A 62,135-nucleotide genomic window follows, 5' to 3' on the forward strand; every position below is an offset into this window, starting at 1 on the left:
GGATGTAGTTTGAGATTAAGTTGTTGACTCAAGATGGTTCAGTGTTAGGGCCATAAGGAAGAATTTGTCCCGTCCTTCCATCCTAGCTTCCTGTAGTTTGCTAGTGATCTTGGGCATCCCTTGGCTTCTGCTATATCACACCAATCTCTGCCTTGATCTTCACATGGTATTCTCCGTGTTCATGTCTGTGTCTAAATCTCCACATTTTGTAGACACCAGTCATAGGGTTGTCAGCCCCTAATCATATAAGTCATCTTAACTAATTACATCTACAACAACCCTATTTTCAAATAAGGCCACATTCAGAGATATTGATGTTAGTTCAGGATCATATAAATTTTTGGAGGACACATTCAACCCATTATATGCATCTTCTTCTATACTTTGCCTAGTTCTGGTACCATCACCGGGTTTTACTCACATAATTTTCACATATTCATATATGCAGAATTAAGTCAACTGTGTGATCTCAAAATAATGTATAAGGTATATCTCCATGTCTATAAACTAAGGGGAAGTTTGCCTGATTGACAGGTGATTGGTAAGTCATCTCTAACAGTGCATGCTGAGGTTCCACAGGCCCTCATGAATCCAAGCTATAAACAAAAATGTAACAAAATGGCTCATGTGCCTTGCTAGATTGCCTCTGACAAAGTTCACAAGGTAACTTTCCCTGTGTTTGAACTGAGAAAAGCCTATGTGTATTGATAATCTAGTTACTATTGTCAAGAATAAAAATAGTTTCATTTCAAACATTGCTGGTAGTTAAGCCCTCATAAAAATTATATTAAAAGTTGAACTCCCTTAAAGCTCCACAATACAGACCAGTAGGAGTCCAGTCAGGGCCCTGTATCTCCCTAATTTTTGTGTCCCTTGACTAAGAACCATGATCCTAAAAAGCAAACAAGAGCCAAGGCTTTAATGCTGATGACTTTGATGTTTGGTAGTTTGAGAAAAGAAAGACCCAGAAATTTACACTTTCAAAAGGTCTTTCGTCACCAGTTGAGCTCCATCAGTCTCTGAAGCAAAGAGACAGATTTTAGACGGAAGTAAAAAATTAACCTGGGCATCTTCTACGCCTGATAGCTCTACCATTAAGTGGTCTCCCAACACAAGATACCAACAGAGAAAGGAGAAGGAAGCGGGGAGGGGAAGGAGGAGGCGGCGGCTAGGAGAGGAGGAAAAGAAAGGAGAAGAAAAACATACAGAAAGAAAGGGATAGAACTTGGGTAGGCTGTGGGCTAACATAAAATGTGTCAGAAAAACCTCAGAGCGGAAATAGCACTTGCTCTTATAAAAACGAAGGCGACTTATCTTTGGGTAAGGTGGAAACAAGGAAAATTGTAGTAAATACAAATCTGGACAAAGACTTTAAGGGAGATTAAGGTCAAGATTTTTTAAATAAGAGAAATTAAAACCAACAAGAAACGATAATTAGGGAATTTAAAAAGAAATTCAGTAGATTATTGAACAAAAAATTATTAGGATTTAGGGAATTACAGAAGGCTATCTTTATAGCCAGGCCCTCTTCACTGGCCAATAGGAGCGCCTCTGTACTGACCACCCTGGCCACCTCTTCCAGGCTGGCGTCTCTAGCTACCTCTATCACCTCTGTCACCCTGGGCAACCTGGCAATCAGCCTCCTATGCCACCTCTGTGTCTGGAATTCGTGGGTTCTTTTTCTCACTTACTTCAACAATGAAGCCACGGACCCTCATGGTGTATGTTACAGTTCTTAAAGATGGTGTCTGGAGTTCGTTCCTTCAGATGTTCAGATGTGTCTGGAGCTTCTTCCTTCTGGTGTGTTCGTGGTCTGGTCTCGCTGACAGGAGTGAAGCTGCAGACATCCACGGTGAGTGTTACAGCTCTCAAAAGCAGCGTCTCTGGAGTTGTTCATTCTTCCCGATTGGTTCGTGGTCTCACAGGCTTCAGGAGTGAAGCTGCAAACCTCGGCAGTGAGTGTTACCGCTAATAAAGGCAGCGTGAACCCACAATTAGCCACAAGATTTATTATTAACAGCTAAAGAACAAAACCTCCACAGTTCGGAAAGTGAGCCTATGGGGCTGCCACTGCTAGCTGCGGCAGACTGCTTTTATTCCCTTATCTGGCCCCACCCACATCCTCCTGATTGGTCCATTTTACAGAGAGCTGATTGGTCTATATTACAGAGAGCTGATTGGTCCATTTTACAGAGTTGATTGATCCGTTTTGACAGAGTGCTGATTGGTGCATTTACAATCCTCTAGCTAGACCTAAGAGTTCTGCAAATCTTCACCAGCTCAACTAGGCACAGAGCACTGATTGGTGCATTTACAAACCTTGAGGTAGACACAGGGTGCTGATTGGTGTGTTTACAAACCTTGAGCTAGACACAGAGTGCTGCTTGGTGTATTTACAATTCCTTAGCTAGACAAAATGGTTCTCCAAGTCCCCACCAGATTAGATAGATACAGAGTGCTGATTGGTGCATCCACAAACCCCGAGCTAGACACACAGTGCTGATTGGTGCATATATAAACCTCTGGCTAGACACAAAAGTTCTCCAAGTCCCCACCCAACTCAGGAGCCCAGCTGGCTTTGCCTCGTGGATCCCCGACTAGGGCACTGCAGACTGCCCGCCAGTCCACTGCCTGCACCCCTCAGCGGGAAGGTGGATGGGACTTGGCGCCAAGGCACAGGGGGCAGCGCCCCTCCGGGAGGCTCCGCCCACCCGGGAGTTCACCTGGCGGGTGCTCGGGCATGGCAGGCTGCAGGTGGGAGCCCTGCCCTGCGGGTAGGCGGCTGAGGCTGAGGCCGGGAGAGAATTCAGCCCAGTGCTGGCGGGCCGGCAGTGCTGGGGGACCCAGCGCACCCTCCCCAGCTGCTGGCCCGGATGCTAAGCCCCTCACTGTCCTGGGCCGGTGGCGTCGGCTGGCGGCACTGAGTGCCGGGCCCACCGAGCCCGGGGCCGCCCTGGTTCCCACCCGCGTCTCTCTCTCCAAACCTCCCTGCAAGCAGAGGGAGCGGGCTCCGGCCTCCGCCAGCCCAGAGAAGGATTCACACAGTGCAGTGACAGGCTGAAGGGCTCCTCAAGCGCCGCCGGAGTGGACGCGGAGGCCGAGGCGCCGAGAGGCAGGGCTGCCAGGGCTGCCAGCACGCTTTCATCTCTCACCTCCACCGTGCAGCTTTCAGGTGAGCTCTCCTGGCCTCCCTGGACAGGCTGCTGACCCTGACCTGCCTTTTTATTTTTGCCCTTCTTGCCACACTGGCATCTGAGCTCTCCTTGGGGTGTGAGTTGTGATTCCTCCTGAGTTTCCTCAACTAATTCATCAGCAGCTTAGGTGAAATGACACAGATCCAGAAAAGAACAAGTAAAGAGAAGGGTTAGCCATAAACTTAAGGCAACTATGGAATCTGCCATAGTCTAAACTTAGTGAGGAGTAATATTTTACTGGTTTAAATGGCATTAGGTGGTGACCAGGACCCAGGCCCTAGAAGAAAAGGGGAAGAGAAATCCTGACTTTGAGAGGACCCGCACTTAGTTGGGCACCTCTCAATTGCCTCATCACAATGTTCTCTACCACCCTCCATATCCTTGGGTTTCGCATCCACAGATTCAACCAACGCCGATCAAAGGTATTTGAAGAAAATAGTAGAACAATTAAAAATAATGCAAAGTTTAGGCCGAGCGTGGTGGCTCATGCCTGTAATCCCAGCACTTTGGGAGACCGAGGCGGGCGGATCTCAAAGTCAGGAGCTCGAGACCATCCTGGCTAACGCTGTGAAAATACAAAAAATTAGCCAGGCGTGGTGGCGGGCACCTGTAGTCCCAGCTACTCGGGAGGTTGAGGCAGGAGAATGGCATGAACCCGGGAGGTGGAGCTTGCAGTGAACTGAGATCCCGCCGCTGTACTCCAGCCTGGGCAACAGAGCAAGACTCCATCTAAAAAAAAAAAAAATGCAAATTTTAAAGCAATACAGTTTAACAACTACTCACATAATATTTACACTTCATTAGGTATATATCTTATTTAGATATTATTTAAAGTATGCCAGAGGATTGCGTAGGTTATGTGCAAATACTACCCAATTTTGTATAATGGACTTATGCATCTCAGATTTTGATATCTACAAGGGGTTCTGGAAGCAGTCCCCCATGGTTATAAAGGAGTGTCTATACAGTACATGAAATAAACCATAAACCACCAGATTTCTCATGGTGTCTAAAAAACCACCAGAGTCACTATCTCTACCTGTAAATATACATGATACCTTGACACAAGTCTATTGAACAGGGGATAATTATCGGCCACCTTATCTATGCCAATAGCAGAGCAATCATACAAGGCCCACTCTCCCACTGCTTCTATTATTTTCCACAAACTCTTAAGTCTATAGTTTCACAAATAGAATACATAAATAAAACCCACCCCATATTGTCTCCTTTTGCAAATTTCTAGTACCTATAATTAAATCCAAGCCCTCACCATCTTTACTATTTTTTTTGGCTCGAACAACAGCAATTTATTTTCACAGTTCTGGAAGCTAGACGTTTAAGAGGAAAGCATCTGTAAGTTTGGTTTCCTCTGAGGCCTCTCTGGCTGGAGAGGTACTGGGGGTTAAAACATTGTATTAGTCTGTTCTCATGCTGCTGATAAAGACATACCCAAGACCAGATAATTTATAAAGAAAGAGAGATTTAATGGATTACAGTTCCACATGGCTGGGGAGGAGGTCCCACAATCATGGCAGAAGGCAAAAGGCATGTCTTACATGGTCGCAGGCAAGAGAGAATGAGAGTGAAGCAAAAAAGGAAACCCCTTATAAAATCGTCAGATCTGGTGAGACTTACTTACTACCATGAGAACAGTATGGGGAAACCACCCCCATTATTCAATTATCTCCCACCAGGTCCTTCCCACAACATGTGGAAATTATGAGAGCTACAATTCAAGATGAGATTTGGGTGAGGACACAGGCAAACCATATCAGATGCCAAGATAAGAATTTGGGGGGAACACAATTCAGCCCAGAACACACTCTTCTACCTCCATGTTTCTCACTTACTTCTGGCTCTTCTACCTCAGTAAAGGGCATTCTTAAATCCTTTTCATATTTGAAGCACTAACAACCCACTCCTAATTCAGATCTTCCCCCTGTTCTATCTAGATGACTGCTATCACTGTCAAGGTGTGAAAATACCCTAAGCTGGGAATCTCAAACTCAAATATAGAGGAGCCAGGGGAATCATGACTGGACCAGGTGGTGAACAAGAGACTACTGCCAGTGCCATGCAAAGGTAAAGACCACCATCTATTGCCAGATAACTTCAGTCAGGTTTGAAAACAGAGTCTAGGGTATCCTGTTCTGTTTTTTCAGAGAACCCAGAAATATATTTATGTGAAGTTTCCCAAGTTTTATATGCTGGTAACAAAAACAGAAATGCCCCCCAAAATTGTAGGCCCTTACTGTCTTTCGTATCAACTTTCAATTACTTCTTTGTGATCTCATGGCCGTGACTCTTAATTACAATCGTTCTCTTGCAGACTAACATACTTTTAATTGAATACCCTAGACATGTCAGACACTAAGATTCAAAGAACCAAAGGCAGTCTGTGCCCTCAAGCTGCCTTCATTGTTGTCAGGTGAACAGAGAAATGATTGTGCCACTCTGCTGTTCAAAAATCTCTGCCACAAAACTAAATAACAAATTCAAGTTGCCATTTGTAACAGCCTTCACAATCTGGAGCTCACCCAACCCACATTTTCAACTTCATTATCTTTTATTTTGATTTCAGCCATTCAGGATTATGTTATGTTCCTAAGCCATTGAAAATGAAATGAGGTGTGTGTAGATTTAGCCATGCATTTCCTTCTGTTCCCTTCCCACCACTCTCCCAGGCACAGATCACATATCACTTCCTACATGAGACGTTCCTTTCATCTCCTGCTCTGAGCTTTCATAACACCCTTTTCTGTCAGTCTTTTGATGGTGATCATCATTAGGTGTTACGTCCAAGCTACATCTTCCCTTACATTCTGAATTCCTTAAGGACAGTGACAGTGTTTAATTTAATTTTTTGTATCCTCAGTACAGAGAATAGGGCCCTGCCTGAGTGATTGTGAAGCACTGAATTTTACTGAATTAATGTTGGGGGAGAATAATGAAAATATCTCTTTCAGAAATCATCAAACAGGCATGGCCACACAACACCAGCTAAGGCCAGGTACCTTAGGCAAGAAAAAAATCAGAAAGCAAGGAGGAACCCCACACTGGACCTCAGACAGCCCCTTATATCTAAAGCAGATCATTGTTCTTTTTTTTTTTTTCTTTTTGCGTCTTTTTGTTTCGTTTTTGTTTTTGTTTTTGTTTTTGAGATGGTGTCTTGCTCTGTTGCACAGGCTGGAGTGCAGAGGCACAATCTCAACTCACTGCAACCTCCGCCTCCCAGGTTAAAGTGATTCTCCTGCCTCAGCCTCCCAAGTAGCTGGAACTACAGGTGTGTTCCACCATGCCCAGCTAACTCTTTGTATTTTTAGTAGAGACAGGGTTTTTACCATGTTGGCTAGGCTGATCTCGAACTTCTGACCTCAAGTGATTTGCCCTCCTCGGCCTCCCAAAGCGCTGGGACTACAGCACCCGGACTTTTTTTTGGTCTTTTGTTCTTCTACAATGTGGAACTAAAATCTAATAGTAGAATGGTTGAGAAAAAAAAAAGTTTTCATGGTTAAACATGATTATTTGCATTACAGCAAAAACTTGTAGAAATTTTTTATTAGAACAGTAACCAAGAGGTTCCTTGAATTCATTCAGAACAATTCTTAATAACTTAATTGAACTCAGAACAGCTCACATGGTGCTTGGGTCTTTTCATCTTCCTCTTGAGAGGCTCCTTCAAAGAAAGAAGAGAAAAAGAATGAAGTATGAAATGACATCATAAACTCAATAGAAGGATCATTGACAAGTCAGAATCAGGGAAAAAGATCATTAAGCATAAAAGTTTTCTTTAAGCAACAAAATTGTTGGTTGACTCACTCACTCAATTCTGCCACTTCTTTGGTGGCATAACTCATTAGCTCTCTCATGTACTCTGGGCATGTATTATATCCTTCCTCCTACACAGAGTCTCTCACCCAGGCCATTAGAACGGACTTCAAATTTTTCGTGTAAAGTGTGTGTGACTAACAGCGGCTTTAAATTTCACTTACTCTGAGACAAATTAGTATTTAAGCAGATATCAGGACTTGAAAACTAAACAATAAAGAAATTGTGTTTTAATTCAGAGTGGCAAAAGAAAGTGCAATGATACATTCACTGATTGACTATAATAATGTAGGCAAATTTCACAGTATCTTTACGCATCAAATTAGTTATATGTCAAGGGAGATATTGCTCTTGCAAAGATAAGAGATTTGTGCTATTCAATCATTAGCCATTGGTTATAGAAAGATTTAGAGAAAAACATTTACAAATAAGTGCTGTGTCGATATTCCGCTGATGTTCAGATGCTAATTATAACTCTGACACGAGATTCTAAAGTGAAAATGAAGGAGATGGTCCATATTAACCATTATTGGGCCAAGCATGGTGGCTTATGCCTGTAATCCAATACTTCGGGAGGATGAGGTGGCAAGATATCTTCAGCCTAGGAGTTCAAGACCAGCCTGGGCAACATGGTGAGACTCCATCTCTATGAAAAACTTTAAAATTAGCTGGGTGTGATTGTGTGTGCCTGTAGTCCCAGCTACTCAGGAGGGTGAGGTAGGAGGATAGCTTGAGCCCAGGAGGTGGAGGCTGCAGTGAGCTGTGTTCACGCCCCTGCACTCCAATCTGGGTGACAGAGGAGGCTTGTCTCAATAAATCGAACAATATTATTATTGAGAACCACTAAAACTTTCAGGTTTTGTAAGTCTCTTTTTCCCTTTGGTACTCCCTAAACTCAACGTTGACAATGTTCAAGAATTTTGAGAATGCTTATTAAACAAAGAAGAAAAGTATGGTAGGTTCTGAAGAAAAAAGAAAAGAACACATCCCTTAATAAAGGTTTACCTTACTCTTGAAAGAACTCTTCGGCAACAATACTCAAGATTTTAAGAGAAAAGAAATGAAAAAGAAGACAAATTTAAGACATGATTCGATAAAACCCCAACTGTGAATCTGTAGAAAGACATTTAGGTTTAGACACAAGAGTTTTAAAAATGCCTAAGAGAGCTTTAGGGAAAAAAATTACAAAGGTTTGGATACAATAAACCAAAATTTCCCAAAGTAGAACCCTAGTCCCAATCATTGACTCTGAATGAGGGGTGACCTGTATTTTAAAGGATTAAGGAATGGAATGGAAAGAATTTGATAGTGCCTGCTTAACATCAAAATTTTGATTAAGTACAAATTTAATCAAAATTATCAATATTTTTAAATGTTCAAGAGTTTGATGTCAAGGAAATGCAATTCTAGATGAATTACAGAATTATAGAATTCTATTATAGATTATAGAAATAAAAAATACAGATTTTCCATTCAATTTAGATGCCCTGTTTCACAGAATCAGAATCAATAACTGAAAATCCATATACTTTGGAACAGCAAAATTATATCATGAAGATGTTGACTTAAGACTTAGGCCCAGATTTTCAGAGAGGTATCTGCAATCAGTGAAAAATAGAAACTAAGGTTGCCTCTTTTACTGACCTACTCTCTGAAAATAAAGTGCTTAATTTCTGAAAGGGTCCATCTAACTCTAGTCTTTTCCATGCATTTTAACCCCATTATCCATTGCATTGTCCCCATTTCCTCCTCTTGCCATCATCTATGCTCTGAGCAGAGCTGAGGGTCACCAAAGCCGTTGGGAGCAGGACCAGCAGCACCTTGATGGAAGCCATGATGTCCATCTCCCTTGATGCTGTAGGAACCTCAGACACAGTCCATAAAGGACTGGGTTGGGCACTTCTTACTCATATCTAATTGTCCATTTGCCCATCAGTCAGACTTGCTGAGTTGGTTTAAAAGTCTGGTCCAGCTCCTCAAAGGAAAACCATAAATTTAGTAAGATTCCTGAAAACAATTGTTCATCCTCCTCAACTGTTAGTTATAAGTATTAATCATTGTCTTTCATTAATTAGTATTCCACTCAGAACTATGGTTCTCTTTTCTGTTACCATATTCAATATGGTTCAAGTTGTCCAAACATCAATTACTTCTCGTCCTTTTCCTATAGAATGAGCCAATAGAATCATCAGGAAATCAAAGGTTAAAATCATAGAAATATAATCACAAGATAAAAGAACAGTAAGGCCTCAAGAAAGATTAGTGTGAGTATCTAACACGGCTTGGGTAAATGAAAGCAATTGCCAGTAAGAGACTGAAATCAACTTCAGACTCAGAAAACTGTAGCTATTTAGAATGTACTTGAGTTCATTATTTGAATGGACTGTGAAATCTTGAAACTAAACATAATCAGAATAATCAGTGGGTTGGAAAACAATATCATTCAAGAATCACTGAGTGAATTAAGAGTGTTCAGCTTGGAAAGAGAAGAATATGAGTAAGCATGATAGTTCCACATAGTTACATAGAACAAAAAGTCATCTTGTTTGTGTAGTTCTGGAAGATACAAAAAGAGCTATTGATTTTAAAAGGGGGATAATTTGTTGATAGTATAAAATAATTTTTATAATTATTTATCTTAAATAATTTTGAATTTTAAATTATCTTAAATAATTTTAATTACTTTAGAATAATATTAAAATAAATTTCTTAGAATTATTAAAACTTGAAACAATTGATTGAGCTATCCAGGGAAAATTAGTTTCTTATCCCTGAATGTGCTCAGGCACTAAGAGATCTATATCTAGCATGTAAAAAAAAAAAAAAAAGTTGAGATTCATTGGAATAGAATCACTGTATCCAACTATCTCTTTAAAACACAGTTAATGAAAGAAAGGATTCTTTTTCCTCTGGATGAAAATTTCATATTTTGTTTTTACAATTTTGTGTTCCCTTCTTTACATCTTCAATCTTCATTAATTCGGCTACCTGTAGCCAAAAAATCCTGAAGTTTCCGTTAGCGTAAAAAAGTCTTCCATAAACTTCTTTAATTTTCCTAACCTATTGAGCTACCCATTGTTCTTACTAAAACAATTGCTCACTTTTAAAAAAGTGTCCTGAAATTACTCTCCCTGGAGGTCACAGCTTGTCTCTGATCATCAAACTTAGTAATATTTTCTTAGCCCTTTTGTCTTTAACCTCTTTAAAATTTTGTATATTACTATATATTTCTTCCCTCTTACAGTTTTTTTTTCTTTTGACTTCTGTAACACTGAAATCACTTGATTATTTTTACATCCTTTTTGTGTCTGCTTTATTGAATATTCATTTTTAAATTATTACCTACAAGGTGGTGCAGGTACCACTGTCTACTTACCCAGTATCAATTTTTACCATTTTCTTTGCAGAAACCCAATACTGATCAGGGTGGCAACATTTCCTGTTAATAAATATTTATTTTCAGATTATTTTGCTGCTGGGGGTGACCATGTGGCATAATTCCAGAAAGTTAGAGGTTGGTTGAAGTCTACTGGATAGTGCTTCTGAGAGCCACTTTACATTCAGGTGGGGAGTGGAGGAAGAACAGATACCTGTGGCATAATATTTGACCATTTCCCATTGTTTCTAATTGCTTGAAATGCAGACACAATATCTTTTTTTTTTTTTTTTTTTTTTTTTGAGACGGAGTCTCGCTCTGCCACCCAGGCTGGAGTGCGGTGGCCGGATCTCAGCTCACTGCAAGCTCCGCCTCCCGGGTTCATGCATTCTCCTGCCTCAGCCTCCCAAGTAGCTGGGACTACAGGCGCCTGCCACCTCGCCTGGCTAGTTTTTTGTATTTTTTTTTTTAGTAGAGACGGGGTTTCACCGTGTTCGCCCGGATGGTCTCGATCTCCTGACCTCGTGATCCGCCCGTCTCGGCCTCCCAAAGTGCTGGGATTACAGGCTTGAGCCACCGCGCCCGGCCCAGACACAATATCTTAAATCTTAATGGCCATCTTGCAATATGGGACCATAAGATGAGGGTGAGTATCAACACGTTTTTTATGGTAGAAATAAAGATAGAAAGATCCCTAGTTCCTGATAGCATAACTAAACTTCCATACCAGCCCTGGCCTTGGGACATCTTGTTGCTTAGACAAAAATAATTGGTTAAGTTTCTAGTAGTTAGAAATGCTACATAATGAATGCATTTCCAGCTGACCCTTTAAGTTTCTAACTTTGACCTTAGAAATATCAATCATTTTCATCATTTCAACTGTCACGTCTACAGGAAGCATTCTTGCAGTAGACTGATTGTTAGGGTGGAACGCAAAACTTTATGTGTGCTGCTTAGATGACCAGAGGTTAAGAAAGCAAGACTGGGAAGTGCAACTCCTTATTTTCACAACTCCTTATTTTATAGGACTAGTCACTATTTATTTATTTATTTATTTATTGAGACAAGGTCTCACTCTGTTGCCCAGGAGGCTGGAGACTGAAGTGCAGTGTTATGTTCATGGTTCACTGCTGCTATCCTTTCAAAATTCTTAGGTTAAAATACGACCCCAATATGATGGTACTAGGAGGTGAAACCTTTGTAAGCTATTAGATCACAAAGGTGGAGTCCTCATGAATGGGATTAGTGCCATTAGGCCAGTACATGCAAATTCAAATCATCAACAGTAAATGGAGCACTCACATCTGCCTGTGGAAATCGGAGAAAATTTCATAAAGAGTGTGGCATTTCCAAAGAAGTCATAAATTAAAAGTTAAACGTCAGGTAGATAGCTGAATGATGAGTATTTCAGGAAATGTGTAAAGGAACAAAAAGAGTGAAAGAACATCCATATTTGAGACACTGAATATTGTTCAGTATTTCTGAATTATAATGTCTTAAGATAGAAAAGATTTGAAGTGAAAGGAGAAAAGACTGCATGTGTAGGCAGGGACCAAATGATAAAACCAGATGACAAAAGTTGTGTGTGCCATACAAAGATGGTGGTATTAATTATACTTTATGGAATGGGAGATAATTAACAAATATCACACAAAAAATAAGTTCATTAGAGCATCACATTTGAAAGATGATTCTTATGACTGTTGAGAAGAAAGTAGACTATTGCAATTCCCCCAAGAAACACACAGTGATAATTCAAATGAAGGGAAATACTAAACGAGATATTCCAGAAGTAGAGTAAAGATGATAAAATAAAAAAGCAAGTCAATTGAGTTTTCTGAGATTAATTTTATTTTTTGGTTTATACAACTGGCAACATTAAATTCAGCAAGATGGGTAATCAAAAGAATAAAAAAGCAGATTTGGAGAAAAGCTTAAGGTGACTGGATAAGAGTCATGTGGAATTTTCTAGTGTCTCACATGCACCTGGAAAATAGGTGCTCAACCAACATTACAGGAATAAATATTCTACTGTGTAGCTCAGGATTCGGCTTGGGGTGAAATATATGCTTTGGAGTCACAAATGTATAGGTGCTTAAAGCCATAGCAGTGAATGAAATAAACCCCAGTGTGTAAGTTAGACAAGAAAGGAAGAAGACAGTTAAAGACTCTCCTGAGAAAATTAAAGGTTAAGATACAGAAAAAATCAAGGAGCCCCGGGTGGGGATGCTATCAGAGAGTACTTAGTGACATCAACAGAAGAAGAAGTCAATTAAGATTAAGAATGAATAGTAGGCATTGTGTATGAGTAGCACAAAGTCTGCAGAAGAGAACATTATGATATAAAAGTGGAATTGGATCAAACAAGAAAGGCTTTTATGGAAAGTACAACTAGAAAAGCACAACTGAAATCCACTTAAGGCAGAAAGAAGCAAAAAATATTCACCAGAAAATCAAATAGCATGTGTTGTGGCCTATGTAAATATCTAGGACAGACAGTATGGAGTGGAATGTTGATTACAAATGAACAATTCAAAGCCAACCTGCTTGGGTTAAAATTGTGACTGTGTCACTTCCTAGTCACATAAACTTGAGAAAATTACTCAGTCTAATCTGGCCTCAGTTTCCTTGTGTATAAATTAGAAATGGTAATAGAGCTCACTTTTTTGGGTTCTCATGAAGATTGAGTCAAAATATGTAAAGGTCATTTAGTAAATGCTAGTTATTATTATAATAAATATGTGTCTAGAATGCAGTGGGAAAGAACATAACATAAAAATTGTAATGCAGTAACAGAAAGGAACAGAGAATGGGCAGTCAACATATAGATACTTTGGCACAGAAGCAAAAATGAAAGATTAGTAGAAAAAAATTTTCCTAGCTGGGAAAGTCACATGGAGACTATGATCCCATTTCTACATAAAAGGAATATATATGCACATATATATAATGATTTTTTTCACTCAGCATTTTGTTGAATGTAGTAGTGTGTTCATTTTCATTTTTATTAATAGCAGTGATCATTTTTCTTTCGTTTTCATTCATATAAATTGGTGCAAAACTAAGTGCAGTTTTGCCGTTACTTACTTTTGCACCAACCTAATATATGTCTGTGTGTGTATATATATATATGATATATATATGAGAGACAGATTTGTGTTCAGAAAATATTTCAAATTATAGACAAAAATGTTATTAGTGATTTATTGCTGGAAATGATATCGTGGTGGAAGTCAGTAACACTTTTTCTTTTTATGCTCCTATATTGTTTAAACTTTAATGATAACTTTTAATATTTTTAAAACACTGTTAAAAATGAAGACCCTAGCCAGCAAGCTGTAGTCTAATACAATGAAAAGGAACTGTTCTGCAATTTACCTTAAGCCTTAACTTCCTACTTCCTCATTTGCTTCTGCCAGGTTCAGATATTGGCCTTTAAGCATCACTTGAAGTCTAGTTTTTGCTCCGGTAAACACTTGACACCTTCCCTTCTATCATCCAATAATTAACTTATTTAGCCTTTAATTCCACATGGCTCTATGAGGCTTTGACCTTTACCTGCTTTCACCTGATAATTGACCTTCATTTTACTCCTTAAAGCTGTCTTCCAAATGTAACTTTTACCTTCACCCCCTGCTCTTTAGAACTGAGTCATGATCTTGATTTTAATATTCACATGCCCAAACTTGAGACTGATAATATATGCCCAAAGTATTGTGTAAGCCCTTTTAGCCATCTTATTATTTAATCTAATCTTGACAACCTGGAAAAATAGGTACTATTATCATTCCAATGTTGTAAGTAAATAAATTGAGGTATAGATTATATTTATCTCTTATAAAGCAGCAGTAATCAAAACATTATAGTGCTGGCATAATAACAAGCATATAGACTAATGGGACAGAATAGAACCCAGAAAGAAATTCATGCGTTTATATTCAACTAATCTTTGACAAGGCTTTCAAGAACACACAATGGGGGAAAGGATAATCTCTTCAATAAATGCTGTTGGAAGAGCTGGATATCAACATGCGGAAGAATGAAAGTAGACACTTATCTCACACCATCTATAACATTGCACTCAAAATGAGCTAAAGGCGAGATCAGAAACTGTAATACTACTTTAAAAAAAAAAACACAGAGGCCAGGCACGGTGGCTCACGCCTATAATCCCAGCACTTTGGGAAGCCAAGGTGAGCAGATCACAGGGTCAGTGTTCAAGACCAGCCTGGCCAATATGGTGAAACTCTGTCTCTACTAAAAATACAAAAATTAGCCTGGCATGATGGCGCACACCTGTAGTCCCGGCTACTTGGGAGGCTGAGGCAGAAGAATTGCTTGAACCCAAGAGATGGAGGTTGCAGTGAGCCGAGATCATGCCACTGCACTTCAGCCTGGGAAACAGAGCAAGATTCTGTCTCAAAAAACAAACCATAGAACAAAACTTCTTGACATTGGTCTGGTCAATGATTTTTTTGGACATGATCCCAAAAACACAGACGACAAAAGCAAAAATAAGGAAGTGAGCCTACATCAAAATAAAGACTTCTGCACACCAAAGGAAAATAATCAACAAAGTAAAGGAAACAGCCTACAGAAAGGGATAAAATATTTGCAAACCATGTATCTGATTAAGAATTAATATCCCAAATTCATGAGGAACTCAAATAACTACATAGCCATAAACAGCCCAATAACCCTATTAAAAAATGGGCAAAGGACCTGAATAGACATTTCTAAAAATAAAACATATAAATGGCCAACAGGTTAATGGAAAGGTGCTGAGCATCACAAAGCATTAGGGGAATGCATATCAAAACTGCAATGACATATCACCTTGTAACTATTAGAAAGACTATTATCAAAAGACAAAATATAAGTTTGTGCAAGGATGTGGAGGAAAGAGAACCGTTGTACACTGTTGGTGGAATTGTGAATTGGTACAGCCATTATGGAAAACCATACGGATGTTCTTCAAAGATTTTTGGAAAAGAAGTACCATATAATCCAACAATCCCATTTTTGAGTGTACGTGCAAAGGAAATCAAATCAATATGTTGAAGTCCTATGTTAATTGCTGTTCTAGTCATAATAGCCAAGATAACCTAAGTGTCCGTGGATGAATGATTTTTTCAAAAATAGTAAACACACACACACACACACATACACACAGGAATAGTATTCAGCTTATAAAAACAAGAAAATTCTACCTTTTGCAACAGCATAGATGAACCTGGAGGACATTATATTAAGCAAAATAAGCCAGACACAAAAAGACAAACACTGCATGATCTCACTTAAATGTGGAATCTAAGAGTCAAACTAAAAAAGCAGAGAGTAGAATGGTAGAAGAAATGAAGAGATATTGGTCAAAGGCACAAAGTTTCGGTTATGTGGATGAACAAGTTCTAGAGATCTAACATACATAGTGGTGACTATAGTTAATAATACTGTTTTGTATACTTGAAATTTGCTGATAGAGTAGAATTGTCTTATCACAAAACAAACAAAAGGTAACTATGTGAGATGAGAGATACATTAATTAGCTTCATTGTGGCAATCATTTCACAATATATATGTATATCAAAACATTAAGTTGTATATGTTAAATATACATAATTTTTATTTATCAGTAATACCTCAATAAAGCTGGGAAAAAAGTTGGAATATTTGGATTCATCGAAAGACATCATAAAGACAAAAAAAAAAGATGCAAAATGGGAGCACTTTTTTTTTTTTTGGAGTGAGGGCGAAGTTTTGCTCTTTTATCCAGGCTGGAGTGAAATGGCACGATCTCGGCTCACTGCAACCTCCGCCCCCAGGGTTCAAACACTGAGTACCTAGGATTACAGGTGTGTGCCATCATGCCCAGCTAATTTTTGCATTTTTAGTAGAGACGGAGTTTCACCATGTTGGCTAGGCTAGTCTCGAACTCTTGACCTCAGGTGGTCCACACCCTCGGCCTCCCAAAGTACTAGGATTACAGGCATGAGGCACTGCACCTGGCCGGAAGCACTATTTACAACACATATATTTAACACTTAGTAACCTAAATTTACATGAACTCCAAAAAATAAGGAAAACAACTCAATTTAAAAAAATGGCAAAAGACATGGAACAGGAATTGCACAGAAGAGGTAAATTCACATGGCCAATAAACATGAAAAGATGCTCAACCTAATTAATAACCAGGGGAATGCTTATGAGACAACAATAAAATACCACTTTTCCACCACTAGATAGGCAAAAGTAAAGGCCTGACAATGTACAAGAGTTCTTTTCTTGCATTTCCCTGGTAATTAATTATGTTGTGCACCTTTTGACGTAACTATTGGCCATTTGTATATCTTTTTTTGAGAAGTGTCTGTTGAAATACATTGCCTAATTTTAATTGGTTTGTTTTTTTTCTGTTGTAGGAATTTCTTATATATTTTTACTATTAACCTTTTACAGATACATGGTTTGCAAACATTTTCTCCCATTCAGTGGTTAACCTTTTCATTTTGTTGATTGTTCTCTTTGCTTTGCAGTAGCATTTTCATTTGATGTAATCCCATTCGTATACTGTTGATGGGAACGTAAATTGGGTCAACCAGTATGAAAAACAGTTTAGAGGTTTCTCAAAAAAATTTAAAATAGGGGTACCATATGATCCAGTAATTCCACTTCTGGGCATACACCAAAAATAATTGAAATTAGGATCTTGAAGAGATCTTAGCAATTTATGTTCATTGCAGCATTTTTCACAATAGCCAAAAAGTGGAAGCAACCTAAATGTTTACTAACGGATGAATGGAAAAAGAAAATATGGTATATACTTTTAAAACAAAAACTTTAGACAAATAAAATTTAACAGAGTTTATTTGAGCAAAGAACAATTTATTAATCGAGTAGTACTCAAAACAGAAAGAGGTTCAGAGAGCTTCGCACAGCAGCATGAACAGTGAGCTTCTTATATGACACAAAGGAAAGGCAAGCAGATGAATCACCTAATTGGCAAGAGTAAGGTGTTTGCCTTATTTGAGACTGGTGTGATGAGATATTTGCCTTATTTGTGTATGTTCTGATGAGTGGTTTCCAGTTGTATAATCAAATGGCTGTTCAAATGGCCGTTTAGTTGTTTGTGATTGGTTGAAGCTCTTTTTTGTTTTTTTCACTTTTGTCAATTACAATAAATTTTTCTAAGTTTCAATCATTTGTGACAACATGGAAGAACCTGGAAGACATTATGCTAAGTGAAATATATCAGACACAGAAGGACGAACACTACATTATGCCACCTATATGTGAAATCTAAAACAGTCAAACTCATAGAAGCAGAGAGCAGATCAGTGGTGACCAGAGGTTGGGGACAGGAAGATAAAGAAAGGCATTGGTCAAAGGGTAAAAAGTTTCAGTTATGCAACATACATTAATTCCTTCAGATCTACTATACAGCATAGTGCCTATAGTAATAATAGTGTGTTTATACTTAAAAATTTGTGAAGAGAGTAGATCTTATGTTTTCTTATCTGAAAAAACAAAGAGCATGGGAGGAAACTTTTGGAAGTGATAGATACATTTATGGTATTGATTGTGGGGATGGTTTCATGAATGTATATCTATTTCTAAATTTATCAAATTGTATAAATATGTATAGTTTTTTGTATGATAATCATGTCTCAATAAAACTTTTTATTTAAAGAAGTTGGACAAAAGCAGACTTGGCAGGGATGTGAAACAGGAATTTTTATACTGATTATAGAAGCAAAAATTATTAAACCATTCTAACACAAGTTGGCATTATCTTTTAAACCTAAACTAGTGCATACCCTATGACTCAGAAGAATAAAAATGAAGATATTGTTACTCATGTGTTATTTGAGACATTTCCAAGAATGTTGACAATAATGTCACTCAATAAAATATTGGAAGTAGTTCAAATCTCTATTATCCACACAATTCATAAACAGATACAATGTGTTCACTTGGTGAAATGGTATGTTGAGTAAAAATTAATCACATATACTGTCAATATGGAGGAATCATAAAAGTAGAATGTAGATAGATACAAAAAGCCTCAACAAAACAGTAACAAACTGAATCCAACAGCACATCAAAAAGCTTATCCACCATGATCAAGTAGGCTTTATTTCTTGGATACAAGGTTATATGAATCATCACATAAACAGAACTAAAAACAAAAAGAAACATCACCATTTCAACAGATGCAGAAAGGCTTTCAATAAAATTCAACATCCCTTCATGTTAAAACCCTAAAAAAGCTAGGTATTGAAGGTACATACCTCAAAATAATAACAGTCATCTATGACAAATTCACAGACAACATCATTACTGAAGAGGCAAAAGGTGGAAGATTCTCCTTGAGAACTGCAACAAGATAAGGATGCTCACTCTCAGCACTTTTATTTAACATAGTAGCTACAACAATCAGGCAAGACAAAGAAATAAAAGGCATCCAAATAGGAAGAGAGGAAATCAAACTATCTCTCTTTGCAGATATCTCTCTTTGCAATTGTGATTTTATACCTAGAAAACTTCAGAGTCTCTGCGCAAAAGCTCCTACATCTAATAAACAACTTTGGCAAAGTTTCGGGATACAAAATCAAAGTACAAAAATCAGTAGCATTTCTGTACACCAATAACATCCAAGCTGAGAGCCAAATCAAGAACACAATCTCATTCACAATAGCCATACATACACACAAAGTATCTAGGAATACAACTAACAAGGGAAGTGAAAGATCTTTACAAAGAGAATTGCAAACAGTACTCAAAGAAAGCAGAGATGATACAAACAAATTGAAACACATTCCATGCTCATGGATAGGAAGAATCAATACAGTTAAAATGGCCATATTGCTCAAAGCAATGTACAGATACAGTGCTGTTCCTATCAAACCACAAATGACATTTTTCCCAGAATTAGGAAAAGACATTCTAAAATTAATTTGGAATCAAAAAAAGAGCTCAAATAGCCAAAGCAATCCTAAGCAAGAAGAACAAAGCTGAAGGCATCACACAACTGGACTTCAGACTATACTATGAGGCTACAAGTAATGAAAACAGCATGGTACTTGTACAAAAACAGACATATAGACCAATGGAACAAGTTAGAGAACCCAGAAATAAAACTGCACATCTACAACCATTTGATCTTAGAAAAAGTCAACAATAACAAGCAATGGGAAAAAGACTCCCTATTCAATAAACTGTGCTGGGATAATTTGTTGGCCATATGCAGAAGATTGAAACTGGACCACTTCCTTTCACCATATACAAAAATCAACTCAAGATGGATTAAAGACTTAAATGTAAAACCTAAAATTATAAAAACCCTAGAAGAACACCTAGGAAATACCATTCTGGACATCTACCCTGGCAAAAACTTCATAGTGAAAACTCCAAAAGCAATTACAACAAAAACAAAAATTGACAAGTGGGACCTAATTAAACTAAAGAGCCTCTGCACAGCAAAAGAAACTATCAACAGAGTGAACATACAGTCTACGGAATGGGAGAAAATATTTGCAAACTATGCATCTGACAAAAGTCTACTAACCAGAAACTATAAGGAATTTAAATCAAAAAGTAAAAAACAACCCCATTAAAAATGAGCAAAGAACATGAACAGACACCTCTCAAAACAAGACAGACGTGTGGCCAACAAGCATATGAGAAAATGTCCAATGTCACTAATCATTAGGGAAATGCAAATCAAAACCACAAGGAAAAACCATCTCACACCAGTCAAAATGGCTATTACTAGAAAGTCAAAAACATCAGATACTGGCAAGATTGTGAAGAAAAGGGAATGATTATACACTGCTGGTGGGAATGTAAATTAGTTCAGCCCCTGTGGAAAGCAGCTTGGAGACTTCTCAAAGACCTTAAAATAGAACTATCCTTTGACCCAGCAATCCCATTGCTGGGTATATACCCAAGAGAATATAAATTGTTCTATCATAAAGACACATGCACTCACATATTCACTGCAGCACTTTTCACAATAGCAAAGACATGAAGTCAACCTAGATGCCCATCAACAGTGGACTGGATAAAGAAAATGTGGTACATATACATCACGGAATACTATGCCACTATAAAAAAAGAATAAGACCATGTCCTTTGCAGCAACAAAGATGGAGCTGGAGGTTATTATCCTACACAAAATAACACCCAAGCAGAAAACCAAGCATAGCATGTTCTCACTTATAAGTGAAAGATAAATATTGAGTACACATGGACATAAAGGCAACAATAGACACTGTGTCTACTTGAGGGTGGAAGGTGGGAGGAGGGTGAGAATTGAAAGGCTACCTATCAGGTATTATGCTGATTTTCTAGGTAACAAAGTTATCTGTACACCAAACATGCAATTTACCCATGCAACAAACCTGCACATGAACCCATTGAACCTAAAATAAAAGTTGAAAAAAAATAGAATGTGGGGTTAAAAAAAAATTCAAGCCACCTAATTCTGTGCATATATTACAATACCACGCTGTAAAACACAAGCCAACTAAGCAATATATTATTTAGAAGTATATAAATATGTTGTAAAGCTATCATTTTTATGGTAATTAGCTTGATTTAATCATTCTGCAATGTATACATATATCAAAACATCAAGTTGTACCCAATAAATATTTAATACGTATAGTTTTAAAAAATCAAAAAAGGCAACAGATAAAGAGATTCACAAATCACTTCATCTTTTTCCTTTTTTTTTTTTTTTTTTGAGATGGAGTCTTGCTCTGTCACCCAGGCTGGAGTGCAGTGGCGCGATCTCGGCTGCCTGCAAGCTCCGCCTCCTGGGTTCACGCCATTCTCCCGCCTCTGCCTCCTGAGAGGCTCGGACTACAGGTGCCCGCCACCACGCCTGGCTAATTTTCTGTATTTTTAGTAGAGACGGGCTTTCACCATGTTAGCCAGGATGGTCTTGATCTCCTGACCTCGTGATCCACCCGCCTCGGCCTCCCAAAGTGCTGGGATTACAGGCGTGAGCCATCACGCCCATCTTTTTCCTTTTAAAGTATGGCAGGAAAGTGTCACCAGTCATGAGACTAACAAAGAACAAAAAATTATCTGGTATTTATCATGCTATCACTAAAGTGACTCTAAGGTACGGAACAGCACTGATCTGATGCCATTTCCAACATTATGTGCAACTGTTGGGTTTTTTGTTTGTTTGGTTTTGCAGATACTGTGTTGTAAAACTATTATTAAAGGCAAGGGAATACAGGAAAATTTGGATTGTTACCTGCAGGGAGTTGGACTGAGAGATAAGCATACAGTCAGCTTTGAGTTATTAATGTTCTAAGTTGAGTGACAGATCATGAATATTCTATATAGATTTTAAGAGTTATTTCTATCAATCACAAATATGAAACATATTCTACTATAAGAAGGTTATATATACTATAAAAAGGTTATTATCATAATAATTTAGGTTTCAGGACATTATTACAAAGCAGGAGTGATAAAAGAGAAGTAAAAACTGTTCTGTTTACAATGCAAAATACTAGCTTCGCTGTGAAACTAAATTATTTCACAAATTATGAGCCACTTAGAAAAAATTATCTTCTTATCAATAAATCCAGACTGTACTCTCTGAGCATGCTGGATTTGTAAGATGAGAGTATATGTCTCCACCTGGTAGAGCCAGAATTATGGTGGAGCAAGAGAAGCACTTGCCCTGGGTACAAAATTTCAGGGGGTGTCAAAAAACTCAATAATCAACAACAATGCTATGTATTTATTTGTTTATTATTTTTATCAATAATTTTAATGCAACATTTAACAGTCAAAATTAACACAGAAAAATTCATAATTAGCAAACTGTTGAAATTTTAAATAAATACCAGTGCCTTACTGTATTAGATACTACAAATATTTTCATACTATCTATATTGAAACTAGAGGCAAAAGGGAAAATATATTCTCCTATATACATGTTTTTATATATTTTTAATGACTAATTTTTTTCCAGAACATTAAAGTAATGGGAAAATATACTGAAAAATTGAAAAGTAGATACATTGAAACTTACAAAATTATTTTTAAGTTTAATTATTTTTAATATCACAAAACCAGAATTTGTTATAATTTTAATTTCCTGGCTTTCATGGAAGCAAATACATCATAATATTTTTAAGATGACTTTCTCTGATTGTCTTGTTTTCAGTTAAGAGAATCGCCATGTTTGGATTCCTCAAGGATCTAGAACAAGAAATACCATTTGACTCAGTGATCCCATCACTGAGTATGTACCCAAAGGGTTATAAATCATGCTACTATAAAGATACATGCATATGTATGTTTATTGCAGCACTATTCACAATAGCAAAGACTTGGAACCAACCCAAATGTCCATCAATGATTAACTGGATTAAGAAAATGTGGCACATACATACCATGGAATACTATGCAGCCATAAAAAAGGATGAGCTCATGTCCTTTGTAGTGACATGGATGAAGCTGGAAACCATCATTCTGAGCAAACTATCCCAAGGACAGAAAACCAAACACCGAATGTTCTCACTCATAGGTGGGAGTTGAACAATGAGAACACTTGAACACAGGGCAGGGAACATTGCACACCGGGGCCTGTTATAGGGTGGGGGGTTGGGGGAGGGATAGCATTAAGAGAAAAAGCTAATGTAAATGACAAGTTAGTGGGTGCAGCAAACCAACACGGCACATGTATACATATGTAACAAACCTGCACATTGTGCACATGTACCCTAGAACTTAAATTTAAAAAAAAATGATCACAGAATGCTATTCTAAAATATTTACATGACGTATAAAACAGACTAGCTCCTTTTTGCTAATACTTCTGTGAGCATCTCAGAATGACTCCATGAAACTCTTTTGGTTTAATTTTCAACTGGGTAGAGAATTGTTAAATAAACTCTTAAAAGCATTGTAAAAAATAATAATAAAATTAAATTAAAAAAGAATCACCATGTTTTTTGATTTCACTTGACCAAATGATTAAATAAGTTTTAGTTAACTTCAGCTTGTTGAAACTTATTTTATAGGTTGCCACTGGGACACATGCTGAAAGCTGCCCTTTCTCTTATGGGTTTGTTTATTTATTTTTATTTTTGTTTTTATTTTACATGAGGGGCAGTAGGTGAGGTGTGGGGTGGGTGCGAAAGAGTGATTCCCCTTCCCCAACCCTGCAACCTCTGATTGCAACTCCCTTGACCTGGACAGCACCCTGGCTTCAGCTGACAATTTCTGATCATTCCCATTCCCTTCCCAGATTCTGCCCCAGCCTCTCTCTGCTGAGTTGCTTCTCCATTTCAGAACATCTCCTAGGGAAGTTCAGTCTGTCTTTGCTAGGTAGCCCACAAGTGCTCCACAGAAAGCATGCACCTTTCATCTGCTGGGGATAGGCATGAGGTTTCTTCTCAAATGCTGCCTTCTACTCTGCTGGGCAAAAGGGCTGTTCAACCAACCACTCACCTGAAGACATTTTTCTCAGGGGTGATTTAGACAATGATTAACTGGTACTCCTCAAATTCCAGAGAGCCATATTAAACTCTTGAGCCCCTCTTACTAAGCGGTCAGTGAGGAGGAAGCATTTTCTTCAACTCATCTCCATGGGGAGAGAGGAAAATTGTCACAGCATTCTCACCATTTTCCCCCCAAAGAACCTCTCTCTCTCATCTCCAGTCTGCTTGGTATACATTACCTAAAAGTAGGTATGGCACATTAGTTTTAAATAGGTTTTCAGCCACATGGCTTGCAAGTCCTGCTTAGGCCATCTAGTACCTTGTTTGAAAGGTAAGCAGAGTTAGTTTTAACCATCTAAGGGATTTCATAAAACTGAGAGTCTCATTTTAATGTTATTACACAAGTATGCTTGTACTTTACCTCTATAGAAACATGGCAAAGAGAATCACCTAAGAGGACCCACATTTCCTCGTAGACATTATACAACTTGGAATGCCAAACTAAAGCCTGTATCCATATTCCTCTACCATAAATTCTTGGGCATTTTAGGAGTTAAAATTGCAATAGGCATCACCCGTTGTCGTTCTGAAAATTCTCTGGGCATTACCATAGATTAATTATTTAGACTTTAGGAAACATACTTCAGTAGGAAGAGAAAGTTGCATCCCAGGACACAATCAAACCTAGAGGCAAGCCAACGTGATATCCTAGGATTTACTAGAGGTTTCGAAGATCAAAGAAGTCAAACTATTACAAAAATTGATGGCAAGGGAATCAGGTTAGAAATTGGCCTATGGGAATTGTAACAACCTGCATTGACATGACATAGATATTAGAACTAAGAACTGAAACCACCTGCATTAATATGACCTAGTTATTCTGAGAAAACTTAGTCTGGGAAAAATAAGCCTGTAAGACCAAAAATCACTTCACTTTGTGCTTCAGGAAATTCCTGAAAATCAACTTTTCTTAGGCAACAGTCTGTTCACCTGGACAAATAGCTTATTTAAAAACATTTATGGGCCAGGTGCAGTTGCTCATGCCTGTATTCCCAGCACTTTGGGACGCTGAGGCAGGAGAATTGGTTGAGGCCAGAAGTTCAAGACTAGCCTGGGCAACATAACAAAACCTCAAATCCTCATCTTTAAAAAAAGTAAGAAATGAAATAGCCAGGCATGGTGGCACACACCTGTAGTCCTAGCTACCTAGCCCTCGGGAGGCTGAGGTGGGAGGATAACTTGAGCCCAGGAGTTTGAGGCTGCAGTGAGCTATGATTGTGCCACTGCACTCCAGTAGTCTGGGCAACAGAGTGAGACCTTATCTCAAAAAAAAAAAAAAAAAAAAAGATTAGCTTCAAGACCCTCACTTTGATATGTCCACCAGTTCTAAATTATGCCATGAAATTTCCCCACGTCCAATCACTTCTCTATCCTGAAAGACCTTCCTTAAATCATTTGAGCCCATCTTTTAATATCTCCCACCCTGAATTCTTTTTTCTGAGATACTGCTAGAACTCTCTTAAGATGAAAAGATTGTCTCATTTTTGTGAAAGGTCAGTAGACAGAAACTTGCAGTGATTCTTTGTTGAAAGTTTGATTTCCTCAATGCTTTCTCCTTAGGCCCCGGACAAAATTACTTTCAGTACAAAGTTTTAATATTTTCCAATTCTACATTGTAATTTCTTCCATTTAGTCTAAACTTTTCCTTTTTAAAAATGTATACATCAGGAAAGAGAATAAAGGGAAAGATTGTTTTGACTCTTGCCTCCTTCTTTAATGTTATTATGGGGGAAGAACAGTAGTAATTCAAGAGTATTATATTCAGGGCACCCTGGTGGTATCCAACAGCGAAGTGAGCAGTGGTTTACTATGGAATTGAAAGATATGGGACAAATATACGTTGCTAAGAGCAACAATTAAGACAACAATCAAGACTGAAATTTCTACTCACCACTGTATCCAAGAGAAAGCTGTTGTTGAAAAGATTTGCAGAGGTGTGGGTGGTCAGCCTAAGTTTGGATAACATTAAAGAGCTTCCTTATGTTGTCTTTGCTTCTGCTGATACGGTTTCTCTTTAGCTCTGCCTTCTAGTGCTACGTATTTCTCAGACTACTCTTTTCCAGGGGGACATTCTTTTCTCTTTATTGGTCATCCACTGGCTTAAACTCAGTTGTTTTCTTTTCCTTTTTTATTTTTTTATTGTACTTTAAGTTCTAGGGTACATGTGCACAACGTGCAGGTTTGTTACATATGTATACATATGCCATGTTGGTGTGCTGCACCCATTAACTCGTCATTTACATTAGGTATATGGGCCCGTAACTCAGTTGTTTTCTTACTGGTACTATAACTGGTCCTAAATTTACTGTAAATGTATATTTACAGTAGTGGCTAGAGTCACTTCTATTAAAAATTTATTTTGTCTCAAAACGGCTCATAGGACCCTGCTTCACCACTTTTCTGGGCACAAGCACTGTTTCCACTTCTCTTGTTTTTTGTTATTTGTTTTTGCTCACCACACCTCACCTTGGAGTGTAGAAGTCTAAAACAGGGCACTTAAAAATAGTTTCATGAACAAATATTTAAAGTGATAGATAGCTCAATTACAATGATTTGATCTTTAAAAATTATATGAATGTATTTGATTATCATATGCAATTTTAAAATATGTTCATTGATCATGTATCAATAAAAAAATTAATACAAATCTCACAAAATCCCCTAAAAACATCATTACAACTGAAATATTTAATGTTTATTTTTTCTTTTCTGTTAATGGCATTCATCCTACAATCAATGCGTATTTTAATGAAGCTAGCTGTTTTTCAATATTAAAGTTATGTGACATTAAAGTGATGTTATATCTTACAATAAATGAAATCATAGAATTGAGGAAGTAAATATGTGCACACCACTGCCATTCTCCCTGACGCAATAAGCAAAAACACTTGCTTCCACTAGTTTATTGGATTTAAGAATGATCACCTTGCTAACTGTATCAGAATTAGGATTAAAGTAATATAACCTCAAAAATGTGGTAATATGTTATTCGATTTATTCTATGAATAAATTTTTTTTTTATTTTGCTAAATGAGAAAAAAATGCATTTGCCTAGAGAAGCAAGCTTGGAGAAACAGAAGAGTTACTTCCCAATATGTACTTCTTTCTAGAAGTACAAAATATTGAAGAGCAGGCAGGTCCAGAAACAGAAAAGCTGTAAATTCATCCACTTAAGGCATGAGACCACCTTATTCTCTAAGCAGGTAACGTGGAAGAATATTGATTATTTCTCAGTGTATGTTGTTTAAAAGTGGAGATTTAATAATAACTGAAATAGAAAGTATATTCTAAATTTTTCACTATTTGTACCAGTCACCATGGGTTTATTTTTTAAACAAATATTATAAACAATTATTACATAAAAAATTTCAAGATCGGTATTTGTTTAATATGATTGACCTAGAAAAGTTTTAATCTCTTTTCCCTTCTGCAATTCCATTAGGAGCTAACACAGGAAAATGAAATGGAAGGATATTTAAATAGCAAATGGCTTTTATTTTCTGTGTGTCAATGCCTTGACATCTGAGGCCTTGCTCACCCTGGGGAGACCAAACCTCGCAGGATTAGCCAATTCTTAGAGACAGCAAGCAACCCATCCAGTGAGCTTGCTTTACAAAGGCAAATCAATTCAATGTCCACCCCACAACCAGCTCCTTTGGGCTCTCACACTCCAGACCACTATCCACCTGTCCTAATCACCCCAGGGTCTCAGACAACCAGGAACAGTCTATATAACCCAGAGCCCACTGAAACAAACTAGCTAATCCTTAACCTTCTTATCCTGCATCAACCATTCCTTCCCACAGAAACCACAATGAAAGATCTTGCCCACAGTCCTCTCCTGCTCCCTCTGCCGCCTGACTGTCATGGAGGCTTCCATGTGTGACCACCCACATTGTGTGTCCCATTCTCTTGGGATTTGCAAATAACACACTATCTCTTCAGTGGTAGTCATCTTCTGATCTGTTGGTCTTACCATACCTAAATAATAATAATGCTTATATTAAAACATGTATATTTAAATATTATATATATTAAAAATTATTTGTAATAGCAAAAAAATTATAGCCATTTACATGGCCCCCAGCAGAGGAATGCTGGAGTTAATTCTAATATATCTAATTGTATAAAATCCTAAGCAGTAGTTAAAAAAAAGAATGAGGCAGTTCTTTACAAATTGACATGGAATTATCTCCAAGACATATTGTTAAGTAAGAAACTAAAGCTGGAACACAATGGATATGCTATGATGCATACATTATGTTTAATTAAGTACACAAAATAACAGTATGTATTTATAAATGTTCTTAAACATAAAGACACCCCAAAAGGCCTGTTTGGATAATAAATCAAATAGATTATAGTATTTATTTTAAGGTAAGTCAAGAAGGATTTTTAATTTGTTCATAATTTTTAAAAATATGTTTACACTGAGAATGACTTTATATATTAATTGTGGAATTCAAAGTAAATAAAAATAAATTTTAAAAGTTGATAGCTAAGCTACATAGCTCATGGTAGTAGGAAGTAGTCTTACTTAGTAAGCAGCTAAAGTGGCCAATTCTAATTTTTCACTAGCATTATCATCAACCTACCCCTTGCTATTCAAAGTGCCTAAGACCCACCATGTTTAGGGCCAATTAGATACTAACAGCAAGATTAGTCTTATCTCATCACTCCAGCTGCAAGCTCACTTTCCTTTCAGTACTACGGGAACACAATAATTTTCTTCCTCATTGACTCAGTAAAACAAAATCAGAATTACAGCTTTGCAGAGGAGTATATTGAATGTAAGCCTTGAGCAACGATACAATGCTGAGCTATATGCAACTTTTGGCTACTACCTTTTAGTAAACATAATTTGTCTTTTTATTCTAACAAGTTTTCTTTGAAAAAGTATAAAAGAAACATACTAATATTTATGTGGAATTCTTTTTTCTGGAGTTTCTTCTTCCCCATCACTGAATAAAATATAAAAACAAATGAGAATATTTGCCAGCATAGTCAGCTATAGCTTCTACCAGCAATTTCTTTGTTCTTTGAATTCGTACAAGTTACTGTCCATATGATTCATGCATTTTCATGCCATATTATGAAGCATGTCTGTGCAAAGGTAGGCTTCATTAAAGTTCATTAATTATTTCTTAAATGAACAAGTTCAAATTATACAAATGGGAAAAATTTGTCAATTTGAAGTGGACATCATAAGAGATGGCTCCCATGGATCTCACTAATCTACTTTGTGCCTTAACTTAAGCAGATTAGTAAATGTCATTGGCATGGATTTCTTCTATATATTTCCCCAAAACAAATAGTAAAAGATTAGATCAATATCAAATGAAAGATTAAAATAATACCAATTACATACAAGAGAAAACAGGAACAAAGAACCTGTATGGCAGGTGGACTTTCAGAATTATCCGCAGGCCATTTCGATGATTAAATTGAAATGTGTGTTTTCTGAATATTTTCCAGAATCCCTTAGATTTCATATTCTAAAGAAACTTTGGGGATGCCCCATTGGGCCATAGATATCCCAACTGGACAGCAGAGAAGACCGCATGCTTTGCTAATCCAGTTATTTCCGGTACCCTTAGAACTCAAAATTAATTAAAACCCCTGAATGAGACACAGAGCTCACAAATAGATGATGCTGACCTTTTAATATGCAGATTTTAAGAACAACACTTGAGAGAGTAATGTTTGGACTGAGATGAGTCAAGAAGAATAAGCTCAATGATGCCTCCGTCTGATTCCATTTCTCCATCCAATATCTGGGAGGAAAACAGAGAAGAAAGTAGTTCAACCAAGGCTTAAAAACTGATGCCTAACTTTTAAGTAACATGAGATTCATGCTTTCTTTTCCTTAGAGATGGAAGGGGTGCAGAAGGGAATAAAAGAAAGGAAAAGTTCTGGTTGCTTAGTGAAGGATAAAGAACATATGCTAATATTACCAACTGCATAACCATAGAGGTTGCATCTGTCCTGTCCATTCCTGCATTCTCAGTATATGACATATTGTGGGCATCCAATGTTAACTGAATGAATAAATAATTGAAATCAGGTGGCATATATGTGGAATTTCTTCAGAGATGGCATGCCCTTTTATATGTTATAGAGAAAGTGGACTATATTCTAGACCATTCTAACTATAAATTCTATACTATAGTTATAATAGAATATAAAATATGAGGTTGGGTTGGAAGAATACTAAGACAAAAGATACAGAAAGTATTTTTCAGAGAGTCAGAGAACGGATGAGGAGATCATGTTGCCCCATACTTACTTATGCCTTAGATTGTGGAGGTGAATTGAAAAATACAGGGTCAATCATAAGAGGATATGTGTACCTCAGGCCACATCTAAAGGTACCACAGCACTTCATAAGATCTCTGCAGTCATAATCATTTATACAAGGAACCCCAGAACAATAGGTGGAAATCTTAGATTGTTGCTTAGAGGCCTGTTTGCCCAGACGGGATCTAAATTTCTTTTGACTTCAGTCTTGACTGTGGCTCTGTTGCTTCGTGTCAAAAGATTCTATACATTCAGGACATGTACCTGGCTTGCCCTCAACTACGAAAGAAAAAAGGAATTGTGAGCTTTTTACCTTCTCTTATTTGTACCAGGAATTTAATTTCTTTAAAAGATATGTCTATAATCTCCTAATTATGCTCTTCTGTTAGCTGATTTTGCTCCTTAAATCATGTTTTAAAAGCACTATAAAGCACTACCAAGTATACTTTTAAGGTATCATTATGAACTGGCTGTTAGACTAAATCCAACCTGATTATTGTAATACTTTGATATATATTATGTATGTATGGAATACATATATTTATAAAATATATATTTGAAATATTTATATACATAATCGGAAAGTATATATTCAGAATATATATAGGTTTAGTATATGTATGTTTATTTGGAATATATGCATTTGAAATAAATTGGGGCCAAGGAATTACTTATACAATATGGAAAGATGTTCAACTCATGTTTTTCTATTTTAATAGAATTTTATTGCAGTGCTATGTTAAAATATTTTCATACATGTACACATTTTTTTAAATTACCAGGTATGTTCAAATGTAGGCTTACTTGGAATGCAGTATAGGACATCTAAATTGTGGATGATCAGCAAATACAGACAGTTTTAACTCATTCATTTACTCCCTTATATGTATTGGGTGCCTACTGTATATTCCAGAGTTGTCAGCACTCCAGATACAGTAGTAAATAGAAAAAACAAAAAAGTTCTATTTTGGAGTGGACAAGATAGATAATAAAGATAAACTAGTAAAATTTACAGTATATTAGACAAAGATTACTGCTAAAGAGAATGATTAAATCCAAGGAGATTCCTAAAAGTACCTTGCAATGCTAAGAGTCCCTAATTCTTTAAACCTAGTTATATAATCTACATAAATCAGTTATTTTCAGAAGTTTTTGCACACTGTATATGTTATCTGTTCACATTTACTGTCATTCAAGAAACACTGATCAAATTTCACTAGGACTAACAGGAATAGCTTTCTTCCTTTACATGAGGTCAATTAGGTTACAGGCTTCTTATTAAAATGCAAATAAATATCATCAGTAATTAGTAAATGACAGGAAGCATTTAAACTTCCATAATTATTCTATGCCATTATAACACTATAGAAAGTTAAGAAAATTTAACATATGAATATATTAACTCCTGATGTTCCTTATACCATAGACTTGGAAACACTGTACATAAGAGAAAAGAGTAAAAATATAGTGTCAGAGGCCAGAGGCAGGAGGACTACTTGAGCCCAGGAGCTCAAGATGAGCCTAGGCAACATAGCAAAACCCTGTCTCTACAAGAAATACAAAATTAGCCAGTTGTGGTGGTGTGAGCCTGTAGTCCCAGTTACTTGGGAGGCTGACATGGGAGGATCACTCAAGTCCAGGAGATCAAGGCTGCAGTGAGCTGTCATGGCACCACTGCACTCCAGCCTGGGTGACAAAGTAAGACTCTGTCTTTCAAAGAAAGGAAAAGAAAGAAAAGAAAAGAAAAGAGAAAAGAAGAAAAGAAAAGATACACACACACACATACACACAGAGACACACATAATCTGTAAATTAAACAATAAATAAAACTAACATGGTTGTCTGAATTGACTTCCTAAAAAAGATAAAGGAAAAATAGTAGAATTATAGAATCAACCAAGTATTAATTTCAGCTTAAAACTGAATTTTTCTTTTTTCTATAACCCTTAGTTTCCTTTAATAGGAGAGTAACAGAATTGGAGCAGCTTACAATCCTTTTTGTGGAGGAGCTATACATACTACAATGTTTTCTTTCTTCAGTCTGTTTAATTCTGGAAAAAAAATTGATAAAATGTCCTGCATAGCTAATTTTTCTGTGACATTTTCTTTCACTATGAGTTTGTTCAATCCTGTCAATCACCCTGTGGGTAATTATTCTCCAGCTCTTGCTTGTTTATCAGATGATAGTGATGTCCCTTACCTTCCTTTCCCTCACTCCCTCTTTGCTACGTGTTCCATAGTTGCAGTTTCAGGTGGCAGAATGACATTATATTACATTACTTTTGCACATTGCACAATGTACTCAGGTCAGTCCCTGACCTCAGAGTAAAAGTAAATAAATATAACTCTGCCCTTTATTTTCCACTTCATTATCTTCTCTGGCAGGCAGTGCTAGCCCAAGTTCTCTTTCTCCTCTTCTTTGCTAATAGAACCCTGATTTTGTTCAGGGGAGTAATGTGCCCAGTGGATCTCAACTGGAAGCATTTTGGAAATCTTTGCTGGCCGATCTGTCTGTCACAGCACTGCAGCTCCCTAACTGTATTCAGTAAGTGAGGCAAGGCTGCTGGGTGTCCTGCAATGGGTGGAGCACCCCCAAAGAAAGAGAGAGGAGCTGAAATACAGGAACCTGTCTACCTCCAGACTTCCCATTATATACAAAAACGAAACTGCTATTTGTTTAAGCTACAGTTAGTCAAGAATTCTGTTACTTACAGTTTAACATAATTCTCAATGATAAGCCCTCCAGTCATGAACATCAGGCCTCTATTTCATATCATTCACCAAAAAGATGCAGTAAATCTCATATTCCACTTAGGGAAACAAATGCTAGAAGAAAAAGAGATAACTAGGATCTCACCTTGCCATTGCGCATCCTGGTCTTGCCAAACACCTAAGGGAAATGGAGAATAAAGTATAAAGTAAGTGCTCTCTTCTTGCCCAAACATCTTCTTTTAGCAAATTCCAAAGTGACTTGATAATATATTGTTCTCATTCTAGGGCAATTACTATAGTAAGTGATTGGAAAACAAAGTGGCTCTTTTCTATTTGCCATACTACAGCCATTTGTCATGTACCATCTCAGTGAATATGTAGCATAAAATTATACTTGACATAAATATTCCTTTATGTTATTGATTTTTCACTGTTCAATAGGAATATTATTTTGTCAACTATTTCATGCACTTGTAATATGGCAGAATGGATTCTTCTTCATCACAAACCCAGTCCCTCACTTACAAGTAAACAGAATAAGGATTTTCACAAGAAAAAAATATTTTTTAAGTTTTGGATGATTTTAGATTTCAGAGTAGTTGCCAAGATAATAGAGAGTGCCTGTTTACCTTTCCCTTACCTTCCTTTTACGTTTGCATCTTACATAACCATGGTACAACTATCAAAATGACGAAGTTAGCAGTAGTCGAATATTCTTAACTACACTACAGATTTTGTTTAAATTTCCTGCTTTTCCACCAATGTTCATTTACTGTTTCAGGATTCCATGCAAGACCCACATTGCGTTTATTTCTAACTTCTTAGTCTCCTCCAATTTGTGAGAGTATCACAGTCTTTCCTTGTCTTTCATGACCTGTATATCTAAGAAGAGTACTGGTCAGCTGTTTTATAGAATGTCCTTCAATTCGTATTTGTCTGATTTTTTTATAACTAAACTGCAGTTGTGGATTTTGGAAAGAGTACCACAAAGGTGAAGAGCCCTTCTCCCTTGGATCACATCAGGGGGTGCCTGATAATCACTGTGTCTTGCTACTTACTGACAATGTTAACTTGATTACTTATTTAAGATGGTATCTGCCAGGTTTCTCCACTGTAACGTTTCTACTTTTTGTTGTCTATATGTAAATGGAGTTTTTAAAAGTGACTAAACACTAGGTCAAAGATAGAACATGTCTACCTCCAGGATATTAGCAAGGATTAACCTTTGCAGTGAAAAAGTATGACTTGCTTTCAGATCCTCCATCTAAAGACAACAGGTAGGGAAGTTATGGGAGCCCTGCCCTCATCCCTTTTACTGGCCAGTGGCCATTGACTTGCTGTGAGTATTGGCTACTAGCAACTCACAGCTACCCCATTCTCCAGGTAACTACCCTTAGCAGTGGCTCTCTGGCATGAAGGTATAAAAGTCTGGCTTCCTTGCCTCAAGTGAGACTAACTCTATGGAGCAATAGGTGTTCCAGATTTTCTATGTGGGGTTAGACTGACCTAGTCTGCAAGTGAGACCACATTTTGCTTAGCCTTATTCCTTACCTACCCTGCTTCCTAAATCCCCTCTCTGGGAGAGCTCTCAATAAATATCTTTAAAAACAGTCCCATTTAAGGATTGATTTCTGAAGAATCTGACCTAACACAATACATGACTTGGAGTTATTTCCCTCTCCACCTTCACATGCAGGATCCAAGACCGCTTTTTTCTCCCTACTCAACAGTAGAGCCCAACAGTAGAACGACTCATTGGAATCAAATGCAAGAAGAGACAAGTGGTGGCAGTGGATAAGTCGAAAAGATAGAAGGATGAGCCTGAAAAGGATTCAGAGGGGAAGCCACCTGCCATCTGCCTTGGGTGTTCTCAGCATCAGGAACAAAAACCGTACACCTTGGATGGAAACTCAAGAAAAAGATGTGCATGCCCCAAAGCCCACCACATTATGAAATCAATATTGGCTGGATTGTGTTTCTTGAACTCGAAGAAAAGGATTGAGAAAATAGTCTGTGGACTCCTGTACAGAAAACTGACTGGCTGACAGATCTTTTGGTGGCAAAATTCTGGAGGATGCAACCATATAAGGAAGAGACAAAGGAAGAAGAACCAATTAAATCGAATAGCAACAACCAAACAGCTAACAGCAAATTTAGAAGAGGCTAATGCCACCAAACCTTACTAGAAGAGAGTTTCCGAAGGAGTGGGATGAACAGCAGTTAGTGTCAAATGCAAGCTCATTTTGATACTCATTAAGCTCATTGAAACTTTGAAAGCTAGTTTCAATAGAAAGGTGGCATTGGAGACCAAACTCCTGTTAACTGGAGAGTAATTAGAAAGTGGATTCTACAAATCAAGGATTATTTTTCAAGAATTGAGTGAGCTGATATATAATTGCCTTGAGGATTAGGTAGGATTCATTTTTCTCTTTAAATAAAGAAAGATATGACGAGGAGGAAAGGGCAGATGCCAAGGTAAGAGGTAAAATTAGATGTTAGAATTATCTAGTTTTATCTAGATAATTATATAGAATTATTCTGGATAATTATATAGAATTATTCTGGATAATTATTTAGAATTATCTAAAATCTAAGGTAACTAGAGTCAGGGAGAGTTAAACTTATAAAATAGTAAGCATAGTGCTTAAACCCTGGTTTCTCATGATGATTTCCTTGAAAGAAAGAACTTGTAATAATTTGAGCTAGTTTTCATCATATTGTGATTATGCTTCTGAATGTATTATAGTTTTATTGTCACTCGTGATGCTAGGGTGTCACCTTGTGGTAAATGTAAGCATAGCTTTGATGCAACCCACTTTATACATCACCTTATTTCTAGATATCAATTACAACCATTTTCATGGTCCTTTTATTTTATTCTTAATGTGGCTTCCTACTTTAAGTTTATTTTTAAGTAATATATAAGATTGAAAATATATAAGACCAAATATAGGATGTAAATTACAAAAAAAGAATATTAGATAAACTAACGAGAATGAAAAAAATAGGTTCTTAAAACTAAATACATGATTTTACAATTTAGCTGAAAACTTTGTAATGACACCTGAAGTTGACTTGTAAATATTTCGACTTTTAAAGTATGTTTTATATTGTTTCTATGTGAAAAAAGTGGTACTTTTTAAAATAATGAAACCATAAGGATGGAGAGGTTCAAATGATACATTTACAATAGTTATTATTAATCTTATTCCAAGCACTACTATTTTAATGTTCATTGCAATAGCACAACATATAATAGATGTAAACATAACTATGAAAAAATAATTCAATCAAGTATACTCCATTCTTGCTCATTTCATCTGACTCCTTTAATTCTCTTTTTATTCTATTCTAATAATTTAGTCATTATTATTTTTGCCATTATTTATGATTAGCTTAGTGTAAAAGAGAGACATATAAATTATTTACATGATGAAAAATTTCAGAACTTCAGTGGAATAGGAAGCTTCGTGTTGATGCCATTTCAACAGGATTTCTTTCAGTCTACATACTTTCCAAGAATGTCACCATCTCTAAATGAGAACTAATCCTTGTCATCTACTTTGGTGCCTCCATATTCTGGAAGAAGAACGTTATCTCCAAGGTTCACAAGAACTGATTGAATCTCTCCACCCTTTCTTTAGAGCCTGATCCAACAGCTACTACTGTGGCTGCCAAAACTTTTCCTTGAGATTTTTCCGGAAGCATAATGGTTCCTTTGGTTACAGTTTCAATGGCACATCTTTCAACCAATACTTGGTCAAAGAGTGGAAGTAACTTTCTAAATGCTTGCCCTGCCATGAGCCCCTCTATCGCCGACTTTTACTCTTCTTTCATATAGTACTGCAAGGAGAGACCTCGTTTGTCATTATCCTAATCCTGCGGGTCTATGGAATGTGTATCACTTGTTTGTATAACATAATCTATCAGTAAAAGCGTTGAATTTAGTACTTCTTTTAGGTACTACCTTACTAAGTATATTTGAGCCTTACTCTCCCATGAAGATGGTCTGCTACCTAAAGGCAGTAAGTCACATCACATGTTTCTTTTGTAACCCTCTGCATAATAGGTTTTCAGTAAATATATTCTTAATTTAAAATGAATAAGTTGAAGAAGGCTTATCTCTACAATTCTATAGAAAAAATAACTTCTTTAATCAATTTAATTAGCATTCTAAAATTGTATTTTAATTGACCAAAGTGACAAGTGTATAATAAGAAATTGTCCTTTAATTATTTCAATTAGCTATTAGAAATGCTATTCAAAATAAGCTAAATCTCTCCCTGAAATTTCAATACCACATGATTAAAATAATAAGGCAAGACTCTTGAGAAAGGATAAGAGAAATCCTAGAAATGTTAGTGTGTAGTTGTTCTTAATCTGTACTACTGATTAGAAGAACTGACATTGTACGTAACTGATAGAGAAATCAATAGACTTAAAAGACAAATATGAAATGGAATCATGATTTAACAAGTCATGTGCTGAGTAGATTGTCTAGTCAGTTGTTATGCTGGAATTAGGGTTGAAATCTTAATTCTGTTACATCTTATTCTCTATGGTCTTGGGAAAAAGAAAGGAAAAACACGACTGAAGTGAAAAAGACAGTCTAGTTGCTAACATGTCTCAAAACTTTATACCCATCATCGTATCAGACTTACCATTTTCTTGGTTTTGAACTTCTTCCTGGGTTGTGCTCAAAGCCAGCAAGGTAGATGAAAGAAAGAAAGAAAACATCTTTAAATCAGACTTATACTTCCCCCTCTGCTGGGGAAATTTGGGGATCCTCACTTATATGGCTTATAAAGAACAATAACAGCATTGCTGCTACCCAGGAATGACCTCTGGAGTTTGAGGTGGCTTTTACTGGAACATTTCCTTCATATGATTTACCACCTATTTCATGGTGTTCTATGTTACTAACAATTGTCAAATGATATATGGATTCTGCTGTCTTCCTTAACTATGACAAGAATGACAAACAACAAAAGGTTAAGATAACACAAATATAATTGCCTGATGACCCAAAAACTCTTTTGGGAAAGAATCTAGGAGAACTTTCTGATTTCTCAGTAGAAAAGGAGTCACAAAGGAGCATCAGAGAAAGCATCTATAATGGAGAGACCCACATTAATGTATAATATCTAATGTAAGATTTAATTCAGTTCATAGATATTAAATTTAAAAATAAAGATGGATGACACCTTATGCATGCCCTTAGCAAAAAATGTTGGAAGTGAGATGTTAGAAGTTGTATAGAGGATCCAGAGAACATGTGGTGAACAATGGCATTTTTTCACAGCACCTTGAAAGGAAAATTAAGACAAACTTGCCTCCACAGAAGTAAATTAGGAAGTAAAAAAAAAAAAAAATGTTGCTTCTCACATAAACACAAAAGGTCAAATCCAATGATTTCCATGAACTCAGGACTTGGCTCCTCCATTTATTACCTTTTTGACCTGCAGCATTATTAAAACTGAGAGAACTGAATTAATCACTTTCTAAAGACTTATGCTTGTCCAAACGCTGCATATCCGAAAAAAAGTTTCTAATGGTAGAAATTGATACTTTATCAAATTGTCTATGAAAAATTACAAAAATAAAAAAGACTATTTTATAAGCAGGGGAAAGGCTTGATTGAGAGAATACACCCAAGGAAGAAAACTTTCCTTAAGTAATAGAACACAGGGGATAAGTGTTTATGTTTTGAAGTCAGATGCAGTATCAAAATCTGTCTTCATCACTTACTGGCTGTGTAATTAGAGCAAACTAATTAACCTCTCTAAGCTGCATTCATTCTGTTTGTCTATAAAAGAGAAACAGTAATTAACTCATATCATTTTGTGATAATTAAATAACATTACACATATAAAGTTCTTATCTTGGTACATTCATAAATATTCAATAAATATTAGTGATAATGATGAATGATATAGGTGTTCCTTAGAATGCATGCATTTCTTCTTTGGGATATTTACAGCAGGATGAAAGAAAAGATTGCCTCCCACATACTGACAGCATGTATTAGTATACGGAGGGTGAGAGTGAGTTGGTAAGACAGCCAAGTAGAAGGTTAACACCAGAGACAGGATCCAAAGCATTGGCAGCCACGTCTTTGGCATGCAGGAGGAAGACATTGGCAGAAAAGAATCAGAGCTATTACAGAGAGGAGGCAAGATTGTGGCCAATTATCTTTTTATTTCTATCTTTTATACAAGATAAAGCCAGAAATTAGAAAACAAATAGGATAGTCAGTATCAAAGAGAAAGTTGAGAGCTGTATAGTATTCAGAATGAGATGTGGAGAGACGGTGGTGGGGCACAGGAGCACACTGCAGAAATAATAGTAGCTGCAGGGAGAAGTGACCAGATGATGACTCTAGTATTTTTTAAAGTAACACAAAAGTAGTCTTATCAGGGAACAGAACAACAGTTATTATAAACATAGACGAATTTCACATTATTATCCCTCTACTGTCTTCTCTTAAGCCCTTATGTGAGTTTCTACAAGTATATTATAGCCTTATCCAAATATCTACTTTGTATTTTCAACTTTTTTCTTTGCCCTGACTCACACAATTTAGACAGGAAGACTATTAGAATTTCAGTTTAGGAAATTTTAAAAGCTGTCTACTTCAAAGCAGTATGAAAGGGATACGAAGAACAGTCGTAGAAGTTGGGGAAAATCATTAGCTCAGCTTGGCACTCTGTTTATCCAAAGCCAAATTAAAGTGCATTCAACTTCAAGAGAAGAGCTTTAATTCCCTTTGGATTTGTGTGGGGCTTGGAATCTTTCATTTCTAATGTGAATCCTCAAAATTCCATCTCCTGAGATGGTATTCCCTCAAGGGCTCCATCTAGTGATGCAAATTTGAGAAAGAGCAGTATGTTCTATTCACAGGTAAACGTGGGCTTCTAAACTGACATCTACCATTTGTGTCGTCTTTACAGAACAATATTGTTTGCAGGTGAAAACAATATTGATGTAGGTGAAAAATGTATCTACAGTATCATTAAAACCGGTTATCTCCCAATAGATATAGCTCTTTTATTTTCTCCTTTAAAACCTAAATTTTTATTAATCTAACTTTATAAAACTAAACTTTATCTGAAAATAATGAAGCAAAAAATATCAGGGAATCTTTTTTTCCCAAATCCTTAACTTGAAAATGAGGAGAGTGAAGTGAAGCCCAGAGTGTTTTAATGACTTTCTCAAGTACTTGTTACTCGTTATGGGAGAAGAATCCAAAGTAAAACTTGGGTTTTAATTCTTGAGGTTGCTTTCTTTTCATGTGCCATATATATTCATGACAATCTGAAATAGATGTTATATCAATGACTTTGAAAGACTTCCTTGAATAAAAGCTGATGACCTTTGCTTTGTACCTTGCATTTTAAAGTAGTAAACCTCCATCACAGCCCTTTGGGAACTGGTGGGTATACAGAAATAATCAGTGAAATGTTACCTATCCCTCAACATTAAATTGAGTCCTACAGGGATGCTAAAACACAAAAACAGGGAGATAAAGGAAAAACATTGTTATCTTTATTATTTTATTGTTATGGATTATTTATGATTGATAGCTTTATTCTCAATGACGCAGAATGTGCCTCCTCATTAGAGAAGATTTCCATCACAAGATTTAGAGAAAGCTCCTCAGTCAGATTTCCACCGGTTGTTGAGATTGGCAGGAGAGTTAGATATTCCAGGAAAGGGAAAGGTTGAAGCACAAAAGTCAATAACACTAAGTGGAACAGCAAGAGAAACACTAACAAACACTAACAGCTGTCTGATACTCCTGATCGGGAGAGGAATTTTCTAAAAATTATGATATTATTCAAACTTTCTTTAGATGATGTTGATCTATATTAGGCATCAGTCCTTATATACAAGGGTGAAATATTGAAGTTTGTTTTGCTTTTTCCTCTTAATACTTATACCACACAGAGATTCTGAGTTTTCTTAGGGTCAACTACAATATCATTCAAATAAGAAATAGAAAGTGAAGGGACTGTGATGATTCTTGTTGGTTAACAAAATGTATTGTTTAAAAGGATTAGAATTTTGAGAGAAAATAGTTTCTTTATTGAGGCCAGTGCCCATTTAAATGAGGTATGCTGAGCTTCCTGATATGTCTTCCTATTTTATTAAACAAATAATCTATAGATCTAAAGTCTTATTTCTCATAAGTTATAGTTTCCCTTTACGAAAACACTTAGAATCAAAGGTATGCAGGAACAATGCAATAGCATCTAGCGGTCTGTTCTCCTGCCTTAAAATGGTTATATGTCTACCTGCTAACTCAGACATATTTACAATATCTTTACAACATATAAATACATAGATTATTCACTCTCTTTTACTCTAGAATAAACAAACTTCATTATGGAACATTGCTGAGATTCCTTTATCTATTGTTAATTCTTCATGATGCCATAGTAAGGTTTAATTTCAAAAAGTTATATGCAATGTTTACATATTACATTTTGGATCAAGCACAATTTATATTTAATGGCCTCACTTCATTTTCAATAGGTCAGGATTGGTTTAATGGAGAATGAAAAACAAGATCCTACAAAGTGGAATAACTGCTCTAGTAGGAGCTATTTGCAAAGCTTATTGAGAGGTGGCCTCCAAAAGTGTCCTAGGAAATCATAAAAATAGCAATTGACACCAACAGAGCAGATCATAAAGAAGATATTTGCATCACAAGTCTTTAAGAAGGGCTGTACCAGAAATTAGAAAGAACCCTTACAAATCAATAAGAAATGTGAGACAACCATTCAATAATAGGCAAATAATTTGAGCAGACACTTCACAGAGCAGTAAATTGAAATAGCCAATAAACACAAGAAAAGATATTCAACTTTGTTAGTCATTATGTATACAAAATGAAAACAATTAAGTTAAATATGCTTTAGAAAAAAAAAGTAAAGTCACATCGGCAAAAAATCTTAGAACACCAGAGGCCAAGTCCACTGCTTCAGAATAGGATTTGGACTACAGCGCTATATCTGCTTCCCTTGAAGTAGGCAATATACTCATGGCCTGCAAAATTCAGAAGCCATAAAAAAGCACTTTTTGGGGAAGAAGAGAGCTTACAGAAAGGGATATATTGTTCCTCACCTGGATCTGGGGGCACAGACTTTGCTCCAAAAACATCAAGAGTTCAATTTAAGAATAAGCTAACAGAGATGTTCCTTATCTAGATCTCATAAGCAGTTACACAAGTTTATTTATATGTAAAATTTTACCAAGCTATATAATTAAGATATGTGCTATAGTGTACATAGGTTATGCCTCCATTAAAATGAAGAAGTGAGCCAATTAAACTCTTCCAGTGGACAGGACCCGTAGGCATAAAGAATTTTGCTATATTTTTTCAGTGAAATCTCATACCAGGCTAGATTCCATGGCCCAGGATCCAGGCTGGCCCACATGGACTCAGACTCCAGGTCTGCCTAGCTCCAGACTGGTTCCCATGGCCCCAGAGTCCCTGGAATCCCACACTACAGATTTACTTGAACAAACCCAGGGTCCAGAACTGCTACAGTACATTCCAATACCAGACTGGCCCCATGGACCCAAGCTCCAGGACCACTGCTATAGATCCAGACTCCAGGACAGACTTTGTGGATCCAGGACCAAAGACCCAAGCCTACTATTATATCATGGACCCAGGTCCCAGACCCACTGCAGCTTCCAGCTGGCTGCTATGGATCCAGGCTTCAGGCTGGTCTTTGTGGATCCCACCTCCAGGCCTGCTTCTGCGGACCCAGACAAAAGGTCCACCGCAGTAGACCATGGTGCCTGGACAGCTTCTGTTTTTCCAGGTGTCAGACCTGCTCAACTATTAATCCAAACACCAAAGCCATCTCTCTAGAGATTCTGTTACATGGCCCACACAGAATCTCTAGATAAACTGACTAGTGCAGGATTTTCCCTGCTGTAGCCAGTCTATAAAGGCTGGAAAAGGTACCCGCTCATCAAATGCACAAACTCTAGGGAAATAGAGATCTATGAGTTACCTGTAAAAGAACTCAAAATAATCATCTTGGTCAGGTACAGTGGCTCATGCCTATATCAGCACTTTGGAAGGCCGAGGTTGTAGAGTCACTTGAAGCCAGGAGTTTGAGACCAGCCTGGGCAACACAGCAAGACCCCTTCTCTACAACTTTTTTCTTTAATTAGCTGGCCATGGTGGCACTCACCTGTAATTCCAGTAGCTCAGGAGGCTGAGGTGAGATGATCACTTGAGCCCAGAAGCCTGAGGCCACAGTAAGCTATGATCATGCCACTTTACTCAGCTTGGATGACAGAGCAAGATCCTGTCTCAAAAAATAACAGTAATCATTGTCATTAACACCATCTTAAAGAGGCTCAGTGAGAACAAGAGAACACAAATATACAATAAGCAAATATTAGGAAAATAATACATGAATAAAATGAAAAGTTCCAAAAAAATGGAAACTATTAAAAGTAAAATCAAATAGAAATTTTGAAGCTGAAGGACATAAAGATTGAACTTAAAAATATCACAGAGACTTCAACTACAGACTTCATCAATCAGAAGAAAGAATCTGTGAGCATAAAGACATGTCATTAGAAATTATCCAGTTATAGAAACAAAAAAAAATTAAAAGGAGTGAAGAAAATCTGCAGAATTTATAGTACATCATCAAGAGAGTCAATGTATGCATTATAGGAGTAACAGAATGAGAAAAGAAAGAGAAGCAGAAAGTTTACTTAAAGAAATAATGGCAAAAATCTTCCCAAATCTGGAGAGAGAAATTAATGTCTAGATTCATAAAGCCAAAAGTAACGAAATAGACTCAATATTAAAAAATCTTCACAAGACACATTATAATTAAATTACCAAAATTCAAAGACAAAAAGAAAATTTTGAAAGCAGAAAGAGAAAAGTAACATATCACATATAGGGGAACCCCAAAAACACTTTCAACAAATTTATCAGCAGAAACTCTGAATCCAGAATAGAGTGGAATAATTTATTCAAAGAGTTAAAATTTTTAAAAAGTGGCAACCGAGACCACTATACTCACTAAGACTGCCCTTCAGATATAAAGGAGAGAGAAATATTTTCCCAAACAAAAGCTATGGTAGTTCATCACCACTACACCTGCCTTACAAGAAACGCCAGAGAAAATTTTTAAAGCTGAAAGGAAAGAATTCTAACCATAAACATAGAAACATATAAAGCTACATAACTCACGGTATAAGTCTACTTTTATGAGTATGCTACAGTGCAAATAAAAATGTATTAAATTATGCAGCACCAATCCACATAATTTAAAACATTTTATTACACAAATTGATTTTTAATTATATTCATTTCTTTTCTGTTCATTCTACTAAAATTGTATATCACTTAGTCCTTATGATGGATAAAAGTTAAAGCAGTCATTATGCATTTGGCAAGACCCATAGAATTTTACAATGCATAGTGAATCCTAATATAAAATAGGAACTTTAGATAACATAGTGTGTCCATATTGATTCATCAATTGTAACAAATGTGCCACACCAACACAAGATGTTAATATAAAGGTAACTGTAGGGATGGGAGATGAATACATAGGAACTCTGTACTTTATGTTCTATTTTTCTGTAAATCTAAAACTGCTCTAAGAAACAGAGTCTATTAACTTTAAATAAATAAATAAAAATAAAATAAAACTCACTTTAGGGAAAAATATAGTGAAATTCATATACTCTAATATAATGGTAGTGCATAAATAGCCTTCAACTCTAGTATAATAAAATACAAAACTATAGGTACAATAATTTGTTAATAGATATAACAATGGATAAATTGTTAATATATATCTATTATATGGATATAATAGGTATATATTATATAATAGATATATGGATTAACAATAATAGATTTGTTACTAGATACATTTAAAATGTAAATTGTGGCATCAATAACATAAAAACATACTGTTGCGGAAAGTCAGGGACCCCAAATGGAGGGACCGGCTGAAGCCACAGCAGAAGAACATAAATTGTGAAGATTTCATGGATGTTTATTAGTTCCCCAAATTAATACTTTCCTAATTTCTTACGCCTGTCTCTGCTGCAATCTCTGAACATAAATTGTGAAGATTTCATGGACACTTATCATTTCCCCAATCAATACCCTTGTGATTTCCTATGCCTGTCTTTATTTTAATCTCTTAATCCCATCACCTTCATAAGCTGAGGAGGATAAATGTCGCCTCTGGACCCTGTGATGATTGCACAAATTGTTTGTAGAGCATGTGTGTTTGAACAATATGAAATCTGGGCATTGTGAAAAAAGAACAGGATAACAGCAATCTTCAGGGAACAAGGGAGATAAGACTTGGAGTCTGACTGCCAGTGAGCTGGATGGAACAGAGCCATATTTCTCCTCTTTCAAAGGCAAATAGGAGAAATATCGCTGAATTCTTTTTCTCAGCAAGGAACATCCCTGAGAAAGAGAATGCACCCTGAAGGTAGGTCTATAGATGGCCCCTTAGAGGTGGCCACCTTTTAAGGTCAAAGCCGGAGGGATGAAATAAGCCCCGGTCTCCTGTAGCGCTCCCAGGCTTATTAGGACGAGGAAATTCCCGCCTAATAAATTCTGGTCAGACAGGTTGTCTGCTCTCAACCCCTGTCTCCTGATAAGATGTTATCAATGACAATGCGTGCCCAATACTTCATTAGCAATTTTAATTTCGCCCCATCCTGTGGTCCTGTGATCTCGCCCTGCCTCCACTTGCTTTGTGATATTTTATTACCTTGTGAAGTATGTGATCTCTGTGACCCACACCCTATTCGTGCACTCCCTCCCCTTTTGAAAATCACTAATAAAAACTTGCTGGTTTTACAGCTCGGGGAGCATCACAGAACCTGCCGACATGTGATGTCTCCTCTGGACAACCAGCTTTAAAGTTTCTCTCTTTTGTACTCTCCCTTTATTTCTCAAACCAGCCGAGACACTTAGGGAAACAGAAAAGAACTCACGGTTAAATATCGGGGGTGGGGTTTTACCCCTATACATACAATAATATAATACAGTAAAAGTTGCTGGACAAAATTATAGCAATAATAATAACAACTACTACAATTATTGAGTGTCTGTAATATGATTTTTTAAAATAATTTTATTTTTTGAGACAGTCTTGCTCTGTCACCCAGGATGTAGTGCAGGTGTGCAATCTTGGCACTAAAACCTCCACCTCCCAGATTAAAGTGATTCTCCTGCCTCAGCCTCTCAAGTAGCTGGGATTACCAGGCTACTAGTCTAGTAATCAGTCTGGGTTCAAATTTTATTCTAACTTGTGTTACCACTGCAATTATTTAATCTCCCCATCTCTTAGTTTCTCATCTACAAAATGTTGTTAATTATAGTACTGCCCTCAAAAGGTAGTAAATATTACACTGAAAGAGCTTAGAACTGTTTCAATCATGGTATGGCTTGGCTATGTCTTCACCTAAATCTCATCTTGAATTCCCACATGTTGAAGGACGGACCCAGTGGAAGGTAACTAAATCATGGGGGCAGGTCTTTCCCATGCTGTTCTTATGATAGTTAATAAGTCTCATGAGATCTGATGATTTTAAAAAGAGGAGTTTCCCTAAACAAGCTCTTTTTGCCTGCCACCATCCATGTAAGACACGACTTGCTCCTCCTTGCCTTCTGCATGACTGTGAGACCTCCCCAGGCACGTGGAACTGTAAGTCTACTAAACCCTTTCTCCTGTATAAATTACCCAGTCTCGGGTATGTCTTTATCAGCAGCATGAAAATGAACTAATACAGTAAATTTGTACCAGGAGTGGGGTGCTGCTGAAAAATTTCCCAAATATGTGGAAGTGGCTTTGGAAGTGGGTAACAGCCAGCAGTTGGAACAGTTTGGAGGGCTCAGAAAAAGACAGGAAGATGCGGGAAAGTCTGGAACTCCCTAGAGACTTGTTGAATGGCTTTGACCAAAATGCTGATAATGATATGGACAATGAAATCCAGGCTGAGATGGTCTCAGATGGAGATGAGAAACTTGTCAGGAACTGGAGCAAAAAAAAAAAAAAAAAAAAAAAAAAAAAAAAAAACTGAACTCTCATAATGTTTTAGCAAAGAGATTGGCAGCATTTTGCTCCTGCCCTACAGATTTGTGGAACTTTGAACTTGAGAGGGATGATTTAGGGTATGTGGCAGAAGAAATTTCTAAGCAGCAAAGCATTCCAGAGGTGACTTGGGTGCTGTTAATGGCATTCAGTTTAAAAAGGAAACAGAGCATGAACGTTTGGAAAATGTGCAGCCTGACAATGTGATAAAAAAGAAAAACCCATTTGTTGAGGAGAAATTCAAGCCAGCTACATAAATTTGCAAAGCAATGAAGAGCCGAATGTTAATCACCAAGACAACAGGGAAAATGTCTCCAGGGCATATCAGAGACCTTTGCAGCAGCCCTTCTGATCACAGGCCAGGAGGTTCAGAAAGAAAAACTGGTTTCCTGGGCCGGGCCCAGAGTCCCTCTGCTGTGTGAAATCTAGGGTCTTGGTGCCCTGCATCCCAGCTACTCCAGCCATGACTAAAAGGGGCCAAGGTACAGCTCAGGTTGTTGTTTCAGAGGGTGGAAGCCCCAAGCCTTGGCAGCTTCCATGTGGTATCGAGCCTGCAGGTGCACAGAAATCCAGAATTAAGGTTTGGGAACCTCCACCTAGATTTCAGAGGATGTATGGAAACTCCTGGATGTCCAGGCAAAAGTTAGCTGTAGGGTCTGGGCCCTCATGGAGGACTTCTGCTAGGGCAGTGTGGAAGGGAAATGTGGGGTCAGAGCCCCCACAAAAAGTCCCTACTGGGACACCACCTAGTGGAGCTGTGAGAATAGGGCCACCATCCTCCAGACCCCAGAATGGTAGATCTACTGATAGTTTGCTCCATGTGCCTGGAAAAGCTGCAGACAACACCAGTCCATAAAAGCAGCCAGGAGTTGGGCTATACCCTGCAAAGTCACAGGGGCAGAGCTGCCCAAGGTGATGGGAGCCCACCTCTTGCATCAGCATGACCTGGATGTGAGACATGGAGTCAAAGGAGATCATTTTGGAGCTTTAAGATTTGACTGCCCTTCTGGATTTCAGGGTTGCATGGGGCCTGTAGCCCCTTTGTTTGGCCAATTTCTCCCATTTGGAATGGCTATATTTACCCAATGCCTGTACCTCCATTGTATCTAGGAAGTAACTAACTAGCTTTTGATTTTACAGGCTCATAGGTGGAAGGGACTTGCCTTGTCTCAGATGTGACTTTGAACTGTGGACTTCTGAGTCAATGCTGAAATTAGTTAAGACTTCAGGGGACTTTTGGGAAAACGTGATTGGTTTTGAAATGTGAGAGCATGAGATTTGGGAGGCGCTGGGGCGGAATGATATGGTTTGGCTGTGTCCCCACCCAAATCTTATCTTGAATTCCCACATGCTGTGAGAGAGACCTGGTGGAAGGTAATTGAATCATGGGGCATGTCTTTCACATGCTGTTCTCATGATAGTGAATAAGTCTCATGAGATCTGAGGGTTTTAAAAGGGGAGTTTCCCTGCACAAGCTCTTTTTGCCTGCCACCATCCATGTAAGATGTGACACAGTACTCCATACCTTCTACCACGATTGTGAGCCATGTGGAACTGCAAGTGCATGAAACCCCTTTTCCTGTATTACCCAGTTTTGGGTATGTCTTTATCAGTAGCGAGAAAAAGGACTAATACAAATCATATATGTGGCCAGGCATGCTGGCTCCCACCTATAAACTAGCACTTTGGGAGGCCTAGGTGGGTGGATAACTTGATTCCAGGAGTTCAAGTCAACCACCACACCCGGCTAGTTTTTGTATTTTTAGTAGAGATGGAATTTAACTGTGTTAGCCAGGCTGGTCTCAAACTCCTGACCTCAAGTGATCTGCCCACCTAGGCCTCCCAAAGTGCTGGATTACAGCTATGAGCCTTTGTGCCTGACCACCTGAAACGGTTCTAAGCTCTTTCAATTTAATCTTTAATATTTTAAGGGAAGTACTAATTAATAACACTTTGTAGATGAGAAACTATGAGAGGGGGAAATGAAATAATTTGCAGTGGTAACACAAGTTAGTTGGTAATTGGAATGAAAAATGAACCCAGACTGTCTGGCTGCACATCTCGTGCTTTTAACAGCCATGCTACCCTGAGCATTGAGACATTCTGTTACATTCTAACAGTGTGAATCTCAATTACTCTTTGGATCTGTTGTTCTCTACTTGAAATTACACCAATTGTCCCAGCCTTGTGGGGAGAATTTTGTGATATGATTTATGAACGTTTTGGAGAAATGCAAAGTGATTTCAGTTAATATATAATAGCCTATGATCATTATTCATTTTTTTCACATTACTGTTTCTCTGATCTATGCATTGATCAGAGGTTGATGAATACAAATATTATTTTATTACTTCTTCTATTATTGGTTGTTGTGCTAGCAGTTCAGTCAATAAAAGATAGCTAAGAATAAGGAAAACAATTAATAAGTAGGTATTAGTAAAAATTACATCAATGAAGCAGGATGGAAAAATGCAACAAATTTCGCCTCACAACTAATCTTTGAGATTGAATTTTAAAATAAAGAACAAAGTCTTAACCCTGTTAGAACAAAAGAAGGAAATGTCACTAGAAAACCAAATATATGTATATGTATCTAAAAGATAGAAATCTGACAGGATCAAATTGAGGAAGAAAATCTGGGCACAAAAATAGAAATTAGAAATCAGATAAGATGGCTGATATGAGTGAGATGAATTCTGCAGACTCTGCTAACTTGCAATTAATGAAAATAAAGAGGAGTCTGGAGCCAAGGATAATCATTCTTCGGATGACTGCTTAGAGATGGAATGTAAAACAGTCAGGCAGGTTGGCCCCGTTTCCACATCCCCACGCAAACATAAGCATTTACACACACAGAGAGAGAGAGAGAGAGAGAGACAGAGACAGTCATGCAGTGCACAGTGTAGCATTTGCTTCTAGACCGGAGACATTAGTATGAATAACTGGGTCACAGAAGTAGCACAGTGTTCCAGGTGTTTGGCAACACCCAAAAGGAATAGAAAAATCTTCATTCATAGATTCCAGCCATCTCCACTAGAACACTGTAGGCAGGGGAAGAGGAATTAAACTTGATCCTTTTGAGCAGTACATTGCCAAATGATTTATTGCTTTAACGTCCTTAGTACAATGATTATGACTTTGTTTTAGTACAATCTTTTTTTTTTTTTTTAACATTTGACTCCTCTTCTGATATAAGCTCCATGAGAGATGGAAGTATCTGTCTTTCAACACTATTTTCCCAACACATTTTGTATTGTCTGGGAACTCTGAACCATCAGGTTGAGCTACCACTGCAAATGGTTTGACAACACTTTTATATATATGTGCATGTGTGTGTTTGCATATATATGTACAGAACAAATCGCACCCATAGCCATCTTATCTGATTTCTATCTTTGGGCCCAGATTTTCTTCCTCAATTCAATCCTGTCAGATTTCTATCCTTCAGATTCTAACCATCTCTACTCGAACACCGTAAGCAGGGGAAGAGGAATTCTCAAATGAAAATGTAAAACTGCAATCAAAAGTGACAACCACACAGTGCAGAACAATCTCATTAAAGAAAGACACCAAATAGACAAATAATAAGAAAAAATGAATGAATAATTATATGAAAAGCACAGGTACTGAAAAGAAAATGAGAAAGGAGTCAGTGACTAGTGATAATATAGTTGCCTTCATTGAAAATTCAAGAGAAACCAAATGACAGACTATTTAAATCAATAAACAAGTTCATCAGGTAAAAGATTACTGAGGGATTTAAAATGATTTTTGCCACATAGTAAGTCCTATGTAAGTATTAGCTAGTTATACAACAGTGACAAATAAAAAAATGGAAGTTAAAAAATCCCTGTTTACAAAACCGCAGCGTAAGATCTTCAAAGGAAAAAACATAAACATTACTGAAGAACATAATGACATAAATAAGTGGAATCATAAGTTATTTTCAAGAATGAGAAGGAAGAGTATTGTGAAGATATTAATTCTCCTGGAATTCTCCAAATTTAGTGAAATTCCAATCTAAAATCCTAACAGAATTGTTCCATGAAATTTACAAACTCATCCTAAAATTAGTCTAAAACTTTCAATGGGTGATCACTGTGTACTTCAAGGACAAGTATCTCAACTCAAAGAATTTAGGATTCTAGCTGTAACATGAAAAAATATGGCTAAATGCATGGCTGATCTGGTAAAAATAAAAGGAAATGTTCATAGATTTAACAAAAATAAAGACAAAGCAAAAATCCAGGGAAGTAAGTAAAGCCTAAAATTTGGTCCTGTCCTGAGGGTATATGTAAATCAAGGATAATCTGAGCTTTCATTGGTGTAGCCAATGTGGACAAAGGACAGCCACAAAGCCCACACTCAAGTTGGACTAATGAAAAAACGGTCAAATTGAAGACTAATTCATAGAAACTCCTCCAGCACACATGCACCTGGGATACAATAAAACTATACCCTGATTGTGATGGAGAGCTACAAGCAAACAAACAAGGCAAGAAAAAGGGAACAACAAATGTATTAAAGGTTTCAACCTTGGAAATGAGAGGAGAGAGGGAAAATAATTGCCATTAAGAATTCATAACCATAAGCCAGACTTCAAACATGTTTGCAACATTTAGTCCCCAAAACTTCAACCTGAAATTTTGTTTTAAAGTGATACCTTCAGTTTGCATGTAAGAAGCAAAGGAAAACCTTTCCTGTAGAGGAAAGCAACTTGCACACAGATCCCAAGGAATACTTATAGATAAAATCCTCACAGCAGAAGGTTATAAGGGAATTAAACACACACACGTACTTAGCATGCACACACATGCACAATGAGGAAACAGGATGCCACAAGTAAACACCTGTAGAAACAAAACACAATAATCTGCCACTACCTAAAATAGGCCATGGATTTTCTTTTCTGTTTGTTTGGAAAGATGGAAATATGATAGAAAGGGGAAGAGAAAGCAGGGATGCCCACAATAGATCCAGAAATAAGCATTAATCATATATGTGTTGGGAATTCGAGTGCTCTTAGTAATGCAATGAAGACATTAAAATAATTCATATATGCCAGTGATATGAGCCTCAGAAAGAAGAGCAAGAGTTACTATGGCCTAAAAGGCTCAAAAGTGAGCAGGACTTAAATTGGGCTTAGAGGAAACAAGATTTGCACAGTTTCTGAGAAATGAAGGGATATTTCAGGAAGTATGAGAAATATACAAAGGTGGAAATTCTCAAGGAGTCCCTGCAAATAGGGACAGGCCTTTAGACAATCACCCAATAATTCCACAAAAAAGAATGGCAGAAAATACTTCTAAAGGAAGATGATTGACAACCTCCAGAAAATAAACTAGAAAGGGGCAGGATCACATGTAAACACAGTGCCATAAGTCCAATTGGTCAATTGATTACTACTTATAAAGTAAATACTGAGAAATAATCAGCTAATTGTAAAACAAACATCTATTATCCACTTGGGCAAGAGGGAACTATGTTTGATTGGAAGTCAGGAGACCTTAAATTCTTTTCCTAAATTTACCACTGACCAGCTTTGAAATTAAAACTATTTGGGAATCAGTTTTTATATTGAAAATTGGGGAGGAGGAAGGTCTAGGAAGAAGGGCAGATTAATTAATGATATCACTTATGAACGCAGCTCTACAACTTTGCAAAACCAAAAGAATGAAGGACTGTGCTCATTCCTCCGGTGCTCAAAAGAGGGCGCCCACAAGAGCAGCTGAGATTTACTGGAACCGATTTGCTGAAAATCCCCGTTTTCACTTCCCGGTCTGAGTCTCATTACCCAAGAAATCCACAGGGTGGCGATAACACTGAACTGAAAGCGAATTCAGAGTGGAAATTCTCAGAAACCGTATTCTTCAATGGCCAGTGTTTACAGATTTCCCTTTCCCTGATTTTATGATGTCACCGAAGACACAGAAGCTGGCGGAAGGAAGGCGGCACACAAGGCAATGACGATGATGGCAATGATTCCCACGGGAGAACCAACTGTGATCCAGACCCTTGGCAATCCTCACAGTAATGCAAAGGAGACTACTAATCTCTTCCTCATTTTACAGGGAAAAAAAAAAAAAAAAAAAACTAGAAAGAGAGAAATCAAGTAAATGATGTAAGGTAACCGAGGTAGTGAGTGACTTAGGCAGAATTCAAACCTTAGTCTAGGGTCAGTGTCATGGTTGTTTCATCACAGCCAGGTGACAGCTCTGAAGAAAGCCTGTTTGGTACTGGTACCAAAACAGAGAGATAGGCCAATGGAACAGAACAGAGGCCTCAGAAATAACACCACACATCTACAACCATCTGATCTTTGACAAACTTGACAAAAACAAGAAATGGGGAAAGGATTCCCTATTTAATAAATGGTACTGGGAAAACTGGCTAGCCATATGTAGAAAGCTGAAACTGGATCCCTTCCTTACACCTTATACAAAAATTAATTCACGATGGATTAAAGATTTAAATCTTAGCCCTAAAACCATAAAAACCCTAGAAGAAAACCTAGGTAATACCATTCAGGACATAGGGATGGGCAAGAACTTCATGACTAAAATACAAAAAGCAATGGCACCAAAACCCAAAATAGGCAAATGGGATCTAATCAAACTAAAGAGCTTCTGCACGGCAAAAGAAACAACCATCAGCGTGAACAGGCAACCTACAGAATGTGAGAAAATGTTTGCAATATACCCATCTGACAAAGGGCTAATATCCAGACTCTACAAAGAACTCAAACAAATTTACAAGAAAAAAACAACCACATCAAAAAGTGGGCAAAGGCTATGAACAGACACTTCTTCTCAAAAGAAGACATCTATGCAGCCAACAGACACATAAAAAATGCTCATCATCACTGGTTATTAGAGAAATGCGAATCAAAATCACAATGAGATACCATCTCACGCCAGTTAGAATGGCGATCATTAAAAAGTCAGGAAACAACAGGTGCTGGAGAGGATGTAGAGAAATAGGGATGCTTTTACACTGTTGGTGGGAGTGTAAACTGGTTCAACCATTGTAGAAGACAGTGTGGCAATTCCTCAAGGATCTAGAACTAGAATTACCATTTGACCCAGTGATCCTATTACTGGGTATATACCCAAAGGAGTATAAATCATGCTACTATAAAGACACATGCACACGTATGTTTATTGTGGCACTATTCACAATAGCAAAGACTTGGAACCAAACCAAATGTCCATCAATGATAGACTGGATTAAGAAAATGTGGCACATACATAGCATGGAATACTATGCAGCCATAAAAAAGGATGAGTTCATGTCCTTTATAGGGATATGGATGAAGCTGGAAACCATCATTCTGAGCAAACTTTCACAAGGACAGAAAACCGAACACCACATGTTCTCACTCACAGGTGGGAATTGAACAATGAGAACACTTGGACACAGGGCAGGGAACATCACACATAGGGGCCTGTTTTGGTTGGGGGAGGGGGTTGGGGGAGGGAGAGCATTAGGAGAAATACCTAATGTAAATGATGAGTTAATGGGTGCAGCACACCAACAGGCACAGGTATACATAACAAACCTGCATGTTATGCACATGTACTCTAGAACTTAAAGTATAATAATAAAAAAAAGACTTTTTCCTAGGGAAAATTAATAATAATAATAATAAAGCAGATATAGTAAGAATATTCAATATCTTGATTAGAAGCAAGTCAGTGGATTTTTTAAATGACATTCTGAAGTTGTTTACAACCAGTATTTCTTATTATACTTAGCAAAAAAGAAAGGTAAAAATTACCAATGCACTATAAGTGTAACCTGTTATCAAAAGCTAAATTACATGCTGCTTATGCCCTAGGTCAGTGGTTCCCAAACTACAGTACCCTCTAGAATTGCCTAAAGGGCTTGTTAAAACATAGACTGCTGCCTGCCAGCCACCTTCTTCTCCTTCAAATTTCTGATTCATTAGGTCCGGGGTATATGGTCCAAGAATTTGCTTCTCTCACAAATTCCCAGGTGATGAAATGCTGCTGATCTGGGATTGCACTTTAAGAACTCTTGCTCTAAGCTCAGGACAGAGAAACCATTTCTAACTGACATTTTTCTAGGTTTATACAGAGTTATACCAAACAAAACCAAATGTAACAAAAACCAAAATCAAACAAATATACAGCAAAATTTTTAACTGACCTACTTCTCAAGGTCCATTTACAATTTGGTACAATGGTGGTCAGGAGAGTTAAAAATATATATATATATATATAGGTGCATTCACAAATGACATCTACATTCTCTCAAAGGTAAGTGAAAGCTCAAAAGCTAGAGTCAAGGCTAGTCCTAGACAAAATGAAAAGGGAAAAAAAATTTGCGCTCAAATTGTCACATGTTTGTGAAGGAGCATGGTATAATGGAATTATTACACCTTTTGTTGCCAGGCCATCCAGTCTTTAAGATCTAGGTCTGCCATTTACTAAATATGGAATCTGAGGATTTACCTAACTCTCTGAGGACATTTGTTTGACTGTATCCTGGTTTTCATAATACCTATTAAAAGTGATGTTGAGAACACTATCAGATAACGTATACTAAAATGCCTAGTGCATAGTAGAACTCATAGGGCATAATGCCTAGCACTCACAGAAGCCACCATACATTGCTTTAGGGTCCTATTATGTGCAAGGGACTCCATTAGGTTTCTTAATCCTTGCAAAAGTTTTTTCAGTCATCATCATGATAACCATCATTATTCCTATTTTGCAAACAAAAAAAAAAAAACAGAATTACAAGATAATCTAGGCAAAAATTCAAAGTCAAACCACAATAGTTTGAAGCCAAATGTTTCTACAAAGATGAGTTATCTTATACCTCTTATAGTTCCCATTTCAAGTTCCCTGGCAGTTATGAAACAGAGGTTTCACTGCAGAATAACTTCCTCATTTAGTCAATATTCCATGCCTTGCCCTCTTTAGCTTTACTTCTTTCTAAGTAATGGTCACTACTTTTATTTATTATTCCATCAGGACCTTGTTGGCAGACCTAATTAAGCAAACGTAAGATGCAGGAAAGTTTATTTTGGGTAACTTATCTCCATTTTTTCCTTCATTGTTCCAATAATTCTTTAGTGTTTCTGCTCTTAGATTTGTTCCCAGAAGGAGAGTGGGATCTGATCTTGAATTTCTTCTACAAAGTAGATTCTCATCTTCTCTTACTATTTGTTCTACACAACAGAGGCTGTTTTATAAACTAGTTTACATTATACTGTCAGTGATATAAAATGACATAAATGCCTTTTTGAGGACATTTTCATCCTTACCTACACTGCCTTTATGCCAATGAACCTTGCCATCTCTCCCAAAATATGTTTGTCAAAGTGTCACTCAAGTGTCATTTCCTTCATGCTTCTTTGCCTTATCCCCAGATTTTTCTTTGCTTCCAAATACCTACAATACAGCAAGTCACTTTTTTGTGTTCTTTACATGCTTAACTTCCTATATTAGATACTGCTTGTCTTCTCTTTTCCTCCACTAGATTGTGCTTTTTCTTGTGTGTGAACATTTACTCCCTTATCATTCTTTTGGTGCTCACTTTTAGCTGGGCCCTCTTCAGGTGCTGCAGAGATTGGTGAGAAACCAGAAGTTCACAATCCAGTGATGTCAAAAGAAGCTTTGAGAAGCTGGGAGAGGCTTTGGAAAAAAGGTAAAGTGTGAACACAGTCTTGAAAAAATAATGAAAGCTCTCAGGTGTGCAAACAAGAAAGGGTATTCCAGCCAGATGAAACAGCCTGTAAAATCATATGAAGCCGTGACAGCAAATGAGTAAAAAGAGGATTTGTAGAGGAGGCAATACGTTTGCCTATAGATGGAAGATCCGACACAGGAACACGGAACCCCCCGACTAATCCTGTGTAGACATGTTTGGCATCACTAAGCCGTCAAGATTCTCCTTCATCCTGAGCTTAGATGTGACTCCAGAGCTTTTTTTTTTTTTTTTTTTTTTTTTTCTCGAGACAGAGTCTCTCTCTGTCGCCCAGGCTGGAGTGCAGTGGCCGGATCTCAGCTCACTGCAAGCTCCGCCTGCCGGGTTTACGCCATTCTCCTGCCTCAGCCTCCGGAGTAGCTGGGACTACAGGCGCCCGCCACCTCGCCCGGCTAGTTCTTTGTATTTTTTAGTAGAGACGGGGTTTCACCGTGTTAGCCAGGATGGTCTCGATCTCCTGACCTCGTGATCCGCCCGTCTTCGCCTCCCAAAGTGCTGGGATTACAGGCTTGAGCCACCGTGCCCGGCCCGAGCTCTTCTTAATGAAACAGTCCAGGCAACCACTGTTAACCCATTGAAGTTTTCACAAGATATGAAATCTCTTTACAAAAACACACTAACTAAAATGTATGAGTTTCTATTTGTTAGAATTTCAGTCTGCTTGTGGTATATATTTTACAGTAGGTGAGGTTTTGATGTGAGTAACTCAAATTAGTTCTCATTGGTGACACCCTTCTGTATATATGTGAGTAAGATAAGGGTAACAAGATGCTACTGTTGCTGAAGAGAGTGCTTGAGCCTGGAAAAGAGAGGAAAAAATGATAAAAGGGGAAAGAGACCTGCCATTCCAGCAGGGAGGCCAAAGCAGGAGGATTGCTTGAGGCCAGGAGTCTGAGATTAGTCTGGGCAACAAAGCAGAACTTGTCTCTACAAAAAAAAAAAAAAATCATAGCAGGGTGTGGTGATGCATGGCTGTAGTCCCAGCTACTCAGGAAGCTGGGGTAGGAGGACTGCTTGAGCCCAGGAGATCAAGGCTCCAGTGAGTAGTAACCAGGCCACTATACTCCAGCCTAGGTGACAAAGCAAGACTCTGTCTCAAAATGGGACCAAAAAAAGGCGAAGGTGGGAAAAGAAAGGGCATGCTGAGTCAAGCTTGGGGAATTCGGTTACCTTTTTGCTCCATATCATTCAGAGGAGTGATAACAAACAGGCCGAGTTAACTAGAGTTTTAGTTGAGCACCTGAAATAACCTTCCTGGGCTCTGTAAGAACCTTACCTTTTGGTAAGTGTTTCAAAATTTTGCTACATTATTCATTTGATTCTATTTGGTACATATTGCATTGCTCCTGGAATTATATCCCCAAATAAATAACAGTAATGTATATATCTTTACTGTCACAGTGTTCACATGCAATATTTCTTAAAGCTCATGACTGCCTCCAGCCAATCTTGAGACCTCCCACTCACTCCACTCTTTACCATCTGAAACTACAGAGTTGTATGTGACTGAGATACCCAGTTGTCTTAGTCAGCTCAGGCTGCCATAACAAATATAAACTGGGTGCCTTAAAGAACAAGAATTTATTTCTCACAGTTCTAGAATCTGGGAAATCCAAGATTGAGGTACCACTCCACTTGGTACCCCAGTGAGGGCTCTCTTCCTGGCTTGCAGATGGCTGCCTTCTTGCGGGTACCATCCCACTTGGTACCCCAGTCAGGGCTGTCTTCCTGGCTTGCAAATGGCTGCCTTCTCGCTGAGTCCTCAAGGCAGGGAGAGGGAGGGTTCTGGTCTTTTCCTCTTCTTATAAAGATACTAATTCCATCATGGTGGCCCCATCCTCATAACTTCCTCTGAACCTAATTCCTTCCAGAAGGCCATACCTCCAAATACCATCACATTGATGGTTAGGGCTTCAACATATGAAATTTGGGGAGGAAGGGAAACAAACATTCAGCCCGTAACACCTGTCAGTATTAACTTAGCTTTATAAGGCACTCATAAGTTATTGAAGTCTTTAGACATTGTTTACAAGTTACTCCCCAGAGAGCTGCTGAGAAATCAGCATTATTATGGCCTTTTAAAGATAGGGAAAAGAAGATCAAGTGTGGTGGCTCACACCTGTAATCCCAGCACTTTAGGAGCTTGAGGCAGGAAGATCCCTTGAGCCCAGAAGCTAAAGTCTAGCCTGGGCAGCATGGCAAGACTCCATCTCTACAAAATATTTTAAAAATAGCCAGGTGTGATGGTGCATACTTGTGGCCCCGGCTACTCAGGAGGCTGCGGCAGAAGGATCCCTTGAGCCCAGGAAATCGAGGCTGCAATGAGCCTTGTTTGCACCACTACACACCAACCTGGGTGACAGAGCGAAACCCTATCTCAAAAAATAATGAGAGGAATAAAGGCCTTAAATTTAGCAGGTTATATTCTGAAGGGCTCACAATCAATAGCAGAGTATTTTGATAACTAATGTCTCTTTTGCCTTTTGGTCATAAGCATTGTGATTGACCAACGGAATCTAATAAAATAATTTATTTTCTTAGTTATCTTAAAATTCTATTAAATCTCCACAATATGCTAGATGTTGCATGGATTACAAATCTGACATATATTAAGATGAGTAAGTGACAAAATATGCCAAATGTATAATGGCCCATATTTATCTCATACATTTAATGTGTTTTATATTTTGATTTGGGTGTTTAGACATAGTAAGATATTCACATTATGCCCTTCACTCTTATTTCGCCCTGTTCCCCAACCTGCCAGGTGACCACAGGAACCGTAACCAATGACAAAGATGTCATACTCTCTGCTTTGAGGCCTTAGGCTTCTTGGTGTACCACTAAGAACCACTCCAACTCCTCTTCAGTTCCCAGTTCTATGGTTTTATCATAGCGATTGGTAGATTAATAAATTTTTAAAGTAAACTTGATTTATAATGACAGAAAATGCATTTGAATATATAGTATACATATATATATACACACACACACACACACAAACATTATAAATGTACAGAAAAATCCTGAAAGGTTAAAAAAATGCTTTTAGAATATTTAACTTTTTCAGTAAATAATTTCAAACGTACAGAAAAGTTGGAAGTAGAAGAGGAGTACAAAAATAATCCAAATACTTGCCTTTTACACAGATTCACTTAGTAAAATTTTACACCATTTGCTTTATTATCTCTCTTTTTTTGCCTGAACCATTTGAGGGTAAGTTACATAAATCATGGTCCTTTACCCGAAACTTTTCAGGATGTATTTCCTAACAATCAAAATCGTCTCTTACATAACTACAGAACAGGTGTCAACTTAAATAAATTCCACATTATATCACAGTGTTAAACATAATGTTTTAATCTACTATATGAATTCCAGTTTTGTCAGTTGACCCAATAATATCTTCTATAGATTTTTTTCATCTTCCAGCTCACAGATCCAATTTACTACTGCATTTAGTTGTCATGCCTTTTTAGCCTCCTCTAATCTTGACTATATTTTCAGCTTTTTTTTCTGTTATAACATCGGCATTTTTGAAGAATATAGACCCACTGTGTGTTAATACAGCATTCCTCATTTGGGTTTTGTTTAATATTTCCTCATTATTAAATTCAGGTTATGCATTTACAGCTGGAATCCTACGCAGGTGATGTTGTATCCTCACAGGATACCTAATCTAGAGACACACGATGTCCACCTACCACTCACTGATGGTGTTAATTTTGATCACCTACCTAATCAAGGTGTTCTTCAGTTTCTCCACTATATAATTACTATTTTTTCTCTTCCAACTAATAAGAAATTTGTGGGGAGATACTTTGAACCCATGGAGATGTTCTGCTGCTCATCAAATTTTCTTCCTTGATTTAGTGTAAATTGATGAATCTTACCTTGATCCAGTTAGTGCCATGATGGTTGCTGAATGCTGATTTACAACTCAGTTTGGCTTTCACATTCACCAGTCAGCAGTTAGTCAGCATTTTGTTCTTAAGCAAGATTCCTCTCTTCTCTCCATTTATTTATTTTTTTAATCACCATGACTCTCTAGCCTTCTATATTTTCATTACAGTATCTAATTATGTAAGTCATTACTGTACCTAATTATGTAAAACAAACTTTTAATAGTGGTTATCTCTGGTGAGCGGGATTTGGAGAAAAGGCTTTGAAAGGGAGATTTTCACTTTTTATAAACTCTTTACTTTTTTTTTTTTTGAGACAGAGTCTCTCTCTGTCACCCAGGCTGGAGTGCAGTGACGCAATCTCGTCTCACTGCAACCTCTGCCTCCTGGGTTCAAGCGATTCTTCTGCCTCAGCCTTCCGAGTAGCTGGGATTACAGGTGCATGCCACCACGCCCAGCTAATTTTGTATTTTTAGTAGAGATGAGGTTTCACCATGTTGGCCAGGCTGGTCTCAAACTGCTGACCTCATGATCCGCCCACCTTGGCCTCCCAAAGTGCTGGGATTACAGGCGTGAGCCACCACGCCCAGCCAAACTCTTTACTTTTTAAGCTTTTCACAATAGCGCATATCCCTCCCTCTTTTTAAAAGATTGAATGAAAAAAATTTTAAAACGGTAAAAGAAAGTATTTCCCCAGGGACACTGTAAAGGCAGAAGGAAGTAATAGGAAATTGGCCTTGAGACAGTGGACACTGTTAATACCTGTCTCTTATTTAAGATATGCACATAAGAAAGGCAAATTTTTGGAGTTATACTGATGGCTCATGGCCTGTAAACTAATCTTCTTGTGATCAACTGGCTGGGTGTACATATTAACTAGTTAGAATTAGCTCTGTAGTGTGGGGCTTAACAAGTGGTAGTTACTAAATTAACTGTCACCAAGACATCTACACTTATTATAGAACTTTATATGGTTTCGAAAAAATAATGAGGACATGAGTCCTCACAAAATGAGATATCCATGAATTGTCAAATTATTTTATTTTCTTTAAATGAAATTAAATCAAATCCAACTGGCCACTCAAATAGGCTGACAGAAAGATATAATTTAATATTATATTTCAATATTGTTCTACCTCATTTCCATAATCAATTAATTTATCTCTGTAAATTAATTGGGACACCTATTTTGTTGTCCTCTTCCCAGCATACAAAAAGAAACCATTTTTTTTAGCCTGAATGAGAGATGTTTCAAGGACAGGAAGCTTCAGAAAAATCAGTGGCTGGATGGAGGGGCGATAAGTTCCCTGAGTTCCTCAAGAGCTGAATATGTGAGCTGAGCACAGGGGACATTTCTAGCCTGTGCCTTTCAGAAACTGAGTCTTCTTGGAAATTTTTCTTTCTTCCAGAACAGTTCCAAATCCACTCATTGACAGGGCTACTCAGAGTCT

At 37.4% G+C, this 62,135-nt stretch overlaps 1 long non-coding RNA gene and 1 pseudogene across 1 annotated transcript; both read right to left on the minus strand.

The window, feature by feature from the left end:
• Positions 1-6,596: 6,596 nt before the first annotated feature.
• LOC115899928 lies at positions 6,597-43,057 on the minus strand. Its single transcript, XR_004059545.1, has 4 exons — positions 37,598-43,057; positions 33,082-33,114; positions 29,586-29,701; positions 6,597-6,873 (listed from the first exon to the last, which is right to left on the minus strand). It is a non-coding gene; the product is annotated as an uncharacterized LOC115899928 (long non-coding RNA).
• On the minus strand, positions 36,436-36,737 carry LOC104668630 (annotated as a pseudogene).
• Positions 43,058-62,135: the final 19,078 nt, after the last annotated feature.

Source organism: Rhinopithecus roxellana, chromosome 10 (assembly GCF_007565055.1).
Source record: "Rhinopithecus roxellana isolate Shanxi Qingling chromosome 10, ASM756505v1, whole genome shotgun sequence".
Taxonomy (NCBI): domain Eukaryota; kingdom Metazoa; phylum Chordata; class Mammalia; order Primates; family Cercopithecidae; genus Rhinopithecus; species Rhinopithecus roxellana.